The 71,741-nt window shown below is 42.1% G+C and overlaps 4 protein-coding genes and 1 long non-coding RNA gene across 6 annotated transcripts in view; 2 read left to right on the top strand and 3 right to left on the bottom strand.

Annotated features, from left to right (window-relative positions):
• LOC139644516 (RNA-binding protein with serine-rich domain 1-like) overlaps positions 1–1,471 on the bottom strand; it is a 2,875-nt gene extending 1,404 nt beyond the window's left edge. The window contains exons 1-4 of the mRNA XM_071519889.1: positions 1,374–1,471; positions 447–596; positions 140–325; positions 1–15 (exon numbers count right to left, since the gene is read on the bottom strand). The exon at positions 1–15 is cut by the window's left edge and continues 91 nt beyond it. Coding sequence (XP_071375990.1) covers positions 1–15; positions 140–325; positions 447–596; positions 1,374–1,375 — 353 coding nt within the window. The 5' untranslated portion in view covers positions 1,376–1,471. The remainder of the gene's footprint in view (positions 16–139; positions 326–446; positions 597–1,373) is intronic.
• A 20-nt stretch (positions 1,472–1,491) lies between these two features.
• LOC139644514 (uncharacterized) lies at positions 1,492–4,809 on the top strand. The gene is made up of 4 exons (XM_071519888.1): positions 1,492–1,650; positions 1,902–2,598; positions 2,754–2,867; positions 3,499–4,809. Exons 2-4 carry the CDS (start codon positions 1,951–1,953, stop codon positions 4,453–4,455), a joined length of 1,719 nt encoding a protein of 572 aa, XP_071375989.1. The 5' UTR covers positions 1,492–1,650; positions 1,902–1,950; the 3' UTR covers positions 4,456–4,809.
• Positions 4,810–26,378: 21,569 nt separating this feature from the next.
• Positions 26,379–46,075, bottom strand: LOC139644519 (cytochrome P450 2K1-like). Its single transcript, XM_071519894.1, has 9 exons — positions 45,875–46,075; positions 34,791–34,953; positions 32,466–32,615; positions 32,208–32,368; positions 30,438–30,617; positions 30,112–30,253; positions 29,335–29,519; positions 26,654–26,795; positions 26,379–26,566 (listed from the first exon to the last, which is right to left on the bottom strand). Exons 1-9 carry the CDS (start codon positions 46,073–46,075, stop codon positions 26,379–26,381), a joined length of 1,512 nt encoding a protein of 503 aa, XP_071375995.1.
• A 14,006-nt stretch (positions 46,076–60,081) lies between these two features.
• LOC139644507 (uncharacterized) lies at positions 60,082–62,444 on the top strand. The gene is made up of 3 exons (XR_011695201.1): positions 60,082–60,193; positions 61,019–61,112; positions 61,911–62,444. It is a non-coding gene; the product is annotated as an uncharacterized lncRNA (long non-coding RNA).
• Positions 62,445–64,947: 2,503 nt separating this feature from the next.
• Positions 64,948–71,302, bottom strand: LOC139644518 (cytochrome P450 2K1-like). 2 transcript variants are annotated; one of them, XM_071519891.1, is made up of 9 exons: positions 71,099–71,302; positions 70,731–70,893; positions 70,442–70,591; positions 70,007–70,167; positions 69,677–69,856; positions 68,694–68,835; positions 66,400–66,584; positions 66,090–66,231; positions 64,948–65,970 (listed from the first exon to the last, which is right to left on the bottom strand). In XM_071519891.1, exons 1-9 carry the CDS (start codon positions 71,300–71,302, stop codon positions 65,783–65,785), a joined length of 1,515 nt encoding a protein of 504 aa, XP_071375992.1. In that variant the 3' UTR covers positions 64,948–65,782. The 2 variants fall into 2 exon arrangements, with proteins under 2 accessions (XP_071375992.1, XP_071375994.1); XM_071519893.1 differs by having other exon boundaries at positions 65,872–65,970; positions 66,076–66,231.
• Positions 71,303–71,741: the final 439 nt, after the last annotated feature.

Below are 71,741 nucleotides of genomic sequence, written 5' to 3'. Positions count from 1 at the left end.
TTCTGTGTTTTGGACCTGCAGGATCACAAACAAAACCTTTTCCCACTGCATCACAATTCAAACCGGAGGAAATTAAATACATGGTACCTAGACTACATGGTACAAATATAGTACAATTGCATTAGTTGCAGTGACTGACGTTGAGCGGGAGCGCCGGCGGTTGTCATGGCGTCTGCGGCTCGGGCTGGGAGAGCCAGAGGAGCTGGACGAGGAGGAGGAGCGAGAGCTGGAAGAACCTGAGCGGCTGGAACCAGACGAACTGGATCCGCTGGAGGAACCCGAGCTGGAACCAGAGCTGCTGCTTGAGGTAGAGCTAGATCTGGACCTGGTCATGGTTACAAACAATGGAAAACAGTCTTGGTTAGTCATGATTATTCGAAACACTTCTCTTGCCACTGAAATGGACACAAATGATCTCATAAAAAGGCGAGAAAATCATCTCAAACCTGCTGCTGCTGCTGCCAGTAGAAGCACTGCGGCGTTTCCTTCCTTTGTCCCTTCCTCTCTCCTTTTCTCCTCCTTCTTTGGTACCAGTCTTTTCCTTTCCTCTGTCTTTTGTTTTTTCCTCCTCCCTTCGCTTAGTGGGGGATGGTGCCCTAAAGTATGAGGCAAGCTGCTGTTATTCGGACATCATATAAGTTGTGATTGGACACAAACACGTGTAATTTTTATTTTGTCAACACATAACCTGATCTGGTAAAGTGTTTGTGAAAAAAATGGTATCAAGGACTTGCAGCCAGAAGGGAATAAGTGACATTTGGAGAAACTGAGTTATTTAAAATATCAAACTAGTTGCTTAGATCTCACAGGAGTCAGAAAGACACAGCAAGGGATGTTGAGCAAAACTGAATTAAAAGATTTCAAAATTACATGAATTCAACTTTTAACTTTTTTTTTCCCAGGTACTGAAATGTAAATGTGTTGGATATATGTGCCGTATTTCATCTAACCTAATCACAATAAATCACAAAATTAATTTATGTGTTGAATATCTGGCAACCCGACTCCAGCCGACTCTAGCTCGCAATCCACAATATGCATAATGCCAAGCTAACCTGACCTCAACGAAGGCTACTGTCTTGAAATTAAATGACACGTATTTGCATGCTGCTGTTAAAATACAAATTAATTATTTGTTGCTACGCGTGGGCCAGATATTTTTAAAGTTGCTAACGTTATTGGCCCGCACTCTACTGCCGAACGGTACCAGCCGCCATTGATTTCCATTCATTGATTAGACAACACAACTATTTTACAGGCCGAAAGAGAGCTAATGTATATCAATTACTTATTACAACATATAACGTAGTTCTTTCGTCAGTAAACAGCATATATAATTAAAATAATCTTGATATACAGTGCGCAAAACTTACATTCCAATTCAATGTAATTTCGCTTCCACCACTCGCAGCAGCAGCAGCCTGGAGGGATGTCGCTGAGTGATGACGCGGAGAAGGAAATTGCGTTTACAGCTGAGCGCCACTTATAACTCATTTGTTTATATATGTTGGTTTTCGTTGAAAATATGTGAGCTTACCCCATTAAGTTATATTGTATGCAATTACGAAAACCTAGATGGCACATGGGATGATTTAAAGGGACAGGAAAACATCCAATCCTTGTTGCCTCTTCTCGACAAGGCTTCGCAAGGTAAGTACTATAAAGTGAAAGTGCGACTACCTGGCGTTACTGCTAGCTGTTATCGTTAGCTAGCTAAGCTAACCTTAACTAGTTACAATTATTTAGCTAGATGACCACGTTTACTGATTTTAGGCCACATTACAGTTTGGCTACAGCAGCAACACAAACAGCATCACTCGATCCGCATTGTTTGGATCAAATTCTCAGTATTCGTCATTCGTCAGGTGTTACAGTTCCTTCTAAATCGGCTCTCTTTATAGGGAACAACAGGTCAGCCATCCTGACGCGGTTCCTCCGGAGTGAGAGACCATGGGCAGGCTGGATGATGCCGCCAAGCGCAAAGTAGTGGAGCTGCGGAAGGCTGGTCTTAGTTTCCGTAAGATCAAGGCTGTGCTGGAGCTGGAGAACATCAAGGTGTCTGCCCAAGCCATCTACCTGTTCTTGAGGGAGTTCCAGGGGAGACCTCCAGGCAGGGTCAGACCCGAGGAGGCTGGAAGCAGCACATCCCCAACACAGGTGCAAGCTAGAGCTGGGGGAAGCCTTGCAGCAAGACGAGATGGCTGGAGTAACATTCATCTCCAAAACCTGCTGCGGGAGGCGTCTCACCATGCTGGCTTCGCTGCAGGAGCAGAATTTGCCAAGCAGACAGACGCACATCCAGAGACTAGTGCAAAGCCACCTGGGTCTAGAGAGATCAGTGGAGGTAGCAGGGCAGAGCAGCAACATGAGGGAAATAAGGAAGAGAATGACATCCAGATTGTTAGCGTCACCTCTCTTGCCCAGAACAGCCAACAAAGGGCCTTGCAGTCCTCTGCGACAGGGGTAGGAGTTGGGTCAACCACAGTGACAGCATCAGGAGCGTTAATGAGGAGGAGAGTCACACCTTCTCCAGCTACCAATCCAATCTTGGCAGCTCGCAGGAGGCTTTTGGATAAAGCTCTGTCCCACAGAGCAAAGGTAGCTGCCTACATTTTCTTTCTCCCATGTGTTACACACCAAAATATTAGGTTTGTAATTATGGCATATCACAACAAGGAAAAGCTGTTCATTATGTCAAATATGTATCGCAAGCATGACATTATCTTTCTTTACTTTGCTTTCTTTTTAACCAGTCATTCCATCAGATGGCGTCATTGTTGAGGAGAGATCACTCTAGTGTCCAAGGTGCTGATTTGAGAAGTGCAATGCCACAACAGCCTGAAACTTACGATCTGACCACTGAAAAGGTGAGAAGATAGCAAACCTCAAATACCATAAAACGTATAGCACCAGGCCTTTATTAGTGACAAGCAATGATTTCTTTTCCACGGTACCCATACAGAACATACTGGTCATCATCATACTGTATTTGCAAACAAAGCATTAAGATATGATAAGATAAGATAGCACTTTATTGATCCCCTTGGGGAAATTCAGGTGCCACAGCAGCAATTGATGGACAATACCAAAGAAGTAAAGTATGTCAAGTACAGGTAATAGAGAAATAAAGGAAATAGCTACTAACATAGAATAAAGGTAGTGAACATAATAGACAACAATAGAGACAATAGAGATAGTGCAAATAATACAAATAAATGCAAATAATAAATGCAATTCAGATATAAACATAATAAAAACTACCAAAGCTACACAAATAAATAAAAGAATACTCTGTCATGTAAGTACTGCTTTATAGCGACCCAAGCAATAGACTAGGGTTATGTTCACATAATGAATTTCTCATACAAACAACACTCTCCGGCTAGTGTTAGAGATCCAGAAACTATTTGAGACCCAGTTTTTATTCATAGTTTTATGGTTATAAGGTTGTTAGTTATGCTTTTCCACCAATTTCTTCTTAATTTCTATGCTGTGCAGACAATTTTGGAGGGACAGCCAGGAGGAGTGAGTGCCCCCAGACGTTTTCTCAGTCAGAGACCAGGCTTGTCGATCCGCTCTCTTCATCCCCCTCCTCGGGTTGGCATTCGTCTTCCTAACCGGGCACCAGCACCTCTAACATCCTCGGCTCCTGGGGGTGCCGTCATCCGCCTCCAGACCCCTGGGGTCCAGGGCACTACTCGGAGAGAGGGGAACCCCAGCCCCCAGCAGGCAGTCCAAGACGCAGGAGGGAGAGGTGGGCTGCAGGATCAGATTCAGACCCTGGGCTCTGAGGTGCGCAGCCTGGGCCTGGCAGTGAAGATGCTAGTGGAGCAGCAGTGCCGTCTGGAGAGAGAGCAGGTGCAGCAGACACACGTTCAGAGGCAGATCCTCAGTACTCTACAGAGCCTAGCCTCCAGAATGGGCCCTTGTAGCAGTCTTCAACAGCAGCACAACAAAACCCCATCTCCTTCATCTTTGCCGACTGCCTCTGCATCTACCACCTTCAGCCAAGACACCTTCAACTACAGTCAAGGCACATACACTCAGTGCAGCCAAACCCAGCCCAGCTACAGCGTTATAGAGGGTCTGGAGTCTGTAGAGGCCTTCAAACTGCCAGGACTAAGCCCTACAAGCATGAATGGGTTCCCACCATGTAGCAATGCTGAGAGCCTCCCACTTACTCACACTCCCCCTCAAACACAGCCTTATGCAACAGCATACACACAGCAACACAGTCAAACACTCATGCCATCCTACACACAGTCCTATGTCCCTACATATACCCAGTCACATTCTCAGCCATTCAGAGGGTCAGAGAGTAAAGCTCCTGATTTCACTAGCAGCTGTTCAGCAGGGACTATCCAGGACTGCAGTGTCTCCACCCAGCCAGTGATGAACTCTAGCCACTCTCCACAGGATCATCAGGTCAATATTATCAAAGTGGAAGGACCTTAGGGTGCTTCAAATTCCACACATGCCTTGGTGTCTAAGCCGTCTTGGGACCAAAAGGGCTTTGATGTGCTTTTGTAATGACTCACTTTGGTATAGTTGTTTGAGACATGCTTTCTTTTTACAATTAACATATATTGTAGCATTTTTTTTTACATTAAATCATTGATTTACAAAATTAATATGTTTAACTGAACACAAACAGCAATAGATTAAAATGAGTAAAAATGCCATAGTAACAATGTTTGATTGTGATTTATCCTAACCACAGTGATAAAGTTTCCTCAAATAGAGAAAATGGTAAATGAATAATGTGCAGAACACACTTTTTTGTTTTCTATTTATTTTGTATCACTAGGATTGGCTTTACAACCTGCTAGGTTTCATACCTCTATATCTAACTGAATCCACTTGAATAAACTGATGTTTATTTTCCAAAGCAATTTCCTATCTTTTTAATATGAAGATTAAATTTTGATAAGGATTTGAGTCTGAGAGGCTAACTTTGAGAAGTTAGCTACAGTAACACAGACAAAATGCATTTTGTCTATGTGCAATAACATTATACTTGACCAAGATTTTTTTCAGTATTAGTGATATAAAGTTGCCTACACCGCTATAAGCTGAAGATCAGTTTATTGTATAAGTGAAAGTGGATGATGGGGTGAAGGGTTGATTGGTTGGTTGGTCTAATTCCTCCTGTTGCCCCAGTTGGAGGAATAAAATGTAAGCGCTGCAGGAGGGAGCTGAGGAAGAGGAAGAGCTTCATCCTGACCAGACACATCCTGTGACTTGTGAGAAGAAAGCAATAGCATGAGTCTGTTCATTGCAATTCTCAGCGCAGTGGTAACATGCTGCACACAGAGCGAGTACATGCACCTGCACATTCAGGCATGAAGGAATCCCTTTCAGCTCTGTTCATCCAGGGTGTAGGTGGAGTTAAAGCTGAGTGGGGTCTATTTGAGGAAATAGTGGAGTTCAAATTTTTGCCTCAGTTTTTCCAGTGATGATTGAGTGGTCTCTCATTAAGCAACATGGTTTAAGGCCTATAGCAACACTTAATCAAAAAGTTTCCAAAAAAGAAAATATTGAGTAATAATTCATTCATCCATGGCTACAGCCTGTTTGCCTATATAAAAAACAGCAGACCATGAGTTTTACTCTCCAGATATGAAAAATATTGCCATATAAAAATAGGCTACACAGTGCAATTAAGAATATAGCCCATGTTTATTTTTCATCAAAACTAATTCATGTAAACGTTTATGAAAAGATTATGTATTTATTGGGCAATAATTTGATACAGGGTTAGGACCAGCAGATTATAGTTTTACCTCATCCCAGATAAAAATATGATTTTAGTCCTATTTCGAGGTAAGACATTTAATATTTAGTTAATGTACTGTATGTGTGCTACATACAATCAGCCTCGCTTAAACCCAATCCTTCCTATCAAGAAAACCAATATAGCGAGTACAAAAACAACAATAAAAACAACAACAATAATAATAATAATAATGATAATGAAGAATAGTGATACAAATAGTTATACTGTCATCTACTGGTATAGTAGCCTAGTAGTAGCAAGTGCCATAGTTAAACCAGAACTTTTATTTTGAAAATGTCAAGTTGGAAACCACATAAATACTCATTACTATCGGGTCAGAATCAGGAAAACATTGCGTCTACGTACAAATCATGTTTTACGAGTGGGGATACAAACAGTCAAATGTCTTAAAGTAAAAAATAAATAAATCTTAATACGTATAAATGGAGATGCAAAATGAGAATTGAAGGCGTAAATATTCATTCATAGTCATAACTTTTGTGAAACATGGGTTACAATCCTGCTACTCCTGCTAATTTGTTTTTGGGGAAATATACATCCATATATTTCCAATTACCTTAACACCATACAATATGTATAGCTAAAATCAGGGTCACACAGGTATTCTAATAATTAAATTGTTCTACAGTAGAATGGATTGGCCAGAACAAGAGCCTCTGGCCTGTGTAAGGTAATTTATAGAATTTGTGGAATTTGTCAGTGTACTCCCCTCAAACTACAACAACCATTTAGAGGCTACTCTCAATCTCCCTACCACTGACATGGTAAAAGTCTTGGAGAGGCAGATCATAAAACACATGCCTGCTCTGTGGACCCTTTTTAAGTAGGGACACTGATGGAAATCAGACGAAAGCTGCTCTGGTTCAAATCCTTTCCCTTAGACATGACTGACAGCACAAAGTTGGTGGAGTGAAGGGATGAGGCTGAAGCCCAGCTTGTGTCAGATCCAGTTCATCCTCTGCAACTCCAGGTGGAAGAGTGAAACGAAAGCGCTGGAGGAGAGAGGTGAAGAAGAGGAAGAGCTCCATCTTGGCCAGACTCTCTCTGAGACAAACCCTGCGACCTGATAGAGAATAAGGAATAGTTTCAGGTCAACTGCAAATGTTATTTAAATTGATATAGAAAAGAAGTGATACCTGAACTCGCTAACCTGCAGAAAAAGGCATGAAGGCATCTCTCTTGACAAACTTCCCATCCTTGTCCAGGAAATGGGTGGTGTAGTGACTAATTGGCCCAATACCGATAGCCACGGTGGTGAATGAAACGCTAAAATGTGTTCTTTACGCGCATACCTTTAGTTAGTCTTTTGTCGCTTGCTTCTTCTGCCGTTGTAGATTGCAGAATGTAGTTTTCTTAGCGGTGTTAGTACTTGTGTAATATTTAGAATACTGTTTTTGTGTCACTTAATTGTGTTAGTCTATTTTGCGGTAAGAACCATTACATCTCCCCCGCGGTCCAAACACACTGAGGCTACACACCTGTGTATATTTATCACTTGATTGTGTGACGTGACCCATCACCCACATGTTACTGCCCCCTTGTGGCATGGCATACTAATACCCACATAAAAACAAACCAAAAAGCACCCATATTGGATCCAACAGGCGGGATTAAAGGTGTGGGGGCTCTCCCATGTAGTCTCATCCCAAAGAACAGATGCCAACAGAGGAAACCCTGTGGTCCCCTTCAGAAAGGGAATTGAATTGGCTACAACCCCCTTTCCTTGACTGGTTTACTTCATACCTCACAAACAGAACAGAACTTTTTCAGTAAATCAGGGCACTTTATCATCCACCTCAGCCAGCATCTCCTGTGGGGTCACTCAAGGCTCCATTCTAGGTCCTATCCTCTTCTCTCTATACTAGAGCCCTGCATTCTGGCCCGAGCCCGACGGGGCCCGAGGCTATGATAGATTCGGGCCGGGCTTCGGGCCGATTTTCACATCACTAACTCAGGCTTTCTTTTTTTTTTTTGAGCTTGGGACTTGAAATCAACTCTAGCCATGTTCTTTGGTGAAGCTTTTGATCGTACACAGCATGCGTTCTGTTTGCGTAACGGAGCAGCTCCGTTCCGCCTGTGCTCTGCCTGTATCTATTATTTTACCTATGGGTAAGTCACCAGTTTTGCTTATTGTTCTATAAACAACTCACGTTGTACTGTGAGGAACATTAATGTATCATAGAAGAGTACTTATGTCCCTTTTTATGAGTGTAGATGTACTGTTGCCAAATAGAAGCTTCTCAGCGGCTCTCCCCATGGATAACTTCATCTCCAACATATATTTAAGCGACATTGATTCATGTATCCTCTATTTTCCTAACTGACATGGTGATAAATAACTACAATAAGCAAACTATTATTCATATACATTTATATGGCTAAAATACGGAACAAACGGACGTGTAGTAGTCCGTCAAAAATAGAAGTCATGCGTATCTCCAGAGCTGTGGCTCCGATCCTGTTAAAAAGCTCAACCTTTTTCTGATAAACGTTTGAACTGACACATTTAATACTGGTAATGCTTTGGAAGTGTTTTGTATGGTGTTTTGTATGGTGTTGATTCAATAAGCTATTCGATATTGATCAAACACATTAGGTTTTTATGTAAAAAACAAAAAAACAACAAAAAAAAAATTCGGGCTCGGGCTGAGAATTCTCATAAGCCTTAGGGCCCGGGCTGGACTCGGGCCTGAATGTCTAGGGCCCGGGCCGGGCTAGGGCCTAAATTTGAGGCCCGTGCAGGGCTCTACTCTATACATGCTTCCCCTTGGTCAAATCATTCACAAGCACAATATTTATATCCTTCCATTGTTATGCTGATGATACCCAGATATACCTCCCTCTAAAACCCAATGATCAAAGCTCCTTAAACAACCTCAGGGATCAAAATTTTGATGGAAAGTAACTTCCTACAACGTAACGAGAGTAAGTCAGAATTAGTTATATTTGGTCCTTCAGCCTCTATCACAACCATAATCAACAAACTTAACCAGCTGTCTGTTTATGTTAAACCGTTTGCCAAGAATCTTGGGGTATTTTTTGATTCAGACCTTGCCTTTGAAAAACAAATAAACTCAGTAGTTAGATCCAGTTTCTGCCATCTCAGAACAATAGCCAAAATCAAGCCCTTCTTCTCATTTCATGACCTGGAGAAAGTTATTCACGCTTTTATTTCCCGCCATCTCGATTATTGCAACACTCTATATTCAGGTATCAGTCAGTCCTCTCTGTCCCGTCTGCAGCTGGTCCAAAATGCTGCTGCAAGGCTTCTTACTGGCACCAGAAAGAGAGAACATATTTCCCCTGTCCTGGCCTCTCTTCACTGGCTTCCAGTACAACAGCGAATTGAGTTTAAGGTTTTACTGTTTGTTTTCAAGGCCCTTAATGGGCTAGCCCCCTCATATATCCCTGATCTCCTGCACCCCCAAGTGTCCTGCAGGTTTCTCGGGTCATTTGGCCAAAAGCTACTGGCTATTCCACGGTCCAGGCTAAAGTGTAAGGGTGATCATGCTTTTATGATTGCAGCCCCTAGACTCTGGAACAGCCTCCCCCATAGCATCAGAGTTGCCCCCACTCAAAATCCATCTCTACTCTTTAGCCTTTGATTCTATTTGAAACTTGTTGTAGGTGTTTTTCTTATTTTATTTTTATTTGTGTCCCTTTGCTATGTTGATGTTTGTTTTTGCTAGTTTTGTTGCTCCTTTGATCTGCTCTGTCAAGATTTGTGCAGCCCCAACAAGTGTTGTTTTTAAGTGTGCTATATAAATAAATTGAACTTGAACTTGAAATGTCTCAAGATAAAAATTTTGTTCTTCTTTCAGATCACTTCTGGTTAGCTTGAAGAATAAGGGAGAATTAAAGGGAAACTTTGCTGATTTTCAACCAGCATTGTATTATTACAATATGGGTAGTATATGCAAATGAACAATGTTTAACTTCCCTCCATATTGCCTGCACCCAGTGCTCCCCGCTCATTTGCTGGCAAAAGTCCGCCGGGTGACGCAAAACGCGTCATCCGGCGGACTTTGGAGATTGGCCTTAGACTACAAACTACGTTTACACATTTTCTGTAGTGGTGCCTTCAAGGACGGTAAAATGTGGGTCTCCCAAAATACTCCCGTCCCATGCTACGCTAGCGATAGGGAAAAGCAGACACTAAAATATCATACTACTAAATACTTTAAAATATCAGTATATTTGGAAGAAAACTAGTTTCATGATACGAGGCCGAATATCGCGCTGTTGAATCAGACACAACAGAGTCTGGAAGAGGAAGCGACCACCGGAGCGACGTTTCAGCCGCAGCTAAGCTAAGCTAAGCTAAGCTGCTAAATTTCTCCGTGATTCATCCAGAAGAGCTGAATCTAACAAAAAAACAATTAGCTATTAATGTCAGAGCGGAGATGTGGCGCCACTATTACAACTTATGAGGCCGAATATAGTGCTGTGGAATCAGACAAAACAGAGTGTGAAGGAGTGGGCGACCACGGGAGCTGGAACAGCGTCAGCCGAGAGAGACGCTCTGCACCGGGGGCTGAACACCTGTGAACGCCCGGTGACGATCGTCAGGGCGACAGACAGAAAACTCCACGCTGCAACAAACTTCACGGTGCTTTGGTGAACCTGACTTTTTTTTCTGATAGAATATTATATCAGACTTTGCCAACTCTGAATACAGAACAACAGCGAACAGCGACTGTGTTAACTTTACCTGTAACTTGCGGCTCCATCCAGCGTTCAGCACTCGGTGAGTTGATCCACATAACGTAACTGACTCCAGTGCACTGGTTTGTTTTATGATCCTTTGAAAACGGGTGCGATTTATCCAGACTTGATGAGGAAAAATGTTTTGTAAATGAAAATAAGCCTCAGTAAAGAGATATAATGCTGCTTTGTCTCTGCTAACTTTGTCTTTGGTGCTACACTGTCCGTGAACGCACCGTCAGAGTCAGTGACGCGCGCAATGCATTCTGGTTGTTGTAGGATTCCCCGTTAAGAGCGATATGGGGAATCTACAGCCATTTTCTCAGTTTTCTCTGGTCATAGGGCTCCAATTTCAAAAATAATTGCACATTTCTGCTACATGGGTGACCTAGTTTTAATAAATCATCATATTCACAGCAGTGAAATAGGCCTTTAATTGCCCACCAATCAGGGCACAGTGACTATTACGCATATAAGAACTTATTCTTCATATTCATTCATAGTTTTAGTGCCATGTTTTCTCTACCCATTGAGCTTCGCAGGACCTCAAATCTCTCTGTAATTTAATAGATGAAGGATTTGCATTTCGCATTCGATTTTAGTAACTGTACTGATACATTTTTATGTCGAGGAATCTGGGAATATGAACACTCACTACCACAAAGAAAACTTTTTGACAACAGTTAGCAATCTGGTACTGATACAACAGGAACTACACTGCGATGGGGACTTCTGCTTATGGCCAAGTATCCAAATATACAGGGTAAAGAGCTGCAGACATACAGTACACAGCTTATGTACATAAACACATAATCTCAGGTGTACCTTTTACCTAGATACACATAACACAGAGACAATGACGACATTAAACACTGGTAAAAAAAAAAATACGTTTATTGAACCAGTTTTATAGCTTGCACTATGTCACTTAAACTGAAATGCCATCTGACCTAAACATGAACCAAGTTAGTCAACAGGGAGCAAAGATCACCACAATAACTGTTTAGCCTCAGGTTTTCACAACTTTGTCAATTTCCTACATTTCATGCTGGCCAGGTCCAGGAGGAGCTGAGCAGGGTGATAGGAAGTCGTCAGATCCTGGTCGAGGACAGGAAGAACCTGCCCTACACTGATGCTGTCATCCATGAGACTCTGATGCTGTCATCCATGAGCCAATGAGGCCAACATTGTCCCCATGTCCCTTCCTCACAAAACCAGCCAAGATGTCACAAGATGTTTCACATGTGGAAAATCACATGTGATCACTTGTGATTTTGCACATGTGAAATTCATGTGGTTTTTCTGTAAGGGGTGGCTGTTCAGTTTAGGAAGTTTGGTGCTCACCCCCAGAAGAAACACACTGTCTGACATTGGGTAAGGTTTTTCCAGCTTCTGTTGTTTAGTTGGAGCGCATTCGTCGTTGGCAGTGGAGGCCTCCTGACAACAAAACAGGTTTGAGAAGCCTCTCCTTATGAGATACAATTGTTTTTCACTTCTGAACAGTAGGCCTAGCTCAATAGGTCAGTGGAGATATAATGAATGGTAACAAAAAGTAATGTAACAAGTCATGTAACTAATTACTGCTCTTGTAGAGTTATTACTCTACAGGAGCAGTAATTAGTAATTAGCAGTAATGTGATTACTTTTTAAAGGAGTAATAAGTAAAGAGTAATTGATTACATTTTCCAAGTAACTTGCCCAACACTGTCTGCAAAGCTGAATCCACAGCTGACATTTTTCTATATTAGTTTTGGAGAATGGTAAAATATGTATATTCCCCTCTGAACATTCCAGGTCCTCGATGTTACTTTAAATGCAGATTACAACAATCAAACAACACATTTTTGATTGACAGGTGTCAATCACAGTTAGATTCATTATTTGCTCTTTTTTATTACCTGAGTAGAGTGAGCTTATACTCTACAAGCTAGCGTAAGCATAAGGAGAATCTCCTGGGTGCCCCACTGTCACCGAAAGGCCTGTTTGGAGCTTCCATCTCCCTGGCTTGTGTCACAGTGTACAATATGTGTATATAGTGAATACTACACTATATAAACGTACTGTACACAGGTTCCAAGTTCCTTGTCATTGGTTTAAGGAAGTGTCGGATGACTGACTGACTGACCTACCTGACTTTGCTGTCCCTAGACTAAAGAGTTTAACTTGCCCTTGACTTGAACACCTATAACTCGTAACTTATTTTGGACTTTGGAAGCTAAATGACTTGAAAGACTTGTTTTCATACCACCTGCCTCACCCAACAGAAATAAACTGAACAACAAAAAAGTATATTAGCCTACAGTTAATTTTTGAGCCAGTGCAATCAGGTCTAGCAGCCCATCATAGAAGGCAACCAGAGTCGTAATGCTGGGTCGATTCACAAATCAATCGTTTATTTGAATGATTCTTTGAGCAAGCCAAATCATTTGCCAATAGAACTGAATTGAAAGAACATCACAAATACTGAAATACTGTTGCACTCATGAACCTCAAAACTGGACTCAGAGTGGCATATTTTGTAAATGGTGTTTATTCTGCAAAATAATTATAAATGCAAAATGAGTCGGCTGGCACGGCTGGTACATACAGTTGTTTCTGCTGATAATCGCCAACTGACAAACAAATACTGTACAAATCATTGTGATTACTAATACAAAATAATGGTCAAAATAATCAACATCAATAGAAAATTATAATTAAGCTACATTAGATTAATAATTCTTAATCACACTACTATCTATTCCAAGCATTCTGTAATGTACTAACCTTTCTACAAATCATAAGTAATGTATTTCTACACTTTCATTCACAAAACTGATTAAACTATATTTACAACTGGCATCTGCCTTGGTGCGCCGTTGCCATGGCGACTGTAAACGCTACTACTACAGCTGATGTTACCGCTAGCCACCGCAAGTCAAAACACACCCACATTCCGGCTCCCCTTCAAGGTAAAACATCTACAATATAACATACACACTCCCAAACAAACAACACATGTATGTGAGTTATCACAACCTAACAGGTAACTGTAAATATTGTAAAATGGTTCAAATGACCGTTATAGTCGCGGTAGCGAACTAACGTTAGTTATCAAAGTAGATTACCCCAAAAATACACGGACAACCAAGAACAGAAACAATAGCTCCGCTAGCTCACACACATTATAGTGGACGCATTTAAGTGCTCGGTGGCACTTGACTCACCTGCAAAATAATTATAAATGCAAAATGAGTCGGCTGGCACGGCTGGTATATACAGTTGTTTCTGCTGATAATCGCCAACTGAAGGACCAGCGCGAGCTCACGGCACCTGCCTGCGTTCTAAATTCTAAGACTAACTGCCTTCCCCAAGTAAACGTATGGAAATAATGTGGTGTTCAATAGTGGTGTCTGCTGAAGCAGAGATAAATATAAATCAGAGGATTTCAACATGCCACACAATCAGGTCTAGCAGCCCATCATAGAAGGCAACCAGAGTCGTAATGCTGGGTCGATTCACAAATCAATCGTTTATTTGAATGATTCTTTGAGCAAGCCAAATCATTTGCCAATAGAACTGAATTGAAAGAACATCACAAATACTGACAGCGTGGTTGGAAGACATGCTCCCAGAGATTATTAGCTTGATTATTAGTTGTTTGCTATTCATATAAAATGTGTCACTCTTGTGGAGCTACAGGAGAGCTTCCGCCACCATGTGTAAACTGGAGGTCCTCCGCCATGTTTGTTATTGGATTTTAAATGTGACCTTGGCAGCAGAGATTAATTTATTTATCTATTTTGGCCATTTTATGACATTTATGTCTAACAAAGTATAGAAATCCTTGTTGTCCTCGGCTACCAGTTATAGTTTACTAGATTTACCATGGTAGGATGACCAGACAAGTTCTCGGATAGTGCTTTGTCTCCAGCTGGCACTTTCCCCAGAAATGTCCTCGGATTGCCCGTTATACCCTCTCGTTTCTTATTGGCCTCTCTTTTCTTATTTCACATGGGGGATGTCTCTGGATTTGCAAACGACACCTGGATTTGAAAAATCTGGTCAATTTATACAATAGTAAATGATTCACTGGTAACTATGTCCATTTAGAACTCCTTGTATATTTACTAGCTATGAGTTCCTTTGCTGGTAAATGTGTAGATTTACCATTTTCCCACATTTATAGATACACCATCAAGTGTTTTAGGTATTTCAGGTCTACGTAAAAGATGAAAGACTGCTTAAACAAACCCTTGCATTCAAACTATCTGCTTGACTCCTCCCTTTTTTCGTTTCACTGTGTTTAATCATTTATGTTAATGGAACACTGCCTGCATGTCATAGTTTAACTTTTTAAAGCAACTAACACAACAGAAAATCCGAGTGTTACAGGATCATGGTTAACCCGTCCAGACAAAACGTAACCTCACTTAGGTGTCTGACCTCTGTACAGATTTCAAGTTGAAGTGATTACTAGTAAATCACACATCAAAATGTTGGTACTTTGGGTTGTGTATCTTCCTGGCCATGATATAACCCCAAAATCCCCAAATAATTCTCTGTTATCTGTTGCCCCAGTACTCCGGTAGAGGCAATAGGAGAATTGAGGTTTTTTCTTTCTCCATTCACTGCCATTGTATGGCGAAACAACTCAAAATCACACTTCTAGCACATTTATGAATGTGAATTAAGCAGATTCTGACAATGTTTATGGTTTATGTTTAAGTGTAACACCGAAATCCGGTTGGAAGAAACGTATGCAGATGGAACAAAGAAAATTGTATGTTTACCAATAATTGTAAATAGGTGAAAAAAGGTGGGAGACAGACAATATATAAAAAACGAGTCTGTCTTTTGTTTTATTTTTTCAAGGTACTACCAAAGTTCAACGTCAGTATGCCATCTAAGATAATGAGGGTGCAATCTTAAATTGTAAATATAAAGCTATGACAGCTGGAAAGGAAGTCTAAGGAGTTTACAAAGAAGGCAATGATTTACAAATATTTAATTTTTCCATAATTGTTTATGGGTTAGTCCTTTCCTTTGCGCTGTACCGTAATCTCTGCTGGCAGCTACGAAAGGTGTGTGTCTGTACCGAAAGTGACCACACAGCAAAAGGGAACAGGCAGGTTTCTTATTTTGTTAGTTCACTGGTAACATAAGTATACAGTTTGTTAAAGTTATGGGCATATTGGATCTTCTTCTCCAGTCCTCCAGTTCAGTCTCCCTGTTGGGGGCTGCTGTGTTCCTGCTGGTCCTCTACCTCTTCTCCTCCAGCTTCAGCTCCCAGGAAAAGGGGAAGGAGACTCCAGGACCCAAACCTCTTCCCCTGCTTGGTAACCTGTTGCAGCTGGATCTCAAGAGACTCCACCTCACACTCTGCAAGGTACATAAAGGTTGTACAGGGATTTTAATGTAATTATTCTATAGCATACATTATATGTGATTAAATACATAATCTTTTGTATTAGAAAAATATTCCATAGTCAAGTGATGTAGCCTAATCCTAGTTTCCCGTCACATTTAATGTGAATTAGGGCATTAGGGATGTACTGTAAAAGAGATGTTTAAAAGACATTGTGCATCACAGTATTTATTTGAAGCAGTAATGAGTGCTGAGGAGAGTAACTCTGGTAACACTTTGTTAGCCATCCTTAATAAGTGTTGAATTTATCCAGGCCCAGTTCTAGACTGCTCCGATTGCGGGGGCAATCAGAGCTCAGTTGTTTTTGCTACGAGCTAATTTCTGGCTGTGACAACTGCACTGTTGAAGAGACAACAGACTAGAGTTGTCTCTGATTTTTATTCTGTCCAACCAACCAATCATAAATCTGGACAATTTGAAATTGCTGATGCCCCTACAGCACAAGCAAAACACTACAGGGCTATTATGTAAACTAACTAAACATGATTGGTTTCAAAACACAGAACACAACCAACCACTGAGTGGGCAGAGCTAAAATTTGGGTGGGCGATGCCCACTTCTGCCCACTTCTAGACCTGGCCTCAAATTAATCATTTAACATTAGTTCATATTATTTAATTGTTCACTAGTAAAAAAAAAAGGTCTTTTAACAGTTTACTAAGGATATAAATTTACATTTATGAATAAACTTAAAGTCAAAGATTAACTTGCAACACTGCACTACCGATATCAAGCAGGGAGATGGGCTGGTGATTTGGCATTGTCGTTGTGTGCAGACAGGTTTTTTTCTTGCCTGCGCCTGTTTGTCATTTTGGTGACTCACCGTGCATTTTACCAATTCCTAAGTGAGAGAAGAGGCACAGTAGGGACTGTGTCAATAACGATTAAGCTCAGTACAATTTTGGTGTCAAAGATATCAGAGTTGTGTTTGCACCAGCTGCTCAGACCAGGGGGGTATTCCATCAACGCAGCTAATGAAAGCCGCACTTACTTGAAAAAGCCCGGCTTGAATTAACGTTGACTCTCACTTAAGGCTCAAGCCGTTCCACTAACACAATCCCGCCGTGTCTAGTCAACGTTAACTCTAACCAGGCTTGAATAATCTTGCATTGTGTGCGCGCACGGAGTACATAAGCAGCCCAGAGTCGATTGTCGAAAAGACGATACTATGTCGCAAAAAGAAGAGAAAACGAGAGCTTCTTCTTCTCAGCGGCTGGAATCATGCGAGTTATATAGAATTATACGAGGAATATAAAGGGGTAATCACCAAAAAGGGCAATACTGCCGCAATCAACAAAGCGAGGGAGCTGGCTAAATGCGTAAGTATGTTTAAAATAACGGTGTAGGCTTACTTAGGAGAACCGACATAACTACAATGCATTTACTGTTAATTAGCCTAATTCGGTGAGGTGTGTGAAGCCCCTCTGACCTAGTAACCCTTGGCCTATATTCATTCTTCACTGTTACATCTCAACAGGAGCCATCTCAATAGCCAGAAACGAACGTGGCAACAAGTGAAAAGTAGTAAGGCAAGTAGGCAAGTAGCCTATAATGAAATGTGAAATGTATTTGTTGAAATAGTTGTTGAGCTGCAAATATGTACCATTGTAGCCACCAAAAAAAAAAAAAAGATGCCACTGCCCAGTGGCATCCATTGCTGACTACTACTACTAGCCAATCAGAGGCAGAGTAGGGCGGGTCTTCGTGGAATGCAGGTGGGAAATGAAATAAGGTGTCTTTTTTATCTAACCTCATGTTCTTTTTAACTCTTTTTATGTTCAGCACTTAGAGTTGCATTTGATGTATGACTTGTGCTATATAAATAAAGGTACATGTACATGGTACATGTGGACATGATTTTCATGACTTATTTTTATTAATACGGTCTTTGGAACTAAAGTAAACACGTACATTCATGCTTGGTCACATTGTGAGAAAAAGGTCTGAACTTGTGTTTCCGAACACGGACATGACATAAGTGATGCCAGCGCGAAAATACACCCAACGGAACTGTCTTTTGGGAGTCTGTTTCTGCCCGTCTGTCATTCTTTGACACACAGCTAAATTGAGCTTGACAGTTAGCCTGCTACGGAGCAGGCTAGTTCTGCAGTATAAGTTACCTTGGTTACTGAGCAGGGAATCATATAAGCCACGGTAATAGAACAGAACTCTCACTTAAATTAGCGAGACTTATCAAAATAAGCCAGGCTTTTCCTTTATCCGCCTTGATGGAATACCCCCCAGGTCAAAAGTCATGGCGCAGTTGTGTTCTGTGGCTTTACCAAGCGATGCGCGCATGAACAGATCCTATTCAAATCTCACTCACCCTTTTTGTGGATGATATGTTGGCCAATTTGACTTTGATATAAGAAAAAAAAAAAAAGATACAATTTCTATTCATACACATGTGGCAGTGGTTGAATGATTGTCATCCAACATATAGCATCCATCATATCAGCTATCATCTCTATAGATGTCAGGGACTGGCTGGTGGATGGTCCTCCTCCCATAGCCAAACTGTCCCTGCGGATCGCTGTCAACTTCTGTTTGGCTCTTTTCTAATGTGACCAGCACAAGCAGGGTGCCCTTTTTACAAGAGGTGCGGACAACGCCACCTATGGAGTTTCGCCCAATGAAATAGTTTCTCACTCAGCTCAGATACGAATGACACATGTTCTTTGATTGTAAAGAGGAACAGACATGATTCACAAGTGCAAAATGAATGTTAATTTTGTTTTGTTAAAAGTGGATTGGCCAGAAAAACAGGCTAAAAGAGTAAGAAAAATCAGTTAAGACTTTATTACAAAATTGCTGGTCTAAAAACAGTGATTAAGAATTTAAAACAAAACTATTAATTTACAAAAAGGAAGGGTACTACCCGGAACACTAGGAGGCGCTGGAGTCAGGAGGGGGGAGCTAGTTGACCACAGAGGGAAAATAGGGGTACCTGGGTCTGGAACACCACATGTGCTCAGAGAAAACACATGCACAGACACTGCAAAATACAAAGTGAAGGCGTTTAGTGCAAGAAAAACATGCAGTGAAGAGGAGAGGAGGACCACCACTAAAACCCCCACAGACACAACTGCCATCCCCTCCAAACCAGGCCGGTCCTAGGAACACAAAACAATGTAGCAGACAAAGAAAAGGAAAACAGTTGGTTTGTTACCAAAGGAAATTTCATACTTTCCAAACAACTTCCAAATAAAATAAATAAGGCAACCAAATGGTATAAGGGAAATTAGGGTCTCCACTTAAACCAAAGGAAAAAATAACTAAAGAAATCTAAAGAAGATGACCTAACTTAAGCAACACATCAGATATACATTAAAATAGGCAAAACAGCAGTGACCGTTAGGAGCCTAGAAAACAAATTAATACAGGTTACCACCACCTCTTAGCAAGTACATACAAATTTCAGGATTGATAAAATTAATTTACCAATGACTGGTTACCTCAATCACACACTAAAGCCATAATGGGACCAGGTTGCAATGGGTGGCTTCTCTGCTTCTCACCAGGTACACCACAGGCCTGTACTACGAAGCAGGATTTGGGGTTAGCGAGGTAACTTCAGATTTAATCCATGGTTTTCGGTGTCACAAAGGTGGTTTACTTTTTACCGTAGTATGCCGCCATAGCAGCTTATGCTACTGTAATAAATGTGGGTTTTGTCCTTATTTAGCAGAATACTGCTATTAATGCCAGAGCCCTTGAATAACCACAGATGCAAGTATATACAGTACAAACAGAGCACAAACAACTAGGGGCAACCAGCCACACCAGGACAGTCAAGGTTTCCACTAAGTTGAAAAACCACTACACACAGGGCTAGACTCTAGCTTAAGGCACACCACTCGAACACGGCACGCTGACACCCTCTCAACAGGAGGCACTGCAAGTTATCAACCAAAGCAACACAGCACAGGCACTGCAATACACCACTACCACCGGCTTAAAGTGAAACCATCTGAATGTCCCGCCTATGGACTTGCCCCTCCCTCATCTGTTCCCCCTTCCCACGCTATTAAAACCACAAATAGGCCGACCTACACACACACATACAAATATACATACACAATATTTTAACAACTTAACTCGCCACTCGGCGAGACCCTCCCCTGGGGTCTAAGCTTGAGACGCCGTCCAACTCCCCGGGGAAACGGCTTCGCTGGACGGCGTGGACAGGATTCGGTCGGGCCCCAGTGTCACACCAGACGGCAGGAAATAAGGCAGGGAGCGGTGACGGCTACTGCACTCTTCTACAGTCCCGGCCCTGACTTTCTACAGGAGGCAGCAGACCTCCCCTCCTAATACAGGAACAACTAACCCCCTACTCTGCCTGTCTTCGTCGCCGGCAGTCCTAAACAACTGCGAACGACACCCTCCCTCCCAAAAGAGTGCCGAACCGCAGCAGCAAGATGCTTCCCCTGAATGCGACCTCTGCTCAGCCTTTTGCCTGCTTAAGAGTCTCTCCCCCCGCTCGCAATCAGTCCCACCTGTATTCAATCAATCAGTGAGTCCATGCTTATTACGTCACTGAACAGAGTCCCACGACTCATTCACATCACACTACGGCTAACCTGCTCCGGAGCAGGTTATGTTCAGGATACCGGATCGAAACGAATAAAAAGCCCGCCTTCTCACCAATCAGCTTGGCGTCATCGTTTTAAACAATCTTTAACAAGATTAACAAAAGCAGATATGAATAAAATCATTGCATTCAAATGAAAAAATAACTGTACAAAGGGATTCTATTGAAGTAAGTAAGAAGGTAAGAAGGACTCTTCGGAGGGCAATGGTGTTTAGAGACTGGCAGAACACCTTCGCTTTCCATAAGGATTTATTATATTAGAGATATAATAATTCCAGGACATTTGGCCAATCTGGCTATAAAAGAGGGTTTCTATCAAATAGCGGGTAGCTTACAATAGTTGGCTATAGTTATCAATAGTGAATTAAATTTACTATTGCATGTGACAGGCAGTGATAAGTCTATTTACCTACACATTTACACTGCATTACACAATCTGCATTTTTCCTCCAGCCATCCGCCTTAGCAACAGCAACTGTGTTGCTTTTCGCTGTTGTATTTTTGTATTGCTCATATTTATTCATCATAATAGTATGTTCTTATTGAGAGAAAAAAATATGTTAGTAGCCTAATCCATTTCTTTCACATACTTCCCACTTCTACAGTCAACTTAATGTGTTGAAATTGTCGGCAGCATTGTATTTATGTAACTCCACAATTGTTCAGTGTAGTTTATTGCTTTTATTGTTTTATTTTATTTTTGATACTATTTTTATTTCTTATTTTTAGATTCTACATGTGTGCTTGTACTCTTAATACTGATTAATGATTACTGATTAATTAATCTTAATACTGTTTTGCCTTCAGCTACTGATCCAGTTCACTCAACATTGAATTAATACTGTTTTGTCTTCAGCTATTGATCTGGTTCATTCAGGATTGAATTAATACTATCTGTCTTCAGCTTTTCATCAACTAATGACCCAGTTTATTCAGCACTAATGCCGTTGCATCACCAGCCTTTCATCACCTAAAGACCCAGTTCATCTGGCATTGAATTAATACTGTTATGTCATCTTGAGATTCTGATTTAACTAAGTTAGTCCTATATCAATACTGTTATTTGCCCCACATCAGTATTTTCTCAGTAAGTCTTTGTGTAATGCTGTTTAGTCAGTAGCCCAACATCAGCTAATATCTCAGTTGTTATTGCTTTTGGTGTCCCTCTCTATTTTCAAACTTTTATTCTTCTTTGGGGGGGTTGTCTAATCCCTTAATTTATAAGGCGGCATTCCATTTTATATTTTCTATGACTGTATCCTAATATCAGTACATATTCCATGTTTACTGGCCTTCATCTACCGGTGTATATCTTGTGTTGTACTGTCCTACATCTATCAGTATTTCCATCCAAGGGGTTTTCCACTTCCGTTCAACGGGGGCAGTGGTCTTCTACTGCTTATTCTTCATCCGTTTTGCTTGATCATTCTGCAATGTTGTCTGTCCAAAATCTCTCCAGCCATAATTGATTGGTAAGTGAGTCGTGCATATCATTGGTGGTGGTTTTAAAAAATGCTCTCCATGCTTCCTTCTTTGCTTACGCTCTTACGCCGCCTCTTGGAGTAGTTTCGAATCTAAGCAGGCTTCCATTTATCTGCACTCTAAACTGGCCTTCATCTACCAGCACCCTGTATTTCTAAGCTGGCCTTCAACTACCAGCATCCTGTATCTCTAAACTGGCCTCTATACCAGGACCCTGTCTTTCTAAGCTGGCCTTCATCTACCAGCATCCTGTATTTCTAAGATGGCCTTCATCTACCAGCACCCTGTCTTTCTAAGCTGGCCTACATCTACCTGCACCCTGTATCTCTAAACTGGCCTCCATACCAGCACCCTGTATTTTTAAAATGGCCGCCATACCAGCACCCTGTATTTCTCCGCTGTCCTTCTACCAGCGCCCTGTATTTCTAAACTGGCCTTCATGTACCAGCTCCCTGTATTTCTACAGTGACCTTCATCTACCAGCACCCAGTATTACTAAGCTGGTCTCATTTACCAGCAGTACTTATTTTGTAAGTCACCTTTCCTCTTACAGCACTAGCCTACTGGTCGTAGCCGATCTACCGGCATAAGGTTTATTTGGCGAGCTCCAATTCACCTCCCCTTAATCATCAATCATCATTTTTAGGTGGCCTTAAATCCAACATTCTCTCATTGTCCGTCCTTTACGTCTTTAGCAGGCTCTACTATTCTAACTCTAGAATATATTTTTGGGGGACATCCTAATTCCTACATCTATCCCGGATGTATTCCTAACTTCACGAATGGGAGGAGTTCCTCCATGGAGCTTACGCCAAAGTTTACATCTTGTTTTATGTCATAAATAAAGTTTTTCATTCGAGCATTCATCCTAGTCTCTCCTGACTGAAGTGACGTATTACGCAATTTCAGTCAGGTAGACTACTTATCATTCATTCATGCTTTCACTTTACCCAATCAGAATTGGTGAACACTTTCCCTCTTTTTCCAGAGAACCAATCAGTTAGCCGTCACTTCCCTCTCTTTTTCAAAGAGCCAATCGTCTAAATGACGGGAGTATATACACGTCACCTTCTATGCTATTACCCTTCTCTTAGATCTATGCCGTATGCTGCTGTTATTCCAGTCTCTGTGCTTACCTTCGTCCCTCCACCACCCCATCACCACCAATGTCCAGGCTCCAGAGGAACTCCCCAGGGGGACATCGTGATTCCTACGTTTATCGCGGATGTACTCCTAACTTCACGAATGGGAGGAGTTCCTCCATGGAGCTTATGCCAAAGTTTACATCTTGTTTCATGTCATGAATAAAGTTTTTCATTGGAGCATTCATCCTAGTCTCTCCTGATTTAATTATTATATAATATATATTTTATCTATATTTTATTATATACTATTTATAATGTTTTTATAGGTTTTCCACTCATGAAAATTGCAAAGTTCATTGTTTTGCCAAATTTGTATTTACAAAACAATGTTCCCTTTGACACGGGCCAGCAGCTCTGCTACCCGTCCCAAGCCCGACGGAACCCGAGACTGTACAGTATGTTGGGTATTGGTCGGGTAGGGCTTATCGACAGTGGATTAGTAAAATGGTCTTTGAACATATTTTCTATCAGAAATAGAGTTTAGGCTACAATTATTGGCTGGACCACAACAGCGGGGCCAGCCCTACAAACGCAAATGTCTGTCACTCACTGACTGACTGACTGACTGAGTGATCAAGTTACACCATTGGTCGGCCATGGCACGTGGCACATCATAGGATCACAGAGCCAGAAATTTAAGTTTAGTTTTCTCCGCCATCATGTGTCTTCTACAGTCAACTTAATGTGTTGAAATTGTCGGCAGCATTGTATTTATGTAACCCCACAATTGTTCAGGGCAGATTCTGTGCTATGCATAGCTCTAAAACCAGATTGGAAAATGTTAAGGATGTTATTATGGTTCAAATGGGAGAGCAGCTGAGAGAGAACAACTTTTTCAAGGACTTTGGATATAAATGGGAGTTTAGAAATAGGTTGAAAATTGTTTGGAACTGTGGGGTCAAGGTTGGGTTTTTTAAGGAGAGGATTAACTACTGCATGTTTGAGACAGGATAGAACAGTGCGTGAGGACAGAGAGTTGTTAATAATAAGGAGAATACAGGGACCTACAGAGTCCAAAACTTGTTTCATGAGCTGAGAGAGCATTTGAACAGTGAATGAAATGGGGCTTTTAATTAAAAAGATGTTGTTGGAAGAAAACTCAGGACGAGAGAGTGGCAGTTTTATAGTGTTGAATATTCATGATTATGTTAATACAGATTTAGTATTCCTGAGTTTCAGGCACTTCAGGTGTAAATATGGGTCCAAGATTACAAATGTGAACATATAGGAATGTTGCTTAGTAGGTACTTTTACATTTCTTCCTCAACAATGCCTTCATTTGAAGCACTGTACAACACCATGACCTACGTTGGAATCAAACCCCTACACCTGGCAGAGTTACTGTCATGATCTGTGTAACCATTGAGCTACATGGGACCACAAATCTCTGAACCTGCTGAATGGAGGCTTTCCAGAAAATCCATTCAGATCCTTCCTGGAGCTATACATTTGCCATGTAACTTTCCATGTCAGCCATTTTGATTTTCTGCCATTTTGTATTTTATGAAAAACAGTTGGTTTTTTTTACAATAGGTTCTTTCAATTTTTGTCCTATTTGTGCAGACTGCTTCAGGGGACTGGGATACACAAACCTACGATAAACTAGCCTAATGGCATAAACATTTGGCTGCTATTGACAAATTAAATTTTAAAAAAATCTTAAGCTTAAAAGTCTTAAGCTGCATTCCATTGCACTCAGAACTCAGAGAAAAACGACTTCCAACATGGAAAAGTGCAAAGGAACGGTCGTTCAAGACAGAGTTCCCAGACGGAAAGTCAGACAAAATTATTTCCGCCTGAGTTGTCCGACAAAAACACAGCTGATGTCACAGCATCAACTTGTACTTAATAAAGCTTGATATGTAGTTTTTGTGTTATGAAAACCTGTTGTAACTATGTTGTACTTTCCATTTGTAACATAATTCAGTTGTCTTGTGCTTCGTTAGTAGAAGGAAGTCTTTGCTGTATGAACTTGCCTGCTATCGTAACTAGAGCTGTCAGATAGCTACCATTAACGTTAATGGGCAAAGGCTGTTGCGTCCATGTTTTCCCAAGAAGATGCACTGGAACGCATTTAGATCGGAGGTCGGCAGTTCCAACTCGGAACTCCCGACCTCCGACTTCCAATGGAATGCACCATAACTACGTAATTGGCCAGAACGCAGTTTGGTCAATCATTGTGAAACTTGTTAGATATGTTAATCTAAGTGGCTTAACCCATATATGAAGTTTCATCAAAAACAGTCAAAAGTATCAACAAAAGAAACCGGTTCCTGCATAGTGCTGTTGCATAACACAATGCAGTTCAGGAAACTTTAACTGGCCAGCAAGCGGCATTCTTTTTTTTATTATTCTCTTCCCACATTTTTACAATTTCCATTGAGATGGTAAATGATGGACATATGCCATTTCACAGAATTACTTTTTGTGCTAAATCAGATCAGTCCAAAAAAATTTGCAAAACAAACGCATCTCAAAATTCTCAGGATTTATCAACAACTAGTGCAGTGCATTCAAAACATGCCTGTTTAGAACAGGCCGATTGCTTGGCCTCTGCTATTGCTGCTTGCAGCTTTCTCGAGAACCGCTCATTCAAACAACTTCACACTTGACACTGCGCTTCCAGTCGCTTGCTTTGAGCCCCACTGCTGCACAGACCGCTGTTCGCTTGTTTATTCAAAGTTTATTAATATTGAACGTGTCGCATGTCCAATCCGACACTGCGCGTCCTTGGGTCCCCAGCAATACACCCGCCAAGTGTGAAGTAGATCCAACGGTTCTCGAGATATACGAAGGACACACATACAGACAGAGATTCCTTGCTTTATAGTATGATGATGATAATGAAGACATATATAAATCATCCTTCTGGAACCCACAAGATGACACACAACAGCTAATAGCGTTTCATTAATGAATGAACATACAGTAGGTCAAAACTAAGATACTCTCTATTGTGTTAAGTTGCCTATTGGCTGGTGTGCGCCACCAGACTCTAACTTAAACATCTTAACAAACAACTATATCCTTCAAATTATACATGGAAGGGTGAGCCATAAAACAATACAGTTAATTAGTTTAAGAACAGAAGTTTTCCTGACTAAACATGTGGCAGATGCAGAATGGGTGTTACCATGTTTTGTCCAGTAGCGTTTCTCAAATGCACAAAGGTTGAACATTTGAACAAAGGTCAAATGGATTTGTCTGATGGAAATCAGATGAAAGTAGCCCTGGTTCAAATCCTTTCCCTTAGACATGACTGACAGCACAAAGTTGGTGGGGTGAAGGGTTGAGGGAGAAGCCTATAGCTGGTGTCAGATCCAGTTCATCTTCTGTAACTCCAGGTGGAGGAGTAAAACGAAAGTGCTGGAGGAGAGAGGTGAAGAAGAGGAAGAGCTCCATCCTGGCCAGACTCTCTCCGAGACAAACCCTACGACCTGTGAGAGAACAAGGAATAGCTTCAGGTCATCTACAAATGTTATTTAAATTGACATTGAAAAGAAGTGATACCTGAGCTCACTAACCTGCAGAAAAAGGCATGAAGGCATCTCTCTTGACAAACTTCCCATCCTTGTCCAGGAAATGGGCAGGATTAAAGGTGTGGGGGCTCTCCCATTCAGTCTCATCCCAAAGAACAGATGCCAACAGAGGAAACACTGTGGTCCCCTTCAGAAAGACAATTGATACTAAAAGTTTTAAAGAGGGTAGAGTGTGGAGAGATACTCCACAATATTGTCTCAAAACACAGATTTCTGGGGTCCTTCAATGGAGCGTTAAGTTTTGTAACTCTAATTCTATGATCAAAGGTGTAGCCCCCTAACAGGGCTCTATTGGCTTAGCCACTCATCTAGTCGCCTCAGTGGACTGAAATTTGCATGCACGTGCTCAGCCAATCAGGATGAGCCTATACACCCTCTATGGGGCCTCGCGCTATAAATGGCGAGCGGCCCCTCATTCAGCATCCACTAAGTCTTCAGCAACTCGTGGAGCAGCAGGGCGAGCTGTTAGAGGGCTCCGCCTGTGATCACAGAACTAGAGTTACCCTCTCGCCAATAGAGCCCTGTAACAGGGCTGTGCAGATCTCCTCCACACCTGAACAGTGCCGTCGACGCAGCCACACTGTGTTGAGTGCGCGCGGATGACTGCAGGAGGGTCCCTACCCGTCAGCACATCAGCCTGTGATATTCCCTCACAGAGCCGGCGAGTTTCTGCTTTGACAGTCCCTCTGTCCCTCTCAGGAACCAAATCCTGAGAGGCTGTCCCAGGCTGGGCATCGCACCTATTGCTCCATTCACCTGAGACAATGCCCCCCAAAACTGGGGAACTGTCCAGGGCGGAGCCACCAGCAGCTGTCTCATCTCCGCGTAACACGGTGCCGTTATGCGGCACCGTGTTACGCTGGCGTTACGTCTCTCCACTCTCACTCTCGCCAGCAGGGGAGGAATGAGATGGAGGGGAGAAAAAGCATACAGCAGGTTTCCTGGCCATGGCGCATGTCCGAACGTGTCCACCCCCAATGGGGGAGCGTCTCGGGGAAACAGAGAGAACCACAGGGGACAGTGGGCGTTCTGCTGGGTGGCGAACAGGTCCACTTCCACCCTCCCGAATCAGGACCAAATCTGGTCCACTATGTCAGGATGTAATCTCCATTCGTCCTCCAGGGGCCTGCCCCTCGACATGAGGTCGGCCCCCGTGTTCTCCAGGCCTGGAATATGCATCGCCTTGAGAGAATGGAGGTGCTCTGTGGCCCAGCGCCACAGGTTCTCGGCAGCCTTCAACAACGGTGCGGATCACACTCCGCCCTGTCTGTTGATGTAGGCCACCGTTGAATGGTGAAAGGAAGTGCTGTAGGATCAGCATGACTGCAGTCAGCTCTAGTAGGTTGATGTGCTGGTTTGTCCCTGAAGACCACACACCACCAACTGACTGCCCCAGGCAGGTTCCCCCCCAACCCGTCAGGGAGGCGTCTGTGAACACCGACACGTAGGAGGTCACTCTCCCCAGCGGCGTGTCCACACACTCCACACTACCCCCTGAAAGGCAAAACGCAGGAATTTCCTGTGTCTTGGCACCACTGGGACATGAAAGTAAGCATCTTTTTCACAGTAAGCATGCAAAATGATCTCTGGGTGATGCATGTGTTGAGCGGACGGAGATCCAGAATAGGTCTCATATCTCCGGTTTTCTTGGGGACCAGGAAATAACCGGAATAGAGACCTCTCTCTCTATCTTCCTGGGGAACCACAGAAACTGCTCCCTTCTGGAGTAGTTCCTGTATCTTCCTGGAGAGGGCGCTCATGCCTTCCTGAGAAGTTATGATCGACTCTCTCACACCTGTGAATGGGGGCGGTATGCAATGAAACTGGAGTGAATAGCCCAGTCATAACGTCTTGTCCATCCATTCTGTCAACACACACTGGGTTCGCCATTCCTGATAAAAACCTGTCAGAGGGCGAGCAGACAGCTGTGGAGCGGAGGATAGAAATTCTCTGTATGCAGCCTCGGCCCTCGCCGCCGCCAATGAATGGCCTGCCGGCATCTGAAGCCCCGCCTCCACACTCGCATAGCAGTTGTCTGATGCCGCCACTATTTGCTCAGTGGCAAAAACGGCATTAGAATCAGCAGACGCCGTTCTCGCCATAGACTGTAATACACAGTCCCCTTTGACGTCCGCTATTTGCTTCGAGGCGGAGTAGGCGGCAGAGAGGGAAAACGGCATTGACAACGCTGTGTGAGAAAGACTGTCCTCACACACATCCGCTTGCCTCTGAGGGGAGGCAACGATGACGTCAGCAGAACGGTCCAATGAGCGGGGGAGCGGAGTATTTTGAAAACTCGTCCACTCACGCTCCGTATACACTGGCCGTCGTCTAGGAGAAATCAAGTGGGTTGGTGATACTGAGACCATCAGCCCTCCCATTTCGGCCCAAAGACCGGGGGTGAAGGGGGTTACCGCACCACCGAACTGATTGCTGCTCTGCCGCGCTTCCCGTGTGGGAAGAGAGCAGAGAGAAAAATGATGACTGCGATCACCGCTCTGGCCGGTGTCCCTTGCAAATTTCAGTGCGCTGAGGCGACTAGATGAGTGGCTAAGCCAATAGAGCCCTGTTAGAGGGCGAAGCCTGTGTGAAATAGAACATTGTTGTTCAGTTATGTAATTTTGCATTAGCATGAAGTTGGCTGTCTTGATCAGTCAGATTTTTACCTTGCCAATGAAATAGCCCTGGAAGGTGACATCTTGGCTGGTGTTGTGAGGAATTGAAATAGGGAGGATACTCGCCAACCTCTGAGTCTCATGGATGACGGCATTAGTGTAGGGCAGGTTCTTCCTGTCCTCTGCCCGGACCTGACGACTTCCTATCACGCTGCTCAGCTCCACCTGAACCTGGTCTGGAAAAGAGAGGATGACAGAGGACGAAGTTACTTATAAACAAAGAAACAGTGAACAAATGATGTCCCCAACAAATAATGAAGTCACCCATGGGCTAAGCAGTAGTCTCCCCAATGTTTGCAGAAAATGGGTCACATAATGAAACATGGACTACATGACATACAAATAGTATAGCCACCTAATCATGCAGAAAAAAATCATCAAAAATGTTCTGCAGTTGCTTCTCTCTCTCACTGCCTCTAGATGTCACTAAAGGATAGCTGAGCCTTCAGTTCTCCCCACAGAACGTGAATGGATAGAACGGTCATTTCGTGTGGTAGTTTGAAGAGTGAATAAACTAATAGCCAAGTTTATACTTGTCGGTCACTCAGTGTGGTTAATGACGGACCACTTACTACTTACTACCACAGACTGGTCATTGGGGCTGTGCAATAAATGTAACGTTATTTATGATAGTGTTGGAAAAATTATTCAGAAAAATACCCCCGCACACTCTTAGCTCCGATGCATATGTACTCAATATTGTACATATTTCCGGGCTGCCCAGGTAAAGCCTATGTATGGCAAACAGTGGCATTTATTGCCTCTTACCTTGCATATGAGGATATTTGGCCATGAGCAATAGACCCCATCTGAGTGTAGTTCCTGTAGTATCAGTACCAGCTGCAAAGAGGTTGCCAACAGTTGACAACAGGTTCTCATTGTTGTAGTAGGTATTCATATTCCCTGATTCCTTAACAAGAAAACAGATACATATTTGTATATGTAGTTTGAGAGCCGTTCTTTAGAAATGATTCACTTGTCCAGCTAGTTATAGTTTTCACAGAAATGCAGTGGTATTGCTTCTGGAATTCATGTTACTGTAAGCAAGAATTACAGTTAAATAATATATAATATGGTGATATAGCTTTTAATACCTCTAGACTCTGCTTGCGGGCCAGAAAAGAGTCCACAAATCCTCTGCATATTTGAGTATTCAGGGTCTCCTTTAAAGGTCTGATCAGCTTGGTCATCTGTTCTCTATTAGCAGCAAAGTTCTTCTTGAGATGCATTCTGTTGCCTACCCATTTGCACAACCATGGGAAATTGTTGTATAGCTGTTGAAAAAACAAATAAGAATACTAAAAATGTTATCAAAATGGTCTACAAATGTAACAACTTTCTGTAGTGTTTAGTGTATTTTTTATCTTGACACTATGGCCCTATCGTCGTGAAGCAAGATGCAGGCGTTGGCACAAGCTCACTTGGGCATGGCCAACAGATTTTTGGTAATACCATGACCAGAGGCGCTGGACCAGTGGAGGCGCACCAGCGGCGCAGTTGAGATAGGGGTTGGATTAGGAAGAATACATTATAAGTAAGTGGGAAGGGGCTGGCGTCAATCAGAGCCAATCAAATCAGCTCCTCTCATTCCCTTTAAAAGCAGTTCACTCCCTGCCATGGCGCACTGCAGTTTCTTAATGGAGAGGAGAGTCCGACTGACTTCTTCCAAGAGGAAACCGATGTTCATGTCTGGGAAGTGCAGCATCTCAAGGCGCAAATATACCACACCCCAAATATGTCACGAAGGGCAGATGATGTCCCCAATTAGTAATATTTTACTAGCTCATTGCACAAAATAACCATAATATATCAGCAGGGGTTCACAAAGTGTTGCTGATCCAATGGTTCCAGAGCAGTCCGGTCCGTACTCTCTGTTTTGGTGGAAATGCTCCACAGCCCCAGGCATTTCAATATAAGCCCAAGCTCTGCCCCTTGAACTAGCCCCCTTGCATTCTGAACTTCTTCCATTTCAATTTGGAAGAGTGTATACAATGACCAAACAATCAGCTTTGCAAGACACCTCTACAACAAAGCCTAAAAAGCCTAATTCTAAAGCCAAAAACACCAAAACAGAAAGTAAAATAGTAAAACAAAAATGACAAATGCCCATTTTGTGACTGTAGCCGCTGCTGTGCATCTTTCACCAGGAGAGCAGAAAGCAGAGAGAGAGCTATGGTGCTGTTCAACTCAATAATAATAATAGTAGCCTAAACTCTATTTCTGATAGAAAATATGTTCAAAGACCATTTTACTAATCCACTGTCGATAAGCCCTACCCGGCCAATACCCAACATACTGTACAGTCTCGGGTCCCGTCGGGCTTGGGACGGGTAGCAGAGCTGCTGGCCCGTGTCAAAGGGAACATTGTTTTGTAAATACAACTTTGGCAAAACAACAAACTCTGCAATTTTCACTTTTTTACTGTAAACAAGGAATAGCCAAGAGTGGAAAACCTATAAAAACATTATAAATAGTATATAATAAAATATAGATAAAATATATATTATATAATAATATATATAGAATCTGCTGTTTATATGTAAAATCATTCTATACAATCTCTGCAGTTTGGTTTGTTATCATTTTCGTATTAGGACAATTTTTCCTATTATTGTCCTAATACTTTGCTTATCTATTATGTGAAGGGTTGGGTTAATTTCATATTTCTGTTCGAGTGCTATTTGAGTGGTTAAGTCACCGTCCTCTGAAATATACAGTATCCAGTACTTGGATAAAATCCTGAGAAAATATTTTCTCCTAAATGAATTCCCACTTCATCTAAATGAAGGCAAAAAAAAAAAAAAACAGAAACAAAGCATAGTCTTATTGATTGTCTAATCAAGAACAGACCAAGTAGCTAGTACCTGTATTGAGGGAGAGCCTGTAAGTTGAATGTTCTCACTGGCTCTGTTTACCATGGTTGTGAACTCTGGATCATTGTATTCACATCTGCTGCCATAGACAATGGTGCAGATGATATTGGAGACAGCATCATTTACTGGCTGGGTATTATTAAAGGCTTTACCTGAAACAAGAAACAGGCCAGAAATTAAATATGTATAATAACAAAGAGTATGGAATACAATATAAGGACACAATACAATGCAATACAAGCAAGTTACCTTGATGCTTTTCAAACACTTTGATCAGGTGCTGACTCTCCTCTATGATTTTCTCCTCAATTGCTTTCTTGCCCATCCCAAAGTCTCTCAGGTTAGTCAGAGCAAAACGCCTCATTTCTTTCCATGATTCCCCATTGGCAAATAAAATACCTAAAGTGAAGTGTAAGTATTGTGTCAAAGACTTATGTCATTTGAAATCTTGAACAAAATAAATTCATTCACTCTAAAATACGATCCACCATATAAGTGCTAACCAAGGACTTAAGTTTAAAAAAACACCATTTATTTTAATCATGTGCTATCTATCATTTTGTAAGGATAGAAATCCCTTTTGAACAGATATCTCGTGTGGAAAGACACTATTCATGTTTATCATGTATTGATATACAGTATGTCAAATAATTGATTTGATATATCATGTACTTTAGATAAATAGGTTCAATATACTCAGATGTTTATCTAATCAATTGCTTGGCTATTTCTTTTCTTTTTTTTTTATTGGTGCAAAAACAAAACAGTAGTGACTTTACAGATACAACAATGATTGAAACGGGGATAACAAGGGCAGACAATGAATAAACAACAACAGGGTGACGTACAGCACTTGACATGGTACATATAGAAAACAAAACAAAACAAAATTAAACAAAACAAACAAAGATGAAATAGTCATAATAATTATGATGATAGTGACATCATGCAGTTACTGCAATTTAAATTAGTGTTTTAGGGAAGATCTATTATAGAACCTGTGTTTATGTGTATGATTGTGTGTGTATGGGAGAGAAGAGAAACTGGTGTCACTGGGCACTGGTGTCACCGGCAGTAGGGGGAGGTTGTTATCTGGTTGAGGATGTGTCCGTGTGTGTATGTATGTATATTGGTTTGTGTTACATGGGTAGACAAGTGATATTGATAAATGGGGTCCAGCATATGTGAAATGAATCTATTTGATTGTTTTTTAATGCTATTTGTCTTTCTGTTGTGATATAGTCAGATAGTAGTAGGTGCCACTGGGATGTTGAGAGGTTATTTCTGTCTTTCCAGTTTAGGAGGATTATCTTTTTAGCGATTGTTAGAGCGACCAGTATGGGATTTTCATATTTCAGTGGCAGTTCAACTGATGAGAGATCTCCTTGCAGACATACAGATGGGGAGGCTGGAATGCTGCGACCTATGATTGAGGATAGTGTATGTGTGATGTTTGTCCAGAATGTTTGAATGGGTGGGCAGAGACAGGTGGCATGAAGGTAATCATCTCTAGTGTACAGGTGTCGTTGTCTGTGAGTCATTTTGTGTAGTTTATATTGGGTGAGGTGAACACTGTGTAGAATTTTGTATTGAATAAGTTGCAGTTTGGAGTTATGGGACATTGAGAAGATGTTATTGCAGATGTGCACCCACATCACATACTTGGCTATTTCACTCTCCACGAAGCGATACATTTCTGGCTGTTGGAGACAGCCGTGAATGTTCACTAACACAGACCAAACTCTCCTTGTGCACAGGAATAACATTATCTAAATAATTAGATAAGGTTAGATTAAATCTAAAATCTAAAATTAAATTCTTTAAGTGGAACAAAAAGAGAACCAAGAGAAAACAAACTGAGTTCTCTTTGCATTCATATTTGCCTGAGGGTGCGTAATCTTAAAATGAAAATACTATAATTTTCCAGCAAAAATATATTCCACACTGCACCTACTGTACATACTAAGGCTTATAACAGCGGTTCTCAGCATGTGCCATTGAGGCAAAGAGGTTTTCATTCCAACCAAACACTACGTACAGCAGCTGACTTCACTGATTATCACGCCCTCAACCAGAGAGGGATGAACTAATCAGTGAAATCTTCTGCTGTAGTGTTTGGTTGAAAACCTGCAGACTCTTGGGCCTCCATGTCACATGGTTGAGAGCCACTGGCTTAGAATCTACAAACTAGACAAGCAGCTTGCCAAATATCTAGCTGTAGCCATAGCTAAGGTGCGTTAACGTTTGTCTGATTTTTGTTTGACGTTTGTGTGATTTCTATTCTTGTAAATGTTCGACATCTGTCACAAATTGCTTGCATGTTACATATAACTTGTGAAGGCTGTTAAATCCGAAACCATGAATGTGCCAAAAAGCCCTATTGATGAAAATCTATCTCACTATATAATCTTACTAATATGTTTTTAATTTGTTAGTTTAAGACTATGCTGCTGATTGATCATTTACAAACATCCTAAATTGCTGATAGATATAACAGACTAATAATTTACATATTGCTATGAAGGGGTCATATAGTGAGTTAAAAGAAGGAAAATCTACCTGTTCCATCCTTACCATGTGGACCACCGAGGTCACGGCCTATTGGCAGGATCTCTCTGTCTCCAAACTCCACAGCATGGTCGACCAGAGCCTGATTGACTGTTTTGTATCCTGCCAGGACCACCACTTTCTTGGGTCCAAAATAGACTGTGAACACTGATCCATATTGCTTGGAAAGCTGAGACCAGGTGCACAAAGCAGTCAATGTTGTGATAATTATAAGTAAAAAAAAAACTGAAAGCTGGGAGATGATCATACTGTAACAATATACTGTATTTTGCACTGTATTTTATCAGAACTTTACTTTTAAATCCAAACAAAGGTTAACAAAGCTAAATACTTAGGGCTCTATGTTCATGAACCAATGGCGCATAGCGCAAAGTGCAGTCAACAGCGCATAGCGACTGATGTTTAGTTTAGTTTGTGGCCAGTGGCGCGCAGCACACCTGTGGCCCAGTTGGAAATGGGATGGGATAAGGAGGAATACATTATCAGTAGGTGTGATAGAAGGTGCCATCGTCTTGACCAATCAAATCACCTCTTTTTCTTTTCTTTAGATGCAGTGGTTCGATGGTATTAGTGAGGAGCCAAACAGAAGTTGGGTCATTCAACCACTGCCACATCTGTATATAGTTAGAATGAATTAAAAATTTTGTATATTATTTTTTCTTGCATGAGGAATTTATATCAAGTCAAATTGGGCAACATATCCACAGAAAGAATGAGTGAGCTTTTGAATAGGATGGGTTCATGCATGCATTGCTTGGTAAAGCCACGAAATACCACAGAACTGCACCATGCAATTTTGACCTGGTCTGAGCAGGCAGGCGGCACGAGTGCAACTCCCGGTATCCTTGACACCAAAATTGCACTGCACTGTTTAATCACTACTGACACACACCTACTGTGCCTCTCCTACCACTTAGGCGCAGTCAAGTTCATGATGGGTCACCAAAATACCAAATGGGCACAGGCGAGAACAAAACCTGTCTGTGCATGAGATAAATGCCACTTCATTGGCTCAAAGCCCCACCATGCACCATGTGCTGTCAGGAAAATAGAGCCCATAGCAATAGGAGCACTGCAAAAAATATTAAGGCACTTCAACTTAAAAACATAAGTTTCCTTGCTGCCTTAAAATTGCGAGTTGACTGAAACAGTACTGAATAGTTAGGTCAAAGATCATTAGTTGTTCTAATGTAGTAAAACTAGCAAATTTGTAGTCATGCTGATAAGTGTTTACAAGTTGAATGCATTAATTGATGAACTGCATTCCAGTGTTACTTTTTCTTTCACTAGTGACAAGGTTTTAGTGCGAGTTGCTCATGTATCACATGATTATTACACTGGCATTAAGTATGCAGCTGCAATACACGTGCTTGAAGTGGATACCACTTGCCATGTGTAATAGAGAACATATGCTTCACCTTACTGAATTTCCAAAATCTGTCGATACAAAATTTTATCATGTTTTTTTTGTTGTTGTTGTTTTTAAATCAGAAAATTACCTATGATTGATGAATGCTTTCATGTTCTTTCAACTCATAATTTTAAGTCACAAGACATGAACTCGTGATTCATGAAGCTCATAACTGGCACTTACAAGTTGAAATTGACAAACACATCTATACACATTGTGTTAATGGTTAAAGCTCTCCACAGTACTGAGACTGTCCTTCTCAAAGTGATGCACGATCTGCTTTTAGCCTCTGATGCACAGGAAATCCTTGATTTTAGTTCTTTTAGACCTCAGCGCTGCTTTCAATACCGCTGATTACTATATTCTGCTTGATCGTCTTAAACACTGGGTTGACATTTCTGGTATTGTTTTTAATTGGTTTTACTCCTACTTGCATGATAGGACTTTAAATGTTGCCATTGGTGACTCAAGGTCTTCCTGTGCCAAGATGACCTGTGGGGTACCCCAGGGGTCTGTCCTCGGGCCAATTTTGTTTTCCATTATGCTGCCCCTGGGGCATATCATGCGCAAACATAATATAAGTTTCCATTGTTATGCGGATGAGAGTTGTACCTCTCTTTTAACCCAAATAACATAAAGCAGTTAGATACACTCCATGACTGCCTTTTACACCTTCCAAACTGGATGACACTTTCTTGCAATTGAACGCAGACAAATCTGAGGTTATTTTTTTGGTCCTGATGCTCCAGAGCACAAGTTATTAAGCATCTTGGTTCACTGTCTCTGAATGTCACCCCAAACTGCAGAAATCTTGGTGTCATCTTTGACAACAATCTCAGTTTAGATAACCATGTTAAGACAGTTGTGCAGTCCTGCTTTCTACAACTCAGGAGGCTTTCTAAAAATTAGGTCATTTTTATAATTTAAGAATCTTGAAATCATTATTCTTGCTTTTATCACCACTCGTCTTGACTACTGTAATTCCCTGTACACCTGTCTGAGCCAACAAAGCCTTGTTAGTGTAGCCAGGCTGACTTAGAGGGCTGGCCCACTATGTAGCCAGGTTTTGCCCGCCCCTAGACTGGTTAACACCCATTACAGAGCACATGTGCTGCTCATTACATAGAGATATGTGCCCCTAAATAAGTACTTGGCATTTTAGAATGTTTGGTTGTGCTGCCCTCATCCCTCACTCTCTTGGCCTCCCTGGAAATGGTTGGAGCATGGTTTCTGGCACATTATGTGAGTGACTTGCATTTTGGCCAAAAAAGAATTAGGTTATGAACTCTCCCAGTCTGTTATTTGGGTTAGGTTGTCATAGTAGGTTAGAAAAGGCCTCCAGACTCTTTCAAATTTATTTGTATTCCACTTCAATGTAAATTTGATTTTTTCAAGCTTCAAGTAAAACATAATCTCCCTAAGCCATCTCGTATGGGATGGTGGCACCGATCTCCTCCAATTGAGGAGGATGAGACGTCGAGCCAACAGAGTAGTAAAGGCAACCACATTACACATTTCAGTCAACCACACTGTGTCCTCCGGCTTCAATCCAAACAGGGCAATAATAGGAAGAGGTTCGGTTGTCATATTATATATGTCGCTAAGGGATTCAAAGACCTTCTTCCAGAAAGTCTGAAGGCTTGAGCATGACCAAAACATGTGCAACCAGGTTGCAGTGGTAAACTTACACTGATCCCAGGTGGGATCAGTGTTTGGGCACATCCTTGCCAATTTCTCCTTAGTGAGATGAAGACGGTGGACTATCTTGAATTGTATTAGACCGTGTCTAGCACAAGGAGAGGAGGGTCCTCTGCAAAAGACAGGCCAAGATCTTGTTCCCAAATTGTCCTTAGGTTGTTCAGAGATTGCGGGTTAATAGCGTTAATTACATCATAAATCCAGGAGATGGCACCCTTGAGTCTAGCATTAAATCCTAAAAGAGCATCTAAGGGGGTACTTGGGGGTTGCTCTGGGAAAGGGTGGTAGCCTTTTTGTGCCTAATCTGTAGGTACCTAAAAAAATGGGAGCGCGGCAATGCATACTTTTCTGACAATTGCTCAAATCATGCAAATCCCCCGTTTACATATAAATCCTTAACAGCTCTAATGCCGTTCCCATGCCAGGCCCGAAAGGCCAGGTCAGACATAGAGGGAGTAAAAAGATGATTTGCAAGAACAGGAGCCTGAAGTGAAGCGTTTTGCAACCCAAAATGTTTGCAAAACTGTACCCATATCTTTAATGTATGGGCAACTACGGGGTTTTCAAAGGTGCCAGCATTAAGAGGTAAAGGGGCAGAGATCAAGGAGGGGAGTTTCAATTTAAAAGATTCCAATTTTGTCAGCTGCTGTTTTGCCTGGTTTTTATCTTGTCTGTGTATTATTGTTTCTTTTTGTTGAAACTGTACATGGGAAAAACTCTGTCAATAGCCTCATTACTTCATCCCAAACCAGCTGCCTGTGTTTCTTTCTTTTAAACCTCTGGCTGCAGGCCGGCCTTGCCAGGAGCGGAGGAGCAGTTGTCCTGCAGAGAGAGGCGGTTGCTGGCAATTCCCCCTTCCTAGTCACCTGTTTTCACGTGTTACGTTTTATATTATTGATTTGATTGATTATATTATTGCTGTGCTATTTTGTAGTGAACCCGCACATGTGGCCTTGACTCCTCTGGGATAGCCTTAGTACTTTAGCCCCTCTCTGTAGACAATCAACCACTCCTCTGGGCTGGTAGAGGCCTTTATGTTGTCGCAACCTGTGTGTTGTAGCAACCTGTATGGTTTTATCAATTTATAGAGCGTTAAGCTTCCCGTATTATAGGTTTTAACTTGGATCTGTTGTAAATTCCAAATAAACTTGTAATTGTTTTATACTTGGAAAACTATGCCTCTGCTCCTTTTTGGAAAGGGTATAATTCAATTCTGGTTAAGAACTCTTTGGGTGAAACTCCCAGGGTGGCGTTGTCAGTTAATGTACCTCGCTTCTCTTCTCAGTCACATTAGATTACAGCTACTCCAAAACGCTGCAGCCAGACTCCTCACATGGACCAAGAAGACAGAACACATCACTCCGACCCTAGTTTCCCGTTCAGTTTAGGATTGATTTTAAGATTTTATAGATTACCTTTAAGGCACATGTTGGGTTAGCACCTGGTTATATTGCTGAGCTTTTAACCCCATATGAGCCCGAGTGCAGCCTCAGATCGGCAAGTAGCTTTTTTGGTCGTTCCAAAATCCAGGCTGAAAACCAAGGGTGACCGGGCGTTCTCCGTCAGGGCCCCTAGACCCCTATGGAATGACCCTAGACCCCACTGGAATGACCTGCCTGAGGAGATCACTCTTGCCAGCTCCTCCTCCTCCTTTAAATCTCTTTTAAAAACACACTTTTTTAGACTTGCTTTTATATAATGTAGTGGAATGTTGCTTATTTATCATAATTTTCTGATGCCTTTTAACTTTGTTTTACATATTTTACTCTAATGTTTTTTTACTTCATCATGCAGCCTCTCCTGTCACTACAACAACTGGAATGACCTGCCTGTTGAGTTCAGGCGAGCCTGCTTCAGTGTCCTCTTTTAAATCTCTCTTATATACACTTCTTTTTAGACATGCTCTAGCTTAATTGTTTTTGTGTGAATGTATTTGTATTATGTATTTTACTTTGTCTTGTATCCTTCCTCTTACTATTATGACTTTATTTTACTGCTGTGAAGCACTTTGTAACTCTGTTTTGATCAAGTGCTATATAAATAAAGTTATTATTAAAGATGAATTGATTTCACTAAATTGCACTATGAGGTTTTACAGTGAAGTTGTCCAGGGCATCCTAGGACATAAAGGGTGTGTCAGGTGAGTGTCCAGAGTGTGTTAGAGCTGTCGTAGATTTTTTCTTCCCCTTAATAGTAGTTAAACTCTTACACTGGTGACACTAACAAAGTTTGGTATAGCAGTGGATGACTCAACTTTAAAGGCTTGGCTAATGTTCAACCAAGTTCTGTTACATGGGGGTAGAGGCATCGACAGATGAGTGCTGACTTCTACTCTTCTGCTTCTATCTAATGACCTTTGACTTAAGTCTATTCCCTCACTGTAAAAGTGTTTCAGCTAAGCTTTGGTGCATATACAAGTATGCACATCAGTCATTAAAAGGAAACATGTTACTGTCAGTGTTTCAGTGTGTGGGATAACGTGTTATTTGGAGTTACTTGCATTAGAGTACTCACTGTAAGCAGTAGTCGATTTGTACAAAACTTTCAGGGGGGATGGTGGGGTCTTATGGGGACAAACAATTTGATAGTGGCGAAGACAGCATGGAGGGTGGGGGACCAGCTGTTTACCATTGTGTTTATATTGTAACAGCACAAAGATAATTCTACACTCAAAAGACACGCATGTTACCAATGTTAAGTATCAGATACTCCTGCCATTGCCCTTAACCAAGGCACTGGCATCAGAATTGGAGTTGGTCCCTGGGCACTGCATTGTGGCTGCCCACTGCTCCTAAGTAGTTAGGATGGGTCAAAGACAGAGGACAACTTAACGTAACTTAACATTATTGCTCTATGCTATTACAGGATGCTTCACATCGATGAATCCTGTAATGTACTGTATATCACTATACAGTTGTTAACCCATGAATGTTAAATTGATAAAATTAAATATTTTATAACATAGCCTACCTCTGTATGTTTGAATGGAATTCTTTTATATACGTATTATAATTTGCTGGAAGGTTTCCATGACACTGAGTACTAACAACTGCAAGACATTTAAAAAAAAAAAAAAAAAAAAAGGCAGTAGTGAAGCCATGGGTGGTGCAGTGTCCGGTCTGGATTTGGGGTTTGGTTGGTGTGGCTGCTCTTTGCTGTCTCCCTGACCCTGACTCCCTCGATCTCTTGTTGCTATGATACTGATAGAATGGACATTAACTTTAAAAGGTGATCATACAAAATATCATCCATAATATTTATTATACAATGGCCTGGCTGAATACTTTATTCTGATTGGCTGGAGGGGTGTTGGTCATTTCAGATAACCACATGGCTCTGACATGGCTCCTTATCACAAGGATGCCAGTTAGGAGATAGGCATCACTTTTATGGCATCAACAATATCTTTAGCAAAACCAGGAATACACTTATTTTAGCTTTATTAATTTGTACACATTGAGTCACCTGAACTCTGCTGGTCTGTCTCCTCTAATCTGTGACTCCTGGCTCTGTTAAACAGATCAGTGCATATCAGAAGTTACAGGATTGATGGCTGTCTATAGGAGACTTTTTAAATGACCATATTCAGTTTAACTCAAAGATAATATATGATAGGCTGCACCACTGCAAATGATTTAGCTAAAGCTAATATTTAGTTACAGTTAATCAAACAATAGATAGCTAGCTACACATTCCTTCACTTTCCTTGCCCTGCTAGGTAGCAATAGTTACACTGGGCTATAGTAATTTCAGTTACAACGATGGCTCATGTGAAAATGACAATATTTCCATCTGTTTACTAGTTAAATCCACCTGAACATGTTGCTTTATCACTCACATTGGGCAGAAAATAAGACAGAATGTCTAGATGATTCTTTCTCGACAGTTTCACAACACAACCTGTCAGCTGCGCGGCTCAAATTGAACTGTCTGTACCTGTCATTTGATTGTGTGTTTGTTTAATGTGGCCCAGCTTCCCGGTTGGGTGGAGTTTTCCGTTTTTAAGTACTGTGATTGGCCCGAAGGTCCAAACACCGCCCAGCCGGCAAACTATGGTTTTAAAACGAAATTGACCAGTTGTTTAAACGCTCTGTTTATTTTTTCAGATCTGGAACGCGCGTTCCTTCGTCAAATTCACTCTCGGAACGCTGTGCTGGTGTTTTTTTCCTCTGTGAAAAGATACGGGGCTAGTCAAAAAATATTCCTGACCGGTCCACAGTTAGAGCGGCCCGATGTCCCGATGGCCAGTCCATCCCTGAATGCAGGTGCGTGTGCCTCCCTCCTCGGATTTGCTGAAAACTCCAGATGCGCAATATTCTCTAAAAATTATTAAATATCAATAATAAATGGCTTACACATTTCTTGATTAGGCTGAATGGATGAAATGGGGGATGGCAGTTTTACAGAGTCGGGTCATTAAGCCCTACTCCTGCCATTGGACTTTCTACTACTTTGTGTCATTTTAATATGGGCTCTAACACTCTTAATATCCCAGGCAAAGGCCTGTTGATCGCTCATTTAAACATCTGTAGCTTAAGAAATAAGATCCATGAATTAAGTTGTGTGATGCAGCCAAACAACATCCATATACTGGCAATATCTGAAACACATCTAGATCCCTCATTTGAGAATACAGAATTAGCGGTTGATGGATACACTTTGTTCAGGAAAGACCGAAATAAATATGGGGGAGGCGTAGCTTTGTATGTCCAGAATCACATTCCAGTAAAAATACGAGGGGATTTAATGTTGTGTGATATAGAGGCACTGTGGGCAGGTTCACCTGCCACAAACTAAACCAATACTTGGTGGGTTGCTGCTATAGACCGCCTAGTGCGGACATGAGATACCTAGACTCTATCTGTGAAATGCTGGACAAATCTAGTGATGAAAACCGTGAATTATATTTTGTAGGTGATTTAAACATTGATTGGCTAGCTGTGTGTCCGCTAAAGAAGAAGCTCCTTGCAGTAGCTAGTGCTTGTAACTTAACACAAACTATCACACTACCAACAAGAACCAGCACAAATAAGAATGGACTATCATCATTTAAATGCATTGATCACTTCTTCACAAATATTCCTGAACACTGCTCTAAAGCAGTTTCAGTAGCTCTGCTTCAATGAAAATTGAACTAGTAACCATCTTGAATCAAGATCTAGAGAGAGTGTCTACATAGGTAAAAAATAACAAGCTAGCCCTAAACATTTCAAAAACTAAAAGTATTGTTTTTGGCTCAAGAAGTATGCTTATTGGAGACCCACAGCTGCATCTATCGATGTCAGGGATGGCAATAGAACAAGTCAAGAAGACAAAACTACTGGGTGTAATGTTGGATGGACTATTGTCGTGGTCTGATCACATTGACAGCATTGTGACCAAAATGGGAAGAGGCATAGCAATAATTAGAAAGTGCTCCACTTATTTAACATCCTCTATTATCTGTCAAGTAATACAGTCCTTGGTCTTTTGTCACCTGCAATACTGCCCAGTTATATGGTCAGCGGCAGCTAAGAAAGACATAAATAAACTACAACTAGTTCAAAATCGAGCTGCCAGATTGGCACTCCATTGCTCAACTCACAAATATAGCATATATGCACACGCGCTTGTCCTGGTTCTCAGTTGAAATTAAACTCCACTATAGCCTCCTCATGTTCTTCAGAAATGTAGCATTTAATCAGACACCGGAATATTTCTTTAACCAAGTAATAAACACAAGCAACAGACATAACCATTACACCAGGAATGCCAGTTCAGGTCACTTGATACCTCCAACCCCAAGGACAAACCTCCTCAAACGCACAGTTATTTACCGTTCAATAATGTCTTGGAACTCACTACCTCCTCACATAACACACGCAAAACAGATTGGCATTCAAAAAACTATTAAAGGCACACTTGGGGCAGCTGACCATATGACTGGAACCAATTGTATTTGACCGAATCTAATGTATATTGTTAGTACTGATACTATACACCTACGTATCTGATTGTACCATTTTAACTGTATGATTTATGTTATGTATTGTATGTATTATGTCTTATGTCCATTTTGTGGACCCCAGGAAGATTAGCGGTCGCCAAGGCGTCAGCTAATGGGGATCCATTTAATAAACAATAAACAAAGGGGATGGTTTTTGACAATTGTTATTTCAAGGGGGATGGCATCCCCTCGCATCCCCCCTATCATATATTATCTTTGAGTTAAACTGAATATAGTCATTTAAAAAGTCTCCTATAGACAGCCATCAGTCCTGTAACTTCTGAATACATGCACTGATCTGTTTAACAGTGCCAAGGCAGGAGTCACAGATTAGAGGAGACAGACCAGCAGAGTTCAGGTGACTCAATGTGTACAAATTGATAAAGCTAAAATAAGTGTATTCCTGGTTTTGCTAAAGATGTTGTTGATGCCATAAAAGTGATGCCTATCTCCTAACTGGCATCCTTGTGATAAAGAGCTATGTCAGAGCCATGTGGTTATCTGAAATGACCAACACCCCTCCAGCCAATCAGAATAAAGTATTCGATCACCTTTTAATGTTAATGTCCATTCTATCAGTATCATAGAAACAAGAGATCGAGGGAGTCAGGGTCAGGGAGACAGCAAAGAGCAGCCACTGCACCAACCATGGCTTCACTACTGCCTTTTTTTAATGTTTGCAGCTGTTAGTGCTCAGTGTGATGGAAACCTTCCATCAAATTATAACAAGTATATAAAAGAATTCCATTCAAACATACAGAGGTAGGCTACGTTATAAAATCTTTAATTTTATCAATTTAACATTCATGGGTTAACAACTGTATAGTGATATGTACAGTACATTACAGGATTCATCGATGTGAAGCATCCTGTAATAGCATAGAGCAATAATGTTAAGTTACGTTAAGTTGTCCTCTGTCTTTGACCCATCCTAACTACTTAGGAGCAGTGGGCAGCCACAATGCAGTGCCCAGGGACCAACTCCAATTCTGATGCCAGTGCCTTGGTTAAGGGCAATGGCAGGAGTATCTGATACTTAACATTTGTAACATGCGTGTCTTTTGAGTGTAGAATTATCTTTGTGCTGTTACAATATAAACACAATGGTAAACAGCTGGTCCCCCACCCTCCATGCTGTCTTCGCCACTATCAAATTGTTTGTCCCCATAAGACCCCACCATCCCCCCTGAAAGTTTTGTACAAATCGACTACTGACTATGCCTTATTGTGCTTTATTTTGCACAATTAAATAAATAGTAAAACTAAGATCATGGAGTAAAGAATGCCTTTGTTGTCACACATCAGTTATATGCTTTTGTGGGGTTAACAGTTAAAAGCAGCTTGGAACATGAAGAAACTGCAATTACACTCAAATTACTTTGTTGTGGTAACAAGTCATTTAACACATTAATTTTTCAATTGTTGTAATCCGTGATTAGTTCATCTGTCATTGTTGCGTTGACTTTTTAAACCCATATTCTCATCTCCCAACCTGTTGACATTAAGTTTATTCATAAATGTATAAAAATCAAAGTGATAATTTTTTGTATTACATTAATTAGTGTTCAAATAGCAATATTTATAGCATTTACTAAACTTTAGTAAACTGTTAAAATACACAAATAACTATTTCATACACAATACAGTGCACAATACAATAGTACTTAACTAATGGTAAATAATGATAAATTCAACATTTATTAAGGATGGTTAATATAAAGTGTTACCAAAGTTAGTTTCCTCAGCAGTTTCTACTGCTTAAAATAAATACTGTGATGCACAATGTCTTTTAAACATCTCTTTTAAAGTACATGCCCTAATGCCCTAATTTGCATTAAATGTGATGGGGGAAGAAACTAGGATTACATCACTTGACTATGGAATATTTATTCTAATACAAAACATTACGCATTTAACCACAGATAATATATGCTATAGAATAATTATATTAAAATCCTTAAGAACATTAAGAACCCCTAAGAAGCCCTTATGTACCTTGCAGAGTGTGAGGTGGGGTCTCTTGAGATCCAGCTGCAACAGGTTACCAAGCAGGGGAAGAGGTTTGGGTCCTGGAGGCTCCTTCCCCTTTTCCTGGGAGCTGAAGCTGGAGGAGAAGAGGTAGAGGACCAGCAGGAACACAGCAGCCCCCAACAGGGAGACTGAACTGCAGGACTGGAGAAGATCCAATATGCCCATAACTTTGACAAACTGTATACTTATGTTACCAGTGTGCTGACAAAACCAGAAACCTGCTTATTCACTTTAGCTGTGTGTGCCCTTTCGGTACAGACACACCTTTTGTAGCTGCCAGCAGAGGTTAAGGTACAGCCCAGGGGAATGGGCTAAACCAAATAGAATCATAGAATGGTTAACCTACAAACTTTTGTAAATCATTGCCTTCTTTGTAAACTCTTTACTCCTACTTAACAAAGGCTCCAGGCCATAGTATTAGCAAACAGTAACAATCCAGATCCAGGTTTTCCCATTTACACAATATTGCACAATTCCCAAGTCCGTTCCTATTTGCTTGGTTTACTTCCCTTATTGCAGCGATCCCGTCCGTGTTTTCCACTGTCCCGTTGTCAGCAGCCTTTTCCACCAATTCTCGGTGGTTCAGCCACAGGTCAGTTCACTTGTTTTGGAACAATGGATCCACAAAGACCTGAAGGTAGAGGAAGAGGACACAGGAGAGGAGGTGGAAGAGGAAGGGCAAGGGCAAGGAGACAAATAGTTTCTGATGAGATTCTCAAATTGGGATGCTGAGGCAGAATAAATGTGATTTCTTTCTTTATCTACAAACTGTTTTTTTTTTTTTTACAGTAATTGGTTTATATTGGTAAATACATGGAAATTATTTTACTGTATTCTACGTTCTTTATCAGCTGCATATTTTTACAGTACATTTACTTTTTCACTCAATTTCAGTTTATTTTACTACAGTACATTGAGGAATTAAACATTTTGAAAATGTATACATGTGTTGTGTGTTTATATTGTGTTCATCATGTAAAGAGGTTGTTCTGGGGGAAAACCAGAAGCGCCATTATTCATTGCAGTAACAGGTTTTTACGGTAGTGTTTTGAATTGATCTCACAAGTGTGTAATGGCTGTTTTGTAGTGTGTGTGTATTTGATGGCTTTTGTGTGATGTCTGAAGGCAAAGTTTGGTTTAGATGTAAGATTACATGGTTTTGAGTGGAGAGTTTGGTTTTGACATGGAAGTTTGAAGTTTGTGAAGATGAGTGTGCAGTTATACATTTGTGTTTAGAGTTTTGGGAAATGGAGCATAATTTCAAGAAATGTGTCTTAGCAATCAAGAAAAACTGTAACATATTTATTAACCATATTTTCAAAATTACAAAAAATTATCGACAGGTTACCAAGCAGGGGAAGAGGTTTAGGTCCTGGAGGCTCCTTCCCCTTTTCCTGGGAGCTGAAGCTAGAGGAGAAGAGGTAGAGGACCCACAGGAACCCAGCAGCCCCCAACAGGGAGACTGAACTGGAGGACTGGAGAAGAAGATCCAATATGCCCATGACTTTGACAAACTGTATACTTATGTTACCAGTGTGCTGACAAAATAAGAAACCTGCTTGTTCACTTTAGCTGTGTGTAGGCTATGTTTTTGGTAAAGACACACAACTTTTGTAGGAATCTGCAAATGTGTATTCAGAATCTGTCTGTGCATAATAATAAAAAAATCTCCAAATCTGTATTTTGCAAGTGTATTGAGATTTGTAAATGGGTAGACAAATCTGTAAATGCGTACATAGATCTGTGAATGCATAGATAAATCTGTAAATGCGTACATAAATCTGTAAATGTGTAAACAAATCTGTAAATGCGTACATAGATATTAATGGCTGAAAAGTCTAAGTATTTTGCTCCAAGAGCTGGAAATACATCCATGGTTGTGGATGGAGCCAGGCATGGAGGTTTCGGACTATTGGGGTTTCGGAATAATCGGCCGTTGGAACAATGGCATGGCACCCCATAAACTACCCAGCCCAGCAATGTCACGCTTAAAATCACTGGGTGCTACCGCCGACAGGTGGTATGTAGGCTGTATAGCTACTGAGGCACAGTGCGGGCATAGCGGTACAGACAAATCGTTAGTTATGTTACCATAACTCCAGATTCTATGAGTATAGGCTTCGCCCTCTAAGAGCTGTCGCTACTGGGTTAAGGGCGAAGCTGATGTAGTCAATGCCCACTGAGACACTAAGGACTTCAAGCAGATAACATACACCAGTTCACAACCCTATAATACAAAGCGTAATAAGGCAGGAAAACACCGGCTGTGCCATGGTTGTCCTGATGTCAACCTTGCGTGGAAAAAAGGCGAGTGATAGAACACTCGTTCCACGCAACGCTGCCGTTACAGAATGTGAGACGATTACGTATCGTAATGATCCCTCATGCAGCCCACTAATCCGTGATGATTGGATTGGGGGCGCACCATTTGGCATGTGTGTAAAAACACCAGATCTGACAATGCATCATCTGTGGTCTAGCACGTTTAAGACTGAATGAGTCAGGGAGGACTCAGAAACATTGCGTCAAAAACAGCATCTGAAGGTAGGTTAACACGAGAGGCAGAGGACACGACGTGGGATCTGAGCCTCTCTCTACACACCAGCACTGAAAAGCAGACCATCTACCCACGTAACACGCTGTAGTAGAAGGGGCTCTCGCACCTTGGATAGTGCGCACCACCGCAGGGGGCAGACCTAACCTTTCCAAGCGCTCCCGTTCAGCGGCCAGGCCTACAGTTGTTGGCCTATTACCGGGAGGTGGAGGATGCGCCATGGGAGCTGCCACGGTTTCCCTGCCAGCAGCTGCACCATGATTGGGAACCAAGACACGCTCGTGCGTTCTGGTGCCACCAGAATAACCGCTAGGTTCTCCTCCTGAATGCGCGCTAAAAGGCGAGAAATCAGGGGAACTCTGGGAAACGCATAAAGGAGAGTCCTGGGCCACGGCCAGTGAGAGAAGGCATCCACTCCCAGTGGAGGATTGTCTCGTGCGTTCATGGAGAACCACAGTGTGCATTGCGCATTCTCTCGTGAGGCGAACAGATCCACCTTCGCCTTCCCAACCTGTCCCACAACATCTGAACTAGTGTGGGACTCAGTTCCCACTCATTGTGCGAGGGGCCGCCTCGAGATATCAAGTCCGCAGCGCAGTTCTGTACCCCCAGGATGTACACCGCTCTGATGGAGAGCAGGTGTCTGTGAGACCACAGCAAGAGGCTCCTGGCTATCTCCAGCAGTCGGGCAAAGCGTGCACCGCCCTGACGGTTGATGTATGCTGCCGCTGTCGTGTTGTCTGTCCTCACTATGACATGCCTGTTCGTCAGCATCAGAACAAAGTGCTTTAGCACAGTTCCAGACAGTTTATGTGGAGGGAAGGAGGATTCTCCCATCATCCCTCCCCAGCCGGAAAGAGACGGGTCTGTGTACACCGATGTGTGTGACGTCGCTCTCCCGAGGGGAACCCCTGTCGACAGGACACGAGGGGTTTTCCAGTATGCCAGGTCTGACTGCAGTGAGGGAGGAATGGACAGCATGCATCTTCTGTGCCGTATTGGGTCGAGACGCAGGCGGCTGAACCATCTCTGAATTTTCCTCATGTGGAGGAGTCCCCAAGGGACCACCACATGACTTGCAGACATCATGCCTAGCAGACGCATCACAGACAGCGCCGTCACCACTCTGTGAGGTGCGATGTGAGACAGCAGAGAGCTTAGCGCATCCAACTTGGCTGGGGACAGCTTTGCTCTCATGGTGGCGAGTTCAAGTCCACACCCAGGTAAATTAACGACGAATTAATGGGTGGGGAGCGGAGAGCTCTTTTGCCAGTTCATGGCGAAACTCAGTGTTTGCAGATGCTGTACAACTTCCACTGTGTGGAGTGCAGCTTTCTCCTGGGAGTGAGCCATAAGGATTAGGTTGTGTAGGTAGAACAAAGCCCTGATCCCTTTTCTGCGTAATGGCTCCAGCGCCGTTTCCATACACTTGGAGAAGGTGCGCGGAGCCAGAGAGTAACCGAATGGTAACCGGTTGGATTCCTGGAAGGAGAAGCGCAGAAACTTCCTGTGCTTGGGAATGACAGGGATGTGGAAATATGCATCTCTCAGGTCGATGGATGTGAACCAATCGCTGACACATGTCTGATTGTCAACATGTGAAAAGACCGCTTCATAATGTATTTGTTGAACAGGGACAGGTCCAAAATCGGCCTCATACCGCCTGTTTTCTTTGATGTGAGAAAATAGCGAGAATAAAACCCCTCCTTCTCCTCTCCTGGAGGGACGGGAAAGATAGCCTCCTTCCCCAGAAGCTCTGCTAGTTCTGCCTTCAGGGCTGTTATCTCTGATTGAGATGACATGGTCGTTTCCACCACACTGAGAAATGGGGGGTGGACTGGCGAACTGGAGCGTGTAGCCCTTTGAAATCAACCTTGACATCCATGTATTCATGGGTAACAGGATTTGCCACGCTGAGCAGTGCTCTGTAAGCGGGCGCGCGCATGTCTGTGGAGCATCCGATGCCATGGTATACAGCCAGCTTGTCGCCCTCTCCGCCGCTGTGAACATCACAGCCCATGGGAGGGCGGAATGAAAAGGGCTGGTGTTGGCTGCAGAGCTGGGAACGTATAACAGCGTCAGCATTCCTCTCCATGTGCTCGAAGACTGAGTCTGAAAAAGGCCGTGCTGAGATACCACCACTAACTCGCCCCAATGGGAGGGAGGTGGTTGGAAACGCTTTACGGTCAGCGAAGCACATTTTAGTGGAGGATATATTACTCATTAAAATGTGAGGAAGTGACCGGCAGCATTGCTGCACTGTGTTGTGTGTGCGGCGGGGAGCCTCTTTGCATTGACCAATGAATGGCCCGCTGACATCTGAAGCCCCGTCCCCACACTCGCATAGCTGCCCGATGCTGCCGTGTGGGAAAACCTGTCCTCACAAACGTCCGCTTGTCCCTGAGGAGGGGCAACGATGACGTCAGTAGAACGGTCCAATGAGCGAGGGAGTGTTTTGAAAATCACCCGCTCTTGCTTGGGTTGAGCTGTTTTGCTCAACCCATTTTGTTTTGTGTGTGCCACGGCGAGCCTCTGTTTTGTGTGGGGAAAGCCGCAAAAAGCTCAGTGAGAGCATCGGCGAACTGCCTGAAAGGAAAAAGCTGTTTAGGGCCGTTGTGTTTCCTTGGTTCAGCTGCATCGAGCCACACAATCCCCACGCCCCGTGATTGCCACTGATGCTGTTGTTTGCAAGGAGGCTCGACGGCTGGGTTGGGCCAGGTACATGCTAGCCACCGGAACTTGCCCGGGCGGCGCGGAGCCTGCCGAGTCGGGGTTGCCGCTGGAGGATACCGCGATGGGGGAGGAAGTGGTGCCGCAGCGGGTGCCCGGGGGGGCCCAGCTGCAGCAGCGGGTGCAGGGCGGCGCCTTTTGGGGCGAGCATCCCTGTGCATCGGATGATGCAGGTGCAGCTCTGCCCCAAAAGGTGTGTTTCCTCACCCTCTCCGCTTCCTCGGCTGCTTCCTGTAGGTGGGCTGTGGCACTTTGGAGGAGTGATCCAACCAGCCCATCGGGGGCAATGGGACCATCCAGCAGCTCCCGTCGGATAAGAGGGGGAAGCTGAGACATGTGCAGCCAGATGTTCCGCTGCACCATAGTCTGCCACGCCATAATCCTGGATGACAGCACCGTTGTCGCCGTGGCAAGAGTCAGGACAGCCATCATCGCTTTGCCAATGTTCGTGGCCAACTCTTGGGAAAAAGCCCCAGACTTGGTGGCCATGGCGGAGACAGCTGAGGACAATAGGGCGATGTTGTTCTGCGCCGCTGTGATCTGCGCTGCACACTGGTGCGAGAAATCAGATAGGCAGGCGTAGACTTACCAACAAAGGTAGCCTTGGGGAGGAGGATCGACGCCAAGCTCTGTTCAGATCAGGCTCCAGGTCTCCCGACGGGGAGACGGCAGAATCGGGAGGAGAGCCCGAAATGGAGGGAGCCGAGCCGGCTGACTCGTGCCCGCCATCGAGGATTTCCTCCGGAATATTTGGGAAGTCGTTGCCGCAGAGGATCTTGTCCAGCTCGTTGTCCAGACACACGGCGCCGCGGTCAGCCCAGCTACCGTCACCGCTTCCCTCCACCTGGAGCGCCGTGAAGGCGTCCGCCCGCCCCTGCAAATCCTCCACAGGCAGTCGAGCACAGAATTGGCAGGAGGCCTGCGGAGTCAACGCTATGTGTGAATGGGATAACGTAATTCTGTCCCAGTTCTTTGCTTACAATTTCTGCTGGAGACCCTGGTTGGTAAACAAGAATTTGTTCTTTTCTGCGGGTCTTCAGAATATCTTTTGCTCTCTGTCTCTCTGCCTTTGGCAACTCCAACTTCAAATCCTGCTTTAATTTCGACTGTCCCTTTCCCATCTTGAATTTTACCGACACACCACTATTTTATCAATCCCAATGTTGTATCTTTTAGCGTGTATCTAACCCTTAGACTTTTCAGCCATTAATATCTATGTACGCATTTACGGATTTGTCTACACATTTACAGACTTATGTACGCATTTACAGATTTGTATTCACAGATCTATGTACGCATTTACAGATTTGCATTCACAGATCTATGTACGCATTTACAGATTTGTCTACACATTTACAGACTTATGTACGCATTTACAGATTTGCATTCACAGATCTATGTACGCATTTACAGATTTGTCTACACATTTACAGACTTATGTACGCATTTACAGATTTGCATTCACAGATCTATGTACGCATTTACAGATTTGTCTGCACATTTACTGACTTATGTACGCATTTACAGATTTGCATTCACAGATCTATGTACGCATTTATAGATTTGTCTACACATTTACAAATCTCAATACGCTTGCAAATCTGAATACAGATTTGGAGATTTTTTTTACACATTTACAAATCTGATTACGCACACACGGATTCTGAATACACATTTACAGATTCCTGCACACATTGACAAATCTCAGTACGCATTTAGAGATTCTTTTACACATTTACAAATCTGATTATGCACACATAGATTGAGATACAGTTACACAACTCTCCACACACATTTGCAAATAGTTTTGTTTAGGGCGATGTTGTTCTGCGCCGCTGTGATCTGCGCTGCACATTGGTGCGAGTAATCAGATAGGCAGGCGTAGACTTACCAACAAAGGTAGCCTTGGGGAGGAGGATCGACGCCAAGCTCTGTTCAGATCAGGCTCCAGGTCTCCCGACGGGGAGACGGCAGAATCGGGAGGAGAGCCCGAAATGGAGGGAGCCGAGCCGGCTGACTCGTGCCCGCCATCGAGGATTTCCTCCGGAATATTTGGGAAGTCGTTGCCGCAGAGGATCTTGTCCAGCTCGTTGTCCAGACACACGGCGCCGCGGTCAGCCCAGCTACCGTCACCGCTTCCCTCCACCTGGAGCGCCGTGAAGGCGTCCGCCCGCCCCTGCAAATCCTCCACAGGCAGTCGAGCACAGAATTGGCAGGAGGCCTGCGGAGTCAACGCTAACCCGCCGTGAACGGCGCCCAGGCAAGTCTTACAGCTGGGGTGGAGGTCTGACGGCAGTCAGACCTCCACCCCAGCTGTAAGACTGTAGCCGGTCCGGCAGGCGGTACACAAGCGGACAGCTCCTCCGGCGTGGTGAGACGACTTCTTTATCTTCTTGACTGCTTGATCGCTGAAGAAATTTTGGGAGCAGAGCTCAGGTCCCGACGCTGTATATTCTATAGTTGAGGACCTGAGTGTAGCCACTGTAGCGTAAGTGGCGGGAAAGAAAATCTTCAGACTGCGCATGCGCAAGAGGGATGAACCCAATAGCGGCAGCTCTTAGAGGGCGAAGCCTATATGAAATAGAACTCCACACACATTTGCAAATCGCCATACGCATTTGCAGATCTCTGCCATGGCAGAAGTGAGTAAGTCACGTGTAAAAAGACAGCCAATTGAGAGGCCTGCCTGAGTTGTAACTGATGACTTCTCTGTATTTCCAGCTCTTGAAGCAAAATACTTAGACTTTTCAGCCATTAATAACTATGTATGCATTTACAGATTTTTCTACACATTTACAGACTTATGTACGCATTTACAGATTTGTATTCACAGATCTATGTACGCATTTACAGATTTGCATTCACAGATCTATGTACGCATTTACAGATTTGTCTACACATTTACAGACTTATGTACGCATTTACAGATTTGCATTCACAGATCTATGTACGCATTTACAGATTTGTCTGCACATTTACTGACTTATGTACACATTTACAGATTTGCATTCACAGATCTATGTACGCATTTATAGATTTGTCTACACATTTACAAATCTCAATACGCTTGCAAATCTGAATACAGATTTGGAGATTTTTTTTACACATTTACAAATCTGATTACGCACACACGGATTCTGAATACACATTTACAGATTCCTGCACACATTGACAAATCTCAGTACGCATTTAGAGATTCTTTTACACATTTACAAATCTGATTATGCACACATAGATTGAGATACAGTTACACAACTCTCCACACACATTTGCAAATAGTTTTGTTTAGGGCGATGTTGTTCTGCGCCGCTGTGATCTGCGCTGCACATTGGTGCGAGTAATCAGATAGGCAGGCGTAGACTTACCAACAAAGGTAGCCTTGGGGAGGAGGATCGACGCCAAGCTCTGTTCAGATCAGGCTCCAGGTCTCCCGACGGGGAGACGGCAGAATCGGGAGGAGAGCCCGAAATGGAGGGAGCCGAGCCAGCTGACTCCGCCATCGAGGATTTCCTCCGGAATATTTGGGAAGTCGTTGCCGCAGAGGATCTTGTCCAGCTCGTTGTCCAGACACACGGCGCCGCGGTCAGCCCAGCTACCGTCACCGCTTCCCTCCACCTGGAGTGCCGTGAAGGTGTCCGCCCGCCCCTGCAAATCCTCCACAGGCAGTCGAGCACAGAATTGGCAGGAGGCCTGCGGAGTCAACGCTAACCCGCCGTGAACGGCGCCCAGGCAAGTCTTACAGCTGGGGTGGAGGTCTGACTGCCGTCAGACCTCCACCCCAGCTGTAAGACTGTAGCCGGTCCGGCAGGCGGTACACAAGCGGACAGCTCCTCCGGCGTGGTGAGACGACTTCTTTATCTTCTTGACTGCTTGATCGCTGAAGAAATTTTGGGAGCAGAGCTCAGGTCCCAACGCTGTATATTCTATAGTTGAGGACCTGAGTGTAGCCACTGTAGCGTAAGTGGCGGGAAAGAAAATCTTCAGACTGCGCATGCGCAAGAGGGATGAACCCAATAGCGGCAGCTCTTAGAGGGCGAAGCCTATATGAAATAGAACTCCACACACATTTGCAAATCGCCATACGCATTTGCAGATCTCTGCCATGGCAGAAGTGAGTAAGTCACGTGTAAAAAGACAGCCAATTGAGAGGCCTGCCTGAGTTGTAACTGATGACTTCTCTGTATTTCCAGCTCTTGGAGCAAAATACTTAGACTTTTCAGCCATTAATATCTATGTACGCATTTACGGATTTGTCTACACATTTACAGACTTATGTACGCATTTACAGATTTGTATTCACAGATCTATGTACGCATTTACAGATTTGCATTCACAGATCTATGTACGCATTTACAGATTTGTCTACACATTTACAGACTTATGTACGCATTTACAGATTTGCATTCACAGATCTATGTACGCATTTACAGATTTGTCTACACATTTACAGACTTATGTACGCATTTACAGATTTGCATTCACAGATCTATGTACGCATTTACAGATTTGTCTGCACATTTACTGACTTATGTACGCATTTACAGATTTGCATTCACAGATCTATGTACGCATTTATAGATTTGTCTACACATTTACAAATCTCAATACGCTTGCAAATCTGAATACAGATTTGGAGATTTTTTTTACACATTTACAAATCTGATTACGCACACACGGATTCTGAATACACATTTACAGATTCCTGCACACATTGACAAATCTCAGTACGCATTTAGAGATTCTTTTACACATTTACAAATCTGATTATGCACACATAGATTGAGATACAGTTACACAACTCTCCACACACATTTGCAAATAGTTTTGTTTAGGGCGATGTTGTTCTGCGCCGCTGTGATCTGCGCTGCACACTGGTGCGAGTAATCAGATAGGCAGGCGTAGACTTACCAACAAAGGTAGCCTTGGGGAGGAGGATCGACGCCAAGCTCTGTTCAGATCAGGCTCCAGGTCTCCCGACGGGGAGACGGCAGAATCGGGAGGAGAGCCCGAAATGGAGGGAGCCGAGCCGGCTGACTCGTGCCCGCCATCGAGGATTTCCTCCGGAATATTTGGGAAGTCGTTGCCGCAGAGGATCTTGTCCAGCTCGTTGTCCAGACACACGGCGCCGCGGTCAGCCCAGCTACCGTCACCGCTTCCCTCCACCTGGAGCGCCGTGAAGGCGTCCGCCCGCCCCTGCAAATCCTCCACAGGCAGTCGAGCACAGAATTGGCAGGAGGCCTGCGGAGTCAACGCTAACCCGCCGTGAACGGCGCCCAGGCAAGTCTTACAGCTGGGGTGGAGGTCTGACGGCAGTCAGACCTCCACCCCAGCTGTAAGACTGTAGCCGGTCCGGCAGGCGGTACACAAGCGGACAGCTCCTCCGGCGTGGTGAGACGACTTCTTTATCTTCTTGACTGCTTGATCGCTGAAGAAATTTTGGGAGCAGAGCTCAGGTCCCGACGCTGTATATTCTATAGTTGAGGACCTGAGTGTAGCCACTGTAGCGTAAGTGGCGGGAAAGAAAATCTTCAGACTGCGCATGCGCAAGAGGGATGAACCCAATAGCGGCAGCTCTTAGAGGGCGAAGCCTATATGAAATAGAACTCCACACACATTTGCAAATCGCCATACGCATTTGCAGATCTCTGCCATGGCAGAAGTGAGTAAGTCACGTGTAAAAAGACAGCCAATTGAGAGGCCTGCCTGAGTTGTAACTGATGACTTCTCTGTATTTCCAGCTCTTGAAGCAAAATACTTAGACTTTTCAGCCATTAATAACTATGTATGCATTTACAGATTTTTCTACACATTTACAGACTTATGTACGCATTTACAGATTTGTATTCACAGATCTATGTACGCATTTACAGATTTGCATTCACAGATCTATGTACGCATTTACAGATTTGTCTACACATTTACAGACTTATGTACGCATTTACAGATTTGCATTCACAGATCTATGTACGCATTTACAGATTTGTCTACACATTTACAGACTTATGTACGCATTTACAGATTTGCATTCACAGATCTATGTACGCATTTATAGATTTGTCTACACATTTACAAATCTCAATACGCTTGCAAATCTAAATACAGATTTGGAGATTTTTTTATACATTTACAAATCTGATTACGCACACACGGATTCTGAATACACATTTGCAGATTCCTGCACACATTGACAAATCTCAGTACGCATTTAAAGATTCTTTTACACATTTACAAATCTGATTATGCACACATAGATTGAGATACAGTTACACAACTCTCCACACACATTTGCAAATAGTTCTGCTACAATAATGGCCCCATAGAGGCCGAAGTCGACTACTGATCTTGCCAATGATAAACCAGCTGGTGGAAAATGAGAAGCTGACTGTTAATTTGGGTGGTAACTCATTAGTCTAACCTAGCAACCCACTGGATTAGCTACTGAAGATGACTTCGACAAGGGTTAGAAGAAGATTGGGTGAGGAGTGAGCAATGTTTTACTCCTTCAACTGCACCTAAGGGGACTGAACAGGCATAGCCTTATATTAGCATTTGTTGAATACTCATGAGCACCTTTTCACTAGTAAGAATTCAGTTGTTGATATGTACATATCTGAAATGTAACTGTTATGTAGGCTACATATCAGAAATTAAACTGTTGCATATTCATGAAGTACCTTTTCACTAGTAAGAATTAGGTTAATGATATGTACATATCAGAAATGTAATTGTTGATATCTGAAATTGGAATTAAAGTTAAGTTAAAATGACATTGCAACTAGTTGAAATGCTTTTTTACATGTAAAAACAGAATAGTTACCCTCATTATCACTAGTAGCAATGGGATTACTGATATCAGTTATTTAATTAAAGATATGTGTAAATCAATTTTGACTAGTTGAATTGTAATTGCTACATGTCAAAATAATAAGTCTTCATAACTAGTAAAAATTGTTTTACATCATTAATTGTCATTCTAACTAGTTGTAAATACATTTTTACTTGTTACAAAAGAATTTTAACTAGTTGAAGCAAGTAACTAGTAAACCTCAGTGATTAAATGTTAAAACGATTTGCCATAACACTTCACTAAGGGTTTTTGTAGGTAAAAATCTGACATGGATGATCTTCATGCAAGGCCAGACTCTGCTACTGCTGTAGGCTCATTGCAACAGATCTGTAGTGGCAACAAATATCTACTGGACAAAATTATAAAGAGAGGGTTATAGTCAGCGAGATAAATACTCCAAACTTTAAGTGTGACATGATATTATAGAGACGTCTAAATTTCTTGAGGGTGCAATGAGTGTGTGTGCCAGCCTGCTACAGAGTGTTACAGTAATGACTGGTATTGTCCTCATTTGTGATCAAAGTTACAGAACGAGAGAAATCAAACAGTAATCTCTCATAGTCCTGATGTAGAGCTATTATTTATGGAATATTGTTGGTGACATGAGGAACTGACTTTAACCGGAGACACAAGGAGGGAGATGGATATGCTCCAAATTTTAATCTTATATCTGTTGTAATCAATCACAATCACAACACACCAATATTTGCAAATATTTAAAAACGTATCACTAGCACTGAAAAGTAATATCTAATGTGTGTATTATATATATATTTTTTAAGTATGTGCAAGTCTTTTGATAAGTTGTTGTTTGTCAGTGTCCTTAAAATTTAATTGTATTCAATTGGCTAACGTTGGTGTCATGCGTTGCGCATGACACCAACACAACTTTTACCAGAATGATCTTTGACCTGTATGTGATCAACTTTACAGGCTGGTCAATCTTGTTCCCTACACTTTGCCACAAGTTGTTTTTTTGCCAATTGTCACTTGTTGTCTGATTGTCTCAGTGTGAAGTGTCACTACACCTGCGCCCCCAACAGTGGTGGACAAAGTATCAACCCATTACATTAATCAAAGTATGGATACCCCTAATCAAATGTTACTCGACTAAGTGAAAGTTCTCCATTCTAAATTCTACTTAGGTGAAATTATGGAAAATGTATAAATGAAGTGAAAGCAGACCTGCTGGGATGAAAGGCTCTCCCTCTACCACTGATGGGGGGAATAGAAACCATGAGAATGAATATCCAGCCCAGATTTCTTGTCCTGTTCCAATCTCGACCTATAGCCTCTATAGCAAAATTTAAGTTACGAGATACACTAATCTCTAAATTTACAGTATGTGGAAGAACAAGAAACTCAAAAAGGAGGCCTTAATCTGCCTAACCTTACACTGGGCTACTATTGGGCAGCATAACATTGTTAAGTATGGACAACAAAATACATATAAACAAGATGACTTGGTGTTGAGCAAAACTCATGCACAGGTATTTCATTAGAAGCACTACCATTTATAAAGCAAACATCTCAGTGAAAATTGAAAATCAGTAATGGCTGGAGACAATTTACACTCAGATTTGGGCCAACTGTGAGTAAACAACTGGATCTTCCAAACTCAACACACTGTAATAAGTGCTACATCCATCATGTAGGGTTAATATACTTTAAATAGTTGTGATCTAGTTTATTTTATTTGTTTTATCCTAAAAAGTATCAATATACTTTCCCTTTACTTAAAATGTGTCAGTATATATACAACAATATATTTTAAATAAAACTATCACAATTTATTTGAGTAGTTATGTCTATGTGATTGTTGTGTACATGAAATGTTATAAAAGTGAGTTGACATACACAATTTATTTGAGTAGTTATGTCTATGTGATTGTTGTGTACATGAAATGTTATAAAAGTGAGTTGACATACACAATTTATTAGAGTAGTTATGTCGATGTGGTTGCTGTGTTCATGTAACGTAATAAAAAAAAGTTGACTATCACCTTTCCCCTGATGCTTTGTGCTGCAACGTGTCTGTCTGGTCTGGGCGGGACAGGTCACTTTACCCGGGAAGGTATCAGCAGCTTGCTTGGCACTACAGCCTACTCACTCTGTTCGCCGCTGCAGAATTTTATGGATCCTGGATAAAGCGGTAAGTTGAGCAATTTTAGCCGAATGATTGGTGATGTAAAGTTGCGCTAAACCGATGACTTGAGAGGTCCCGTTCGGCAGCTAACGTTAGCTAAGCAAATCTGTAGCTAACGTAGCTGCCCTGCACACATGGCAAGCTAAGTTAGCTGCCCGGTGCTAACTAACACGATCCTGTCGACCACGGTTCTGTCACCGTATTTACCGCAACCTAACGTTACACTTGGGGAAAACAGAAACCTGAAGCGAAGCCTGTAAAATTTAATGTAGGCTAAGCCAAGCCGATTTAAGTTTCAATACAGACATGCTAGCTAAAGTATGCCTTATTAGCTAAGTTAGCTATCACGTTTCAGTCAGAGTGAATTTTATGCACTTGTGCTGTTCATTATGTCTGCCATCTCGCTTCCCTTGTTTTGCCTCCAAACAGGAAACTTGGTGTGTGGCCGTACACGAAATTAGAACCATAAACGGTTAGATAAAACCCCTAGACAAAAGACGCTAATGCTAACGCTAGTTAATGCTAACGCTAGCTAATGTCAACTTATTGTAAGCTAGCTGTAGCTGACTGTCTGATATCGAGTGTTGTGGGTTTTGGGCAGGCAGTAGCCTAGTTGTTTTTTTCTCAAAATCTAATCCAAATATGGACAAAGTAAGTTTTTTTTTTTCCTCTCCACATGCCCGTGGTAGCACGACGAGTTGAGAACCACAGCTTTAAAGAATGCTTGGTCTATTATACTGCAATTGAATGAATAGTTGAAATACAGAGGGTGTATAGTTTGTGCTGGTGTCATCAGGCAGTGAATTTTGAACAGGTTTTACTTTTTGATAGGATCCATCTGCCTCTGTGGAGAAAAGGAGAGAAGTGCTCCTGAGATGCCTGGTCGAGTGGGGGAGAGAAAGAAGAACTCATCAGAGACCACCATGTATGTGTTAGGCCTAAAGCTACGTATCTATCTGTCTGGTCAACAGTCTAACTGGTCACCTGTTTTTGATCAGTATTTTTAAGTGAATGTCTTAATGTGTTGATATTGTGATGATATTATAGGGATGATTATCATTGCTCTCAAAAGATATTTACACACTGTAGATTAGTGATGAACAGTCATTAGTAATGTGATGACCAAGCAGGTAGAGGCAAAGAACAGAAAATTGCATCCCTTTACTGTAATGCAGCCTTTAAAACCAGGAAAAGACAACACTTATGCCAGATCACGATAGTACAATACCCACACTCCATGCCATTGTCATGGCAAAGTAAGATTGGCCAAGACAGCAGGCATACTTACAGATGCTGTTTGCCAATGCTATAGTACTTAGGTCCATGGCTTGGAATTCCAGATTGGAGCACTGGAAACCAACTTGAAAACTGACTTGGATGTGTAGCTTACAGGTGACTGGGACACTGGTAATGTGGTCTTCAATTTTGGTGACTCAGACTTGAAAGCAAAGGAATTTAAGCTAAATAAACTTAATATCCAGTGATCCAAGAACATAACTGCAATTTGGTGTTGTTAACATTACACTGACAGTAAGTGCTATATGAGATTGATTTTGACATATGCTGTCAACTAGTATAACTGCAATGAAGTATCCGTCACCTTTAGCAACAATGGTACAATTTTGACTTTGTGTCTGATCTATCTTATTACCTGTCTGATCTGTTTATCTCATTACCTGTTTCTCTGACCAAACTCTTTATTCTTCTTTGTCTCCACCAATAGAGTCGTGATGAAACCGAGGTGCACGCCGAGCTCAGCAGTTGCCCGATGAAAATTTACGCGTGCCATCAGCCCGATGCCATTGGCATCATCAAAGAAGGTCATCCAGTGGTCAGAGGTCTGACCAACCTGTCAAAAGCATGCTGCCTTCTCTTTGGACTTGCCTATGCCCTGGAACTTAAGTATCTACCAAAACTGGCGTGTTACATGTGTTGAAAAAAATTTGTCTTTTGGCAAGTTACTCATGTAATAGAATTTCATTTGGCATTTTCCTTTTGTGTTCATTCTAATGTGCCTTAAATGAAAATGGACTTAACTGTGTTCTGTACCATCATTGTCATTACCTCATGAGGTAGATATTCAACAGTATTGTGTGCGCAATTCAGCAGTTATGGCCTGTTTTGCAATCTATGGCACTGTTAGAAGTGAAACCTTTGAAACAGTGGGTTGTGAAGAGTTAAATAAATGTTATAATCTTAAATCTGTCTTTCCATCTTGTTCTTCTTAATTTGAAATTGTTATTGACAGGAAAGTCTATTTATGTAAAGTTAATCAAAACGTAGTGCTTGGGATATAGAAATTATAACAACAAAACCTTTAGAGAAATGAATGTAGCATAATTTATTCACCAGAGGTTGTAGCCTGGACTCAATTTAATGGAGTTCATTCACATGTGTGATTAGGTTAATTTTACTATCTTACATTTTATCTACAAGTAACCTGTACTCATTTTAATTACGTTCAATATCATGTGCAAGTGAGTTACCTTTACCAAGAAAATTAAGTTTATCTAACTAAGTAATATCAGTAGTATTAGTTAACTCAACCTGATTTTACTGGGTTCATGTTAAGTAATGTTACAGTGTTCATTCTACTTAAAAAAGCCTTGAAGTTGACTCAACTCAAAAAGTCCAATGCAACCACTTACCTCACTTTTTATAAGTTAAAGAAAGGCATTACTTTTTAGAGTGCACAATATGGAAATTAGAATGAGCTAGACTGGATAATAGCTTTAAAAAAATGGACAAACATGTATCTAATTACCTTAGATCAGCTGTTTGAAGGAGAGGTACTAAAAGTATTCCAACAACTTCAACAGGAGCAATTTCTTTAGATACTGTATGCAATTAAGACACATACATAAGGATGTACACTACATGACCAAAAGTATGTGGACACACTGTTCGTTGAATATCTTGTTCCAAAATCATGGCAATTAATATGGAGTTGGTCTCCCCTTTGCTGCTCGAACAGCCTCTCTTCTGGGAAAGCTTTCCACTAGATGGTGGAAAATTGCTGCGGGAATTTGCTTTCATTCAGCCAGAAGAGCGTTAGTCAGTCCCTCCAGGAAATTGTGATTTTGCGATCGCAATAATTAACGCAAATTCAAGAAATCTCCACAATATTTGCGAGAGCTTGCAGTTTTGCAAAATTGCCGCAACTTTTCCGCATGAAATGGCCAAATCAACAGACTGCTTGTGATTTGGACCAATTGTCGCCTTTTGTGTCGTGGTAACTTACGTCATTGCAGCGCGCATTCAGGTGGAAGATGAACAAAACTCACCTGCCAACCAAAATTACTGCTATTGACCGTGCAATACAAAACAAAACGAGTACTGCTCGTTTTGAAGAATCGAGGTGAGTGCAAAATTCAAGCTCTTGGAAGAGTTAATAGCTTAAATGGAGAGTGGGAGAGAATAGGGGGAGGCTCTGTGTGTGTGTGTGTGTGTGTGTGTGTGAGAGAGAGAGAGAGAGAGAATTTTTTTTTCCTTTGCTTGCAATTTTTCCCAATTCCCACAATTTTACCGCAAAAAGAGCACATAAAACCCTGCAAATTGTATAGCAATTTTTGAGAAAAGCTGCTGCAAAATCAAGCATTTTTGGCCACAATAATCACAAAAAAACTGGGAAAATCCTGGTGGGACTGGTTAGTGAGGTCAGGCATTGATGTTGGGCAATTAAGCCTGGCCTACGTTCCAAAGATGTTTGATGGGGTTGAGGCACAGAACTTGAATGGATAGAATGGTCTTTCACATTCAATTCAATGTTCTGGATGGTCGGAGCTGTGGCCATTTTTATGTGTAGCTTTGGGCTACACATAAAAATGGCAAGTCGCTGAGGAGAGGTTTTGCAGCAAGCATCAAAGCAATGGAAAACTGGTATTGCAGCTGAATTAAGTTGTTACTCTTGCCACCACTAGGTGGTGGTCTTTAACAAGTTTCTGTTGTCTTTTTAATTAAGTCAAAAGCTTTGACATTGTGCACAGTTAGTAGAAATGCTTATATTATAGATGAGTAGATTATAGATTATATAGATTATATTATAGATTATTCAGTTTCTGCTGATGCCCACTAGCTGTTTGAAGTTAGCAAATGCTAACTTTACTTACTCCACTATAGCATTTAAAGGGGTATATTAATTTAAAGGTACCTCTTTGGTGATGACTACCAGCTAGGTTGCTAATATACGGATTTTGACAAGAAGAGCTAGCGAGAGAAGCAGAATCTTTGGCTATTCTAACCTCATCGCAAACAGCAGCTTTCAGTTGAGTTTTGACAGTTTGCTAAGAGACACATCTGCACAGTTCTCAAGCAAGTGTGGCACACTTTACAATAATGCCCAGACTTGCGTTGTCACCATGGCAACTAACCCTTAAACTTCCATAGTCGCCATTTTATGATGTAGCTAGCTAACAGTGGAAGGACCAATCCATCCATTCAAGTTATGTGGGTTGAGGTCAGGGCTCTGTACAGGCCAGTCAAGTTCTTCCACACCGATCTCATCAATCCATTTCTGTATGGATCTTGCTTGGTGCATGGGACATCGGCATGCTGAAACAGACTGTTCCCCAAATTGTTGCCACAAAGTTGGAAGCACACAATCGCCTAGAATGTTATTGTATGCGTTAAGATTTCCCTTCACTGGAAGTAAGGGGTCTAGCCGGAGCCATGAAAAACAACCCCAGGCCTTTATTCCTCTTCCACCAAACTTTACAGTGCACTGTGCATTTGGGCAGGTCACGTTCTCCTGGCATCCGTCAAACCCAGATTTGTCCGTCAGACAACTAGATGGTGAAGCATGATTCATCAGTCCTGATGAGCTTGTGTGGCCTACCACTTTGCGCCTGAACACACTGAAAGTCACCAAGCTCTTCGGTACAGCTAATTCTACTGCCAGTGTTTGTCTATGGAGATTGCACGGCTGTGTGCTTGATTTTATATACCTGTCAGCAATGGCTGTGGCTGAAATGGCCAACTCCTGTAATGAGAAGGGGTGTCCACATACTTTTGTCCAAGTAGTGTAACATGATAATTGTGTTTTCTTTATGTTGAACATATCCTGTACGGCACATATAGTACCCATGTTCACAGTACAGTTTCCATATTTGAAAGGTTATTGTCAATGTACAGCAAAAAAATACATGCATGCAGCTATTCATGGAGTTTAGTTTTTGCAGCACAAGATACATGAATTCACAAATATGAATAAATATTTGCTTGGTAAGTACAGGTATGGCCATGGAGGCCAGCCAATGTGTGTATGAAGTTATATCCTTTCAGTAACTAATTAGCCTATTTTCATATGATGCCACTGTACTGTACAGGGTAAAGACATTTAATTTAATTATCTCAAGAAGATTCTGTTCTGAATTTGGCCCAGAATAAGCAGCTGATGAAGAAATTCCATTGGTGTGACATGAACCATTTCAAAGCAGTGATTCAACAAAAATGTTGTTGCAAAACGTTAACAGTGTTCAGCAGTGTTGCATCAAGCATGGAGTATTACACTGTGCAAATTAGAACCAACTCAGTTAAGTTGCATGAAAAAGTTGAATGCGTGACACTGGCCCAAGTAGCATTTTAAAGCCATTCTCCTCATAGGCGACAGACAGCACACAGTTTATGGGCTGAAGGGTTGAGTGTTAGACCCACAGCTGGTGTCAGATCCAGCTCATCCTCTGTAACTCCAGGTGGAGGACTGAAACGAAAGCGCTGGAGGAGAGAGATGAAGAAGAGGAAGAGCTCCATCCTGGCCAGACTCTCTCCAAGACAAACCCTGCGACCTGCGAGAGAGCAAGAAATAGCTTCAGGTCTACTTTGTCTACTGTTTTTTCTGTTTTCAACTTCAGGTCATCTGCAAATAAATTTAAATTGACAAGAAATGATACCTGAGCTAGCTAACCTGCAGAAAAAGGTATGAAGGCATCTCTCTTGACAAACTTCCCATCCTTGTCCAGGAAATGGGCGGGATTAAAGGTGCGTGGGCTCTCCCATTCAGCCTCATCATACAGGACAGATGTCAAGAGAGGATACACTGTGGTCCCCTGTAGTCAATGAAGAAAAACAGTTTTCTATAAGGTGGGCAGTAGTATTCTGCAATATCACTTCAAAATATATTTGAACTTTTCGGGAATCTCAGGATTAATTCAGTGCATTCTGCATTCTTGTTATTTTTTCTTGAACATGAAGATGGGTGTTTTATTCAGTCTGACCTTCTTAATGAAGTAACCCTGAAAGGTGACATCTTGGCTGGTTTTGTGAGGAAGGGACATGGGGACAATGTTGGCCAGTCTCTGGATCTCATGGATGACAGCATCAGTGTAGGGCAGGTTCTTTCTGTCCTCGACCCGGACCTGACGACTTCCTATCACCCTGCTCAGCTCCTCCTGGACCTGGTCTGGGAGATGAAAGGTGAGAAATTCACAAAGATGTGAAAACCTCAGGTAAAACATTTATTGTGGTGATCTTTGCCCCGTATTGACTAACTTGGTTTATGTTTAGTTCAGATGGCATTTCAGTTCAAAAGTGATATAGTGCAAGCTGTAAAACTGGTTCAATGTTTTTGTGTTTATATTTCTTCATTGTCTCTGTATTATATGTCAATGTCAATGTCAATGTCAGCTTTATTTGTATAGCACATTTAAACAGCCAGTGGCCTACCAAAGTGCTTTACAGTAGCCTAAAATAAGCAGAAACAGTAAAACAATAAAAGCAATAAAAACAATAAAAACAATAAAATAAAAACAATAAGAACAATAAAAACAAAACAATAATACAGATAAATATAATAAATAAAAGACCCAATAAAAGCAACTATAATCCACCAAAGGCCAAAGTGAACAGGTGCGTTTTAAGCTGCGATTTAAAAGTGGAGAGGCTATTCGCAGTCCGCACAGTGGAAGGAAGGGCGTTCCACAGAGCGGGAGCCGCAACTGCGAATGCTCGATCACCTCTTGTTTTTAAAAAGGATCGAGGAACGTCTAAGAGCACCTGATCAGCTGACCTAAGGGCTCTGGAGGCCTGGTGCAATTTAACAAGGTCAGACAGATAATCCGGGGCCAGCCCATTCAGAGACTTAAAAACAAATAAAAGAATCTTAAAATCAATCCTGTATTTAACTGGAAGCCAGTGGAGTGAGCAGAGCACCGGAGTTATGTACTCGCGCTTCTTTGTCCCAGTTAGGAGACGAGCTGCTGCATTCTGGACAAGCTGCAGGCGGTTAAGCTCTGACTGGCCAATGCCGACATACAGGGAATTACAATAATCTAAACGAGAGGTAATAAAAGCATGGATAACTTTTTCAAGGTCTTTCTGGCTTAGATAGGGTTTTACTTTTGCCAGAAGCCTCAGCTGAAAAAAGCTAGACTTGACCACTGAGCTGACCTGTTTATCCGGTTTAAAAGCACCATCAATGATCACACCAAGATTCCTGGCGTGGGATCTGATGTAAGGTGTTAGTGGGCCAAGGGAGCTGGCAAGGACCTGAACCAGGTCAGGGCGACCGAACAGGACAACCTCTGTTTTGCTTTCGTTAAGTTTTAAGAAGTTTAAGTCCATCCATGTTCTAATGTCACTCAAGCAGTTAAGCACGGCCTGAAGAGAGTCTTTGGTAAGAACTTTTAATGGTAAATACACCTGCACATCATAGGCAAAGCAGTGAAAAGGGATTCCATGCTTCCTAAAAATCGACCCCAGGGATAGCATATAAAGGGAGAACAGTAGGGGGCCCAGAACTGACCCCTGGGGGACCCCGCAGGTCAGAGGGCCACTGTGGAGGAAAACTGGCCCATGTGCACAGAGAATGATCTCTCAGAGAGGTATGAGTTGAACCAACTCAAAGCAGTGCCTTTGATGCCTACGCAGTGTTCAAGGCGTGATAGGAGGATTGTGTGATCCACTGTGTCAAACGCCGCTGTCAGGTCAAGAAGAATTAAAAAGGCACAGTTACCAGAATCAAGGTTTAACAAGAGATCATTAAAAACTTTTAAAAGAGCAGTTTCAGTGCTGTGAAGAGACTTAAAACCAGACTGAAACAATTCACACACATTGGCCCTTTTTAAAAATTCTTGGAGTTGGTTAAAAACAACTTTCTCTAAAACCTTGGAAATAAAAGGGAGTGGAGGAGAGCTCACCAACTTATATTCAAGCTGATCAAAGAAGCCTCCAATCTCAAGCAGAGATATACGATCATAGGTGAGGAGAGATGATACCTCTGGACAGATCAGGTAAATCACTAAACACACAACAAACACAGAGCAGAGCGACAGACGGCCAGCCGAGCACCCTGGCGCCATCTTGCTTTCAATCACTGCGGCATACTCAGCCGGAACGCAGATGTCTCTGTCCCTCAATCTTCTCTTGATCACACAAACACAGAGCAGAGCGACAGACGGCCAGCCGAGCACCCTGGCACCATCTTGTCTCTCTTGTATATGTCATATGTATAAAAAATACACCTGAATTTATGTGTTATGTACATAAGTTGTGTATGTTTACAGCTGCTTACCCTGTATGTTTGGATACTTGGCCATAAGCAGAAGTCCCCATCTCAGTGTAGTTCCGGTCGTATCAGTACCAGCAGTGAATAGATTGCCAACTGTTATCAAAAGGTTTTCTTTGTGGTAGTGAGTGTTCATATTCCCAGATTCCTGTACATAACAATGTATCAGTAGTTATTAAATTTAAAATCTGATGCAAGCCCTTAATTTATTAAATTGCTGAGAGATTTGAGGTCCCGCGTCAATGGGTAGACAAAGCCTGGCACCAAAACGAAGGCTAAGTTCTCATATGCATAATAGTCACTGTGCCCTGATTGTTGGGCAATTAATGCTGCCTTATTATATAACGGAGCTTATATAAACTACATTTATTTGACAAAAGAAGCACACCATTTTTATTTTGAAACACTATACATTTGAAAAGTGAATGATATGGGGCCTTTAATTAAGAAGATGATCGAAGCATTGTACAACCCCATGGCCTAAGTGGGAGTCAAACCCCTAAGCCTGGCAGAGTTACTGTCATGATCTGTCTACCCATTGAGCTACACGGGAACACAAATGTAAGTATCTGCTGAATGGAGGTTTTCCAGATTCAAAACCTGACTGGAGTTCAAGTTGCAGCTGTTAATGAAAGGGTGACACATCAGGACAAAACCCAGTTTTGTGTTAACTGGAGGTAATCAAACTGCAAGTGTTTTTTGTTTTTTTATTCAGGTACTTAATCCAATAACTAAAAAAACAATGCAGTGTTTTCATTGAAGATCCCTGATCACATACCAATGTCATCAATTAATATCAAAATTAAATTAGGCATAGAAACATGTACAATCACAACTAGGTTGTTCTGGGCGAATAATGAAATAGCTAGGAAACACTGCCTGCAAAAAACATTAGCATTGCCTTAAATATTCTATTCATTATTTGATTTTTAATCATCTTTAAAAACAAACAAACAATATGTTGATTCTGATAGGTGATATGTTCATACCTCCAGACTCTGCTTGCGGACCAGAAAAGAGTCCACAAAGCCTCTGCACATCTGTGGATTAAGAGTCTCCTGTAAACCTCCGATCAACTCTGTCATCTGGTTCTTATTGGCAATAACAGAATTCTGGATTCGCTTCCTGTTACCAAACCATTTGCCCAGCCATGGGAAAGTGTTATACACCTGTTAACCAAGAAATAAATACAATTTACATGGAAATTTGACCAGTTAGAAAATGAAATCATCTTTGAAGTTTTCTGCTATATCATTTCTACTGTTTATGTACTATATATTTAATTTTTCAGTATTTTCAGTAAAAATGTTAAGTGGTACCTGTATTGAGGGGGAGCCCGCAAGTCGAATGTTCTCATTAGCTCGATCCACCATAGTTGTGAACTCTGGGTTATCATATTCAAATCTGCTGCCATAGACAATGGAGCAGATAATATTGGAGACTGCATAGTTCACTGATTGGGTAGTATCAAAAGCTTTACCTGCAACAAGAAAGACAACAAAACCCAAGGAAAGAAGAGAAGATGTTTTTGTCTTCAAATGGGTAATTGCGCAAATTATAAATTCTGTGAAGTACTCGGGCCGAATTTGACAACAAGCTTTATGGAAGAGGTGAAAACGACAACACAGCTGGCCTGCGTGTGTGGCTATTTGTTTATATCATTACGTCTCAAATCTCCACGTAGCACACGTTAGTTTCAGGATTGGTTACAGGGTCAGAAATCGCTTATTGCAGGTTTAAAATAAGAGGGTTACCTTTGTATTTCTCAAACACTTCAATGAGGTTGTGACTTTCCTCAATGATTTTCTCCTCACTCGCCTTCTTGCCCATGCCAAAGTCTCTCAGGTTAGTCAAGGCAAACCGCCTCATCTCTTTCCACGAATCCCCATTGGCAAATAAAATTCCTAAATAAAAGTATTTCAACAAAATATGTTTTTCAACTGAGAAACAAACTATATGTAATATGAACATTCACTGAACGCTGTAGATTGAGAAAATATGCAACTGACACAGAAAGTGAAATTCGTCTTTTTCTTTCCTTACCATGCCCTTCATTGATTTCATGTATTACTGGGATTATATCTCTGTCTCCAAACTCTTCAGCATGGTTGACCAGAGCCTCCTTGACTGTCTTGTATCCTGCCAGGACTACAACTTTCTTGGGTCCAAAATAGACTGTGAACACTGATCCATATTTCTTGGAAAGCTAAAACCAGGAGCACATTGTAATGATCTTATGATATATAATATACACTCAAAACAGTTGGGATTATGGGACAGGGTGTCAGATTGATAATAATTTTGTTGCCAAGAGATTGTTGAGAACAACTACACAACACCAAACTAACAAGAAAACACTGTACAGTGTAGCCATACTGTATGTAGCAAGCAAACTCTAGCCGCTGCCTTACCTCCCAGAGTGTGTGGTAGGGTCTCTTGAAATCCAGCTGCAACAGGTTACCAAGCAGGGGAAGAGGTTTGGGTCCTGGAGGCTCCTTCCCCTTTTCCTGGGAGCTGAAGCTGGAGGAGAAGAGGTAGAGGAGCAGCAGGAACACAGCAGCCCCCAACAGGGAGACTGAACTGGAGGACTGGAGAAGAAGATCCAATATGCCCATGACTTAAACAAATTGTATACTTATTTTACCAGTGAACTGACAAAATAAGAAACCTGACAGTTCCCTTGTAGCTGCCAGCAAAGATTAAGGTACAGCCCAGGGGAATGGGCTAAACCATATAGAATCATGGGAAAGTTAACCTATTAACACTTGTAAATCATTGCCCTCTTTGTATAATCCTTAGAGTTCCTTTACAGCTGTCATAGGTTGATATGAACTTTAGACTCAACCCTCATCTTAAATGGGGGTTGAGTCTAACTCATGTGATCAGAAAGGAAATTTGCTGCCTATCACTTCAACGTGAAATGTATACAGAGGTCAGACAAATAAATGAGGTTAAGTTTTGGATGGGTTGACCATGAGCCCGTAATACATTACACATGATGCACACTACATTTGGCCTTTTTATCCCCAGCTTCCTTCTTACGCTCACTTGAAT

The sequence above is a fragment of the Centroberyx affinis genome, unplaced genomic scaffold (genome assembly GCF_046629955.1).
Source record: "Centroberyx affinis isolate AG114_WGS23_722 - 3 ecotype Tasmania unplaced genomic scaffold, CSIRO-AGI_Caff_v1 ptg000748l_1, whole genome shotgun sequence".
Classification (NCBI taxonomy): Eukaryota; Metazoa; Chordata; class Actinopteri; order Beryciformes; family Berycidae; genus Centroberyx; species Centroberyx affinis.
The sequence above is the reverse complement of the archived record's forward strand: the minus strand, read 5'-3'. Positions and strand labels throughout refer to the sequence as shown.

Coding starts and splice junctions, on each gene's coding strand:
- LOC139644514 (XM_071519888.1), top strand. CDS start 1,951: ATGGGCAGGCTGGATGATGCCGCCAAGCGCAAAGTAGTGGAGCTGCGG. Junction 2,599..2,753: donor CTCTGTCCCACAGAGCAAAG/GTAGCTGCCTAC, acceptor CTTTTTAACCAG/TCATTCCATCAGATGGCGTC. Junction 2,868..3,498: donor ACGATCTGACCACTGAAAAG/GTGAGAAGATAG, acceptor TATGCTGTGCAG/ACAATTTTGGAGGGACAGCC.
- LOC139644519 (XM_071519894.1), bottom strand. CDS start 46,075: ATGGGCATATTGGATCTTCTCCAGTCCTGCAGTTCAGTCTCCCTGTTG. Junction 30,254..30,437: donor CCCGCAAGCAGAGTCTAGAG/GTATTAAAAGCT, acceptor TTTCTTGTTAAG/GAATCAGGGAATATGAATAC. Junction 26,796..29,334: donor AGGGCTATTTCATTGGCAAG/GTAAAAATCTGA, acceptor GTCTTTCTGAAG/GGGACCACAGTGTTTCCTCT.
- LOC139644518 (XM_071519891.1), bottom strand. CDS start 71,302: ATGGGCATATTGGATCTTCTTCTCCAGTCCTCCAGTTCAGTCTCCCTG. Junction 70,168..70,441: donor AGTGTTTGAGAAATACAAAG/GTAACCCTCTTA, acceptor TTCTTGTTGCAG/GTAAAGCTTTTGATACTACC. Junction 66,585..68,693: donor CAAGTATCCAAACATACAGG/GTAAGCAGCTGT, acceptor TTCATCTCCCAG/ACCAGGTCCAGGAGGAGCTG.